General features: G+C 42.9%; 3 protein-coding genes across 6 annotated transcripts in view; 2 read left to right on the top strand and 1 right to left on the bottom strand.

The window, feature by feature from the left end:
- The window catches only part of LOC104550647 (phosphatidylinositol 3,4,5-trisphosphate 3-phosphatase TPTE2), an 18633-nt gene extending 8460 nt beyond the window's left edge, over positions 1-10173 (top strand). For both annotated transcript variants that reach the window (XM_062020458.1, XM_062020459.1), the window contains exons 7-19: positions 724-823; positions 1666-1729; positions 2254-2318; positions 2904-2964; positions 3951-4032; positions 4108-4196; positions 4498-4559; positions 5480-5560; positions 6607-6712; positions 7342-7439; positions 7844-7939; positions 8423-8493; positions 9904-10173. In XM_062020458.1, the coding sequence (XP_061876442.1) occupies positions 724-823; positions 1666-1729; positions 2254-2318; positions 2904-2964; positions 3951-4032; positions 4108-4196; positions 4498-4559; positions 5480-5560; positions 6607-6712; positions 7342-7439; positions 7844-7939; positions 8423-8493; positions 9904-10006 (1078 nt within the window). In that variant the 3' untranslated portion in view covers positions 10007-10173. The remainder of the gene's footprint in view (positions 1-723; positions 824-1665; positions 1730-2253; positions 2319-2903; positions 2965-3950; positions 4033-4107; positions 4197-4497; positions 4560-5479; positions 5561-6606; positions 6713-7341; positions 7440-7843; positions 7940-8422; positions 8494-9903) is intronic.
- A 5880-nt stretch (positions 10174-16053) lies between these two features.
- SLC25A15 (solute carrier family 25 member 15) lies at positions 16054-32013 on the bottom strand. Of its 2 annotated transcripts, XR_009818530.1 has the most exons (8): positions 31904-32013; positions 29618-29745; positions 25386-25644; positions 21043-21180; positions 20558-20727; positions 19377-19535; positions 17984-18325; positions 16054-16278 (listed from the first exon to the last, which is right to left on the bottom strand). XR_009818530.1 is itself a non-coding variant. In XM_061994144.1 (7 exons), the coding sequence occupies exons 2-7, from the start codon at positions 29670-29672 to the stop codon at positions 18201-18203; spliced, it is 906 nt and encodes a 301-aa protein (XP_061850128.1). In that variant the 5' UTR covers positions 29673-29745; positions 31904-32013; the 3' UTR covers positions 16054-18200. The 2 variants fall into 2 exon arrangements, 1 of the variants encoding a protein (XP_061850128.1); XM_061994144.1 differs by having other exon boundaries at positions 16054-18325.
- A 4191-nt stretch (positions 32014-36204) lies between these two features.
- Positions 36205-62372, top strand: MRPS31 (mitochondrial ribosomal protein S31). Of its 2 annotated transcripts, XM_062020455.1 has the most exons (8): positions 36205-36361; positions 37512-37538; positions 38455-38751; positions 39440-39598; positions 46182-46316; positions 50512-50585; positions 55793-55936; positions 62016-62372. In XM_062020455.1, the coding sequence occupies exons 1-8, from the start codon at positions 36240-36242 to the stop codon at positions 62225-62227; spliced, it is 1170 nt and encodes a 389-aa protein (XP_061876439.1). In that variant the 5' UTR covers positions 36205-36239; the 3' UTR covers positions 62228-62372. The 2 variants fall into 2 exon arrangements, with proteins under 2 accessions (XP_061876439.1, XP_061876440.1); XM_062020456.1 differs by lacking the exon at positions 37512-37538.
- The last annotated feature ends 441 nt before the right edge of the window (positions 62373-62813 follow it).

Genomic DNA, 62813 nt, shown 5'->3' with positions numbered 1-62813 from the left:
TGTCCTTAACTAGAGATTTGTCCCCCTTGCTGTAGATATTCACCAGGATTCATACTTTAGTGTATCAAGACCTGAAATATGTACATGTGCTCTTTAAAAGTATATGCTCACACACCTCCTTGAGAATGAGTCTAAGTTTGCCCTAGTCCCTAAGTGTATGCAGAAGCAGCTGTCCCTGTTCAGTTGTTTCTGTAGAAGCACTCGCATAAGCATCTTGCCTGCTTCAAAGTTCAACAGCAGTTCAAAGTTCCTCAAACCAAATCATCTGCTCAAGTTGCTGAATGATTAAACACAGATCTGTTCTCATGTTTCTTGATCAAGGCATGATGTATATAGCTTGTCTAGCTTCACTTTTCAGTTGTTTTTCAGGTGGCTACTTACACTTAAATGTATGCCTGAGAACAAGCTTCAAGAAACAAGAATTGGGGATAACTTAGGTAGCGTTAAGGGAACTTGCTGCTTATTGGTGTCTGTGAAAGTCCGAGCAAGCAGGACATTACCTAGTTAGGTGTTCAGAATGTGTACTCCCAAAAAACCTCAGCAGTAAAATCATTATATTCTTCAAGCATAGTATTGTTTTTTCCAAAATCAGCCTAAGTCCTAGTTCAGTATGTGAAACAAACCTTTAAACTATATCTGAAACAGCTTTCAAATAGCTTCAAGTTTTGCATGCAAGTGTAATTGTGCTCACTCTCTTTCATGGTGAATGTGTCTGGCATCCAGAATGGTTACTTTCCTCCGAGTTCTGAGAATTGTCATCTTAATAAGAATATTTCGCCTGGCTTCACAAAAGAAGCAACTTGAAGTGGTGACCAGGAGAATGGTAAGTTGTCCCCTTAATGTATTTAGGCCACTGTTACTGTTTCCAACTTCTCCTTTCTCCAGGCAGCCTTCCATGGTGAGTACAAGACTGCCTTCAGCCTCTTGGTCAGCAGCTGGTAACATTGCCTACTCAGCATGTCTGTTCAGTGTCCCTCACAGGGTACTGGAGCTTTGCCTCCAGCTTCAATATGGCTGGTAATTGTTAACTTTGCTCAAGTGAGCATCAACTTGACCTGGCAGGCCAGGATATCAAAGTGATTGCGACACCACCATATGTCTCAATTGATAATCTCTAGGTTGTGTGGTATGTAGACTGTCTTCCCTCACACTGGGGAGGACAGGAATCTTAATACTTCTGCTGTTTATTCCAGATGAAAAAAAGCCAAGCTTAAACAGCCTAGCTATAGAAGCCCTGTCCATCCTAAGTGCCTCTTCTTATTTTCATCAGGGACACTAAAGTAGTACTTGAAGCTTCAAGTATGTCCTCTTGCTCAAGAACAAGCACTGTTATGCTGCCCCTTAACTTTCTTCCTTCCCTCAGCCCTCAAACATTCAGATAGCAGTGCCAGAATAATGCTGCAAGTTGCAAAGAATCTGCAGTGTTCTCTCCAATACAGTAAACTCTGATACTTCAGAGTAAAAATTCAGTGTGGAGCATCTACCTAAAAGCTGACAGAGGCTTTATTTTTGACTTGTGTTGTGAACTTTGGTATGGCAAAATAAGGCTCTGCTACTCATGACTTAACTTTAGTCTAGATGCCTGGTTTTTGCTAGTAACAGGCAACACTTGTTGACTTTTTGGCATTCCTTTGGAAGACTAACTCCTCTGGGTTTTTTTGGCAGGTCTCTGAAAACAAAAGGCGTTATATGAAAGATGGCTTTGATCTGGATCTCACTTACGTTACTGGTTTGTAGAAGCAAATGACACTTTGCAGCATGTCACATTCTGCTAACACAAGTTAGTCAGCTAATGCTTGACATGAAATACAGGCAATGTTTTAGTCTGATGAAACTGAAGTATGAAGTCAAACCAGGCCTACTCCTTTTCTGTAGGATTTGGAAATACACATTCCAGAGTCTGACATGGTTCTCAAGGATTAGCCTCTGGGAGAGAGGTCATACATGCTGTATGTAATGATAGCAATTTTCCTGAGGCCTAGAGGACCAGAGCTGAGAAACTATTGATTAACTCATAGTATTTTTGCCTGAGATTCTGTGGAAACTGACAGCTGTAGCTGTGGCTTCAGGAAGTACCATTCTGCTCCTCTGGCTATACTAAATGCAGAAGAAAAACTCTCAGAAATGGGTAGATGGTTCTTTTGTAATTAGGATAGAATTAAACTATTACATTATTGAGAGTAACATCATTATGTAGTTCCTGCATGTGGAGAGGCTTTCCCCTGTTCCTTCTGACTGCTGTTTTTTCCACAGATCGCATTATTGCAATGTCATTTCCATCCTCTGGGAAGCAGAGTTTCTATCGGAACCCTATAGAGGTAAAAATCTCTCATCTACTAAGTTCAGGACTTATGGATGCTGTTCCACTTCTAGGTTCTCACTAATTTTCGTGTGGAAAAGTGAATCCTAGTCCTGCTGGCTTAGCTGGCTGGAAGGACTAAACAGTGTTCTCCCCTGTGCTGCACTGTTTGTGTTGTAGTCTCTTTAGTAGCACTGTAGTAATGTAGTCTCTTTAAGCCTGGTGGGATGTATCTTGCACTGTGCACACACTGGTGGCTCTCCTGCTATTCCTCTTCAAAGAGCCGATTCAGTTCTGTCCCTGGCTGGTAATAGTATGAGTGAGAACTGTATTTTCATCTAAAACCTAATGTTTAAAAGATCTTCATTAATGCTTAGAGCTACACTACGCAATGTTGTGGACACATAAATGTGTAGAGCAGAGAAATTATTAGCAGAAATACTTTTTTTCCAGACAAGAAGCTAAGCTCTTGGGATGGAAAGATCTGATGGCCAAGAGCTGTTCAGAAGTGCAGCTGCCCACTCCACCTGGGGATGGGGATGAGGTAGCAGTAAAACTAAGAGTAGAGCACTAACTGCTCTGAACTTGTATCTTAATGCTTTAGGAAGTTGCCAGGTTTTTGGACAGCAAACATGGAGACCACTATAAAGTCTACAATCTCTGCAGTAAGTATGTTTAGCTGATGACTATATTGAAATACTGCCAAACAGAAAAAAAGCTTTTCCCAGGTAAGATGCAATAGCTCTGCAATAGCAGAGCTCCAGAAATTTAGTCTGTCAAAAGTACACAGCTGTGTCTAATTTTCTGTACTGAGTGTGGCTAATGACTTTGAGCATCTAATATTGTACTGAAGCTTGCAAAGGAGATACTGATTGCCTTGCAGTTTAGACATCTCTGCTCATGCTGAACAATTGCTTCAGTGTTCCAAAACTCTTACTAAAGTAAAGGACTAAGCCTGAGCTAGAAGTTGGGGTGATGTCTGAGGACTTCTCTGATGAAGGCTTAGAAGAATGAGGTGAATGAATAGTTATAGTATCATCTGTTTAGCTAGAAACAATGAAGAATGCATCAGGAATAACTATCTGTGGCTTCTGCTTTCATAGTAGAATGTCAGAGCTATAACATACCTTGTTTGTTCTAGAAGCATGGACATGTTCCTGTGTGACCTGGTCTAGGTGGACCTGCTTCTGCAGGGGGGATGGACTAGATGATCTCTAAAGGTCCCTTCCAACCCTCTCATTCTATGATTCTGAAGTCCTGAAAAAATAAAACTCCCTCTTGCCAGCAGAGGGAGAGATGAGGGCTCACAAAGGAGTAGTGTAGTGCTAGCAGCTCCTTAGCACTTTATGTGGTTGTTGCTGGAGTGTACATCATAACATCAATTTTCAGGTCCCTAAGTAACCCTTTTGGAAAGGAATGGCCATCTGGGCCTGGAGGTGAATTTTAGTTCAAGTCAGAGGTGTCAAGCTAGAAGCTAAGCAAGCATAATTTTAGCCAAATTACCTCATACTTTTCCCAGTTTGATCTGTCTGCTTTTACCACTGTACTTTAAACACTAGTATATGCTCAGACCAGCGTTTGTGTGTCACAAGTCACTCTTTGTTGCAAATGTCTTCCCTTTCCTGGCATAACTCCACATCTTTCTCTGTAGGTGAGAAAGGCTATGACCCCAAGTACTTCCACTACAGGGTGGAACGGATCTTTATTGATGACCACAATGTCCCAGCACTACAGTGAGTCTTGTCACGAAATACAGACATCATCTATGTGGGCATTTGCTTTGATCCACTAACTTTCCTCTTATCTAGGGACATGCTGAATTTCACTGCCAGTGTCCGTGAATGGATGAGTGAGGATGAGAAGAACATCATAGCGATTCACTGTAAAGGAGGCAAAGGTAGGACTTCGTGTGTAAAGTGTCATTCTTACCAGGGCTTCTTTGATGTTAGTGTGGCCTTGAGCTATAGCATGAGAGGGGTTTAGAGTGGGGCTTGACAAATTCTGGAGACGCTGTGATGACTATTAACAGTGTAGTGCTGTGTGTTTAGTATTTGTTCCAGAAATACAGGCATTTGAGTACTCTAGTGACACTAATCTCACTTTCTCTTCTCTTTCAAAAGTGATAACTTGATCTTCACAAAAATAATCCCAAATGCCTTTGAAGTCCTGTAGTTTAACCTGTCCTACTTCTAATACAGGCAGGACTGGAACAATGGTCTGTACCTGGCTCATAGACAGTGACCAGTTTGAGAGTGCAAAGGTAAAAACTGATACGTATTTTTTGATTCTTCTAAAGGGGCATATTAAATGCTAGAATTTAACTGGTGAAATGCAGTAGTAGTCTGCAAAAAGTATTCTGGAGGAAGGATACTGTGAACAATCTGTTTTACAAAATTCTTGCAAGTCTTACTACTATGTAAATTCCCTTCTGATGAAGATGCTTCTTGATGAGGAAGAACTGGGAAAGCAGAAGTTAACAGGATACCAACTTTGAGGCACTTTTTCTTATCAAGACATAATAGACCTAAGATCTTGAGCATCAGCTTTCTTAAACTGCAAATGGCTTCTGAGCATGCTCTGCTAAAGTTAATGTTAAAGTGCAGGGTTTGGGTTTTTCCCCCCAGGTCATGTGAGACATCAAACATTGTGTTGTCTTGGCTGCTGGCATTACAGCAAGAAGCCTTTCTGGGAAAATGGAGAAAGATTAGCTAGTTCCATCCAGGAGAGATGCATGTGCTGCTTTAGTTCCCTAGATCTGGTGTGTTTATTTGGAGACCTAGGTTGCAGAAGGCTAGGCTGGCCAGAGCCTGTATCCATTTAGTCATTTGCTTTACTCTGAGTTTCGTTTGTGAAGACCCACATTAATGCTCAGCTTGGTCTGCCATGGGCTACTTGAGAAATATAGATGGTTCTAAAAATCATATTGCTTAAAAATCATATTGCTCTCCTCATTCAGTGAGCTTTATTAGCACTCTTTCATGGGTGACAGGCAATGTATCTGTCTTCCTAATTTGTACTTGTTCAAAGCCTGCTTTTAGAAGATACCAGAACAGCTACTGTGTATTTTCATTTCCATTCCATTATTGGAAGTGACTAGTATAATTCTAGCTTGCCAGCCACTTGTCAGGAGAAGGTTGGTGGGATGCATATCTTAACTCTTGAAATTGTCTTCCTATGTAGGAAAGTTTGGACTACTTTGGAGAGAGAAGAACAGATAGAAGCACAAGTACCAAGTTTCAGGGAGTTGAAACTCCGTCCCAGGTAAGCTTGAGCAGGTCCAGTAAGAGTAGCCAAACCAACATCAGCCCCATGATTTAATCTTCCCTGCCTTGTCTCAGAGATGTATGTTCCTACTGATGTTTAACTCCTGAATTTATATACCCTTTCTTGAAGGGCTGGAGGATTGTCAGCTGGTAGGGTTGCACTGCATCTTCTCCTCCTCCCATTTGTTCAAGTGCATGCTTTATGCTTTTCCCTGTGTAATATCAAATCTGAATTGTGGTACCTAAGGTAACAAAGCTATTGACTAGGAGAGCTTTCAGTCCAGTTCACTTTTAGCTGCTGTTTAACCAGGGTGAGCTTAGAGCAGGTTGCCTAGAGCCATGTTCAGTTGGATCCAGGATATCTCTACAGATGGAGGCTCCACAACCTTTCTGTGCAATCTGTTGCAGTGCTTACCCACCTTCACAGGGACATGACCCAATGCAACAATTGGGCTGTTGATCAGGGATGCACTGAAGCCTACAGCCTGGCCTGGGGAGGACCATGGCACTGCTGTGCCTGAGTGGAGACACACAGTGTCTGGAGACTGCATTCACAAGCAAATACTGAAAAAATTACTGCCTCAGACCACAGTTTGGGGCTTTGCTCATTCTGATTCACTGTGTGCTGTGAGTTGAGGCTGGTGACAGAGGTACTTTAGTTTCTGATATAAAATACAATGGAAGTAGAGCTGTACAGCAGCATAGTACAACACATTCTGAAGAACATGCTTTTGCAAAATGAAAGTATCTTGTACATTTAAACATTCTGCCCCCTAAAGCTACAGTGTAAGAGCTTCTCACTTCTTACTGAACTCAAAAGTACAGAATTCCTCTTGGAAGGTGAAGTTTAAATGCTGCTTAAAAATGTAGATGTCTAGAAGATTGTTTGAACTGGGAAGGAGAATGAGTAGCTATTTCTGAGCTCTCCTAAGTTCAAAGCTAAGAACTTGGCATAGAAGATCTATTTAATCTTACTTCTGCCTGGAATTAGTCTGTGTGAGGTCCAGAAACTGCATAATGTGTCTGGGTTTTTTTGCATTCCAGAGTAGGTATGTTGGGTATTATGAGATCCTGAAAAACAAGTATAACTTGAAACTCCCACCAGAGAGACAACTCAAAATAAAAAACCTCAAAATCCACTCTATACATGGTAAGAACTCTTGAATTTGGGCATTCCTCTATCTGGTAATGGTTTCCTGCACAGACAGCTCATTTCTTCTGTCTCTCTTCTTAGACCCACAATAGGAATGTAGACCTAGTGGGACTTGAGAATTCAAATGGCACGGTTAAAATACAATTAACAGCATTTTGGAGTGCAATTGCCCCATGGGCTGTCACTTACTGTGTGTCTGGTCAAATGATGGCTGACATACAGCTTGCTCTGTTTTGGGAGGGGAACTGCTTCTCAAGTGAGACTAACTCCACACATGGAACTAGATCCACTAATATTTTTCAGCTTGATATAAACACCTATCTCTGTAAAGATGTAGTGGTAACTTTTATTAAAAGTTTGGAAGTTCTGGACTGCTTTTTGAAGGGGACTACAACTGCAGTTCTTCAGTCAGTGCAGCCAGGCTCTAGATTAGCCTGTTCTGGATTCACTGCTACTTCAAGCTACAGCTTTCAACCATTGAATCTTGAGCTGCCTTTAGGATTTGAATTCTCTAAAGTCTATAGCAAGGCATTCTGGAGAGAATAGGTTTGTACTTGTTTTTTCATGACCAGTAATATTCCCAGTTGAAATATGTACAGTGGTATAATGCAACTCTTTCTCCCTAGGAGTTGGGAAAGGCAATGGAACTGACATGAAGGTGCAGATAATAGTGAAGAAGCAAGTTGTGCTAGAATGTGTATGTGCCAGTCAAGGAAACTGCAAGGTGAGTGTACTGAGAAGTTGTCACCTGAGTCTCAGACACTGAAAGCTGACTTGTAGGTCAAAAGTGTCTTCCTGTAAAAGTTCATTAATAGACATAAAACTATCTAAATGGATCTGTAAATTCTGAGAGAATTGTGGTCTGGTTTTTGTTGAGACTAAGACTCCTGGTGGAGCTCCAGACAGTTAAGCTTTGTTGAGTTACAGGAAAAGTAGTGGTAAAATAGTGAAAGCTTTCCCTAGAAGTAAATAAAATGCAATAACTCGCTCTGAGTAGCTTAAATTATTGGCTATTATTCTAGCACTGCTGTTGTATACCATGAATGAGTAGCTAGGTGTTGTCATAAATTGGTCCTTTGTCCCTCTGCAGTAACTTTTTCATAAGTGTTGCTTTATTCTGTTATCCAGCTCTTCTTTGATTCTGAAAGTGACTCGGTAGTCATTGGCTTGGAAAACAGCCCTGTTCTAAGTGGTGATGTGAAAGTCAGATTTGAATCTCGTTCTGTAAGTATAGCAGCATGGAGACCTTCACTTGAGTGTGAGCAGAGGCTGCAGAGCAAACTGCAGCTGGGCTGGCTGTGCTGTGTGAGGCAGAGTCCCTGTTCCTCCCCAGGGAGTGCTGCTGTGTGGATGGCCCTGCTGTAGCAGCTGTTATTCCACCCCTGTGCAGTTGAGAAGCAGCGAAGGATGGTACATCAGCTGGGAGGCATCTGGCTGTACATACAGTACACCCAGGACATCTTAGTTGAGTGCCTGCTACATCTAACATGGGTCTCTTCCTTTGTTGTTTGAAGTTGAGTTGACCTAGTCCTAAAGTAACTTCAGTGAAGGTGAGGATCTGGATGTGATATTGGGCTCTTCGGGTGTACTGACTCTGGCACTGTAGCTTTGTAAACCAAACTACTGAAAACAAGTGGGTACTCTTGCTCTTCAAAAACTGAGTCCTGTTGTCTCATGGAGTCCTTAAACAAAGGTCTTTATGTTTAGGATCTCCCAAAAGGCTATGATGACTGCCCATTCTTCTTCTGGTTCAACACTTCCTTTATTGAAAATAACAGGTAAGTGATGGTAGTGTCTGCCTTCAGGTCCTCACTTCTGGTGTTTGAACAAAGCTGAGAGTTTCTAATCATAGTGCTGGAAGCTTAGAGCTGGCTGATCATGCTTGTCAGCTTCTGTGTGAGTACTGGTGTCTCTGGCACTCAGTTGTCACTTGCAAGCAGGCAGTTGGCACATGCTTGCAAAACTGTGAGCTGTCTATCTTATTGTAATCCATTGGATTCTTCCTCAATGTTCTAAGTATTGTTTATGAACTTGAATTGAGAAAGGTAATGCTAACTATAATGCTAACTAATCAAATTGAAGGCAATTCTGCCATCCCCTATAGCATGGCTGCCTGAGGTGCTGGAACTCCTTCAGCAGCATAGCAGGCAAGTATTAAGATTGGTGTTAGAGGTGCTGATGCCTAGGATCCCAAAGAAAGGCTCTTTAACTTACCGCTTCTTACGCTTTTGTTAAAGTTAGGAATTATTGTGGTCTGGTTTTTGATGAGACTAAGACTCCTGGTGGAGCTCCAGACAGCAAAAGTTGGGCTTGTCTGTCTTGCTGGGGTAGGAATGCAGACACACTTCTGTCTGCCACACTTGACAATTTAAACATGTGCAGTGAACCAGACATGGAGAGAACAATAATTATGTAAGACTGGAATAGGAAGGAAAAAAAACTTATGTAATTGTTTCCATTAGAGTAAGAGGAATAACAGTCTTGAGTCTGTGTTCATGACTCAAGCTGAGCCAGCAATGCACCTTGCAGCCTAGGTGCAGATACCTAGTTAAACCAAGCCAGTGGCAGAAGAAATACATTCCTGTAATCTGACAGCCCTGCAACAGTGCCATCTCAAGTTTCCTCCAGGGCTAGGGAGGATGCCTCACCAGACCTTCTCTTAAATGCAATTCTCAGGCCTCCCTTTCTGGTAGGCCTGAGGTGCAATAGTCTGATCAGAAGTGAAACAGCTGTTAATACAGTGTTTTTTTTCTCCTTTAAGTCAGCCACAGCTGATATGCAGGTGCTAACTAGAGATGGTAAGCATTAAAAGTGGAGAACTTGCCTGAGCTTGACTGAGTGGCAAAGCAAATCCTTGCCATTAGGAAGGGCAGTTACTAAGTTCCTTCCACTTACAGGAGGCCTTGAGCTGAAGTGACGCTAATTTTACTCTGATTTAATTCTAATGAACTTGCATTGTGGAGCTTTTAAAAAGGAGTTTAAAAAATGAAGCCCACACCAAAACCCTCCAGCCCATCAGGCCAACTGTGTTTCTCAGACTGCTTCAGATCCAAAGCCCTGTGCAGGTGTGGCTATCTGTCTGAATTCAGGATCTGGGATTTAATACTCTAGGACTGATCTTGAAGTTCTCTCAGCTCTGTAAAGTATGTCTTGGGCTGTAAGATATGCTACCTAATTTTGTCTTTCAGACTCTACCTTCCCAGGAATGAGCTGGATAACCCTCACAAGTCTAAAACATGGAAAGTCTATAGTGAGACATTTGCTGTGGAGGTGAACTTTGTTGAAGCATAAGGGAAAGCTGGAAGAAGGGAAACATGTAAAATCAATCTCTTTCCCTGGAGAATGTCTTGCTGTTTCAGTATGAAGTGAAGCAGTTTCATTTTGATGTACTTAAATGTATTTCTGTGTAGATACAACTTCTCAAATAAACTTACACAAAGTTCTGTTGTGCAGAGCAATGATACTCTGAAGAGTTACTTTGTGTGAGCTGACTGTCATGTTAATGAGCTGTTGGACCCTTTGGAGTTTAGATTTCTCTACAAACAGGTAATCCCTACTTTATTAGTCTGAGACAACTGTCTGTCTTTAAGCACGAGCATTAACCTGATTGTGGGTGGAGACCAGGAGCTGGAGGAATCTGGCACACCTTCCCTCAGCAGCAGAGTTTTCTGCAGGTTGATAGAATATGGGAATTTGGAGGGAGAAATGTTGGTCTACCTGTGCCAGATCACTATTTTGATTCTAGCCAATTAGCTTGGGTTGGAAGGAAGCTTTTTAATGATCACATAGCCCAGACTCCCCTACAATGAGCGATCTTCCTTTGAATGTTTCCAGGGATGAGGCATCTGCCACCTCTCTGGGCAACCTGTTCCTGTGTTTCACTACTCTCATTGTAAAGATTTCTTCCTTATATCTAGTTTGAAGCTTCTCTTTTTCAATTTAAAGCCATTACCCCTTTTCCTATTGCACTACTAGAAAGTTTGTCCTCACCTTTTGTTGCAGACCCCTCTTAGGTGTTGAAAACTGCACTAATACTATCCTGGAGCCTTCTCTTCAGGCTGAACAACCCCAACTCTCTCAGCCTTTCACCACAGGAGAGGTGCTCCAGCCCTTTGATTACTTTTGTGGCCTCCTCTGTGCTCACTCCAACAGACTCGTGTCTTTCCGGTGCTGAGGGCCCCAGAGCTGGATGCAGTACTTCAGGTGGGCTCTCACCAGAGCAGAGTAGAGGGGCAGAATCACCTTCTTCAGCCTTCTGGCTGCTCAGCTTTTAAGGCAGCTCAGGATAGGGTTAGCTTTCTGGGCTGCTGGCTCATGTCCAGCTTTTCATCCACTGGTACTCCAGTTCTTATCCACTAGGCTGCCCTCACTCCCTTCATCCCCCAGCCTGTATTGAATCTGGGGGTTGTCCTGACCCATGTGCAGGACCTTGCACTTGGCTGCTTTGAACCTCATGAAGCTTGCATGGGCCCCTTTCTCAAGCCTGTTCAGGTCCCTCTGAATGGCATCCCAGCCCTCAGATATGTCAACCACACCATTCAGCTTGATGTCATCTGCAAACTTTGAGGGTGCACTGGACCCCACTATCTGTATGGATGAAGGTAATAAGACTGGTCACACTGGACCCTTGAGGGACAGCGCTTGTCACTGATCTCCATTGACCACTACCCTCTGGATGTGACTGTCCAGCCAATTCCTCATCTACAGAACAATCCACTTATCAAATTCATATCTCTACAGTTTAGAGAGAAGGATGTGGGAGGGTTATCCTGGGAAAGGCCCTAACAGAAGTCTGGATAGATGACACTCATAGCTCTCTGGTCTTGTTCACTGATGCAGTCACTCCATGAGAGAAAGTCAGTAGGTCACTCAGGCAAGACTTACCCTTGGTAAAGCCATGTTGGCTGTCTAGAGTCACCTCCCTGTCCTCTCTGTGCTTTAGCATGGCTTCCAGGAGGATCTGTTCTTGAGGTGAGAGTGATGAGTTGGCAGTTCCCAGGGTCCTCATTCTGTCCTTTCTAAAAATGGGTGCAGTGTTTCCCCCCTTCTCCAGTCACAAAGGCTTTCACCCCCTGCTATGACTTTTCAAATATCATGGAGAGTGGCTTGGCAACCACACCAACCAGCTCCCTTGGGACTCTGGGATGCATTTCATCAGGTCTCAGACTTATTTATGGTCAGATTCCTCAGGTGGTCTTGAGCCTGACCTTCCAGTGGGAAGGGACTTTACTCCCCAGTCCCTGACTTGAGGTCCATCCAAGCAAGAGGGGCGGGAAGAGAGGTTGCCAGTGAAGACTGAGGCAAAAATGTTAAGTACCTCACCTCTCTCCTCATATGTTGTTACCTCTTCGCCACTCTTGTTAATCAGGGGATTGCACTTCCTTTGACCTTATTTTTCTGTCTAACATACCCGTGGAAGCCCTTATTGTTGTCTGTGTCCCTTGACAAGTTCATCTCTAGCCACACCTTGGCCTTCCTGATCCCATCCCTACATAACCAGGCAATGTCCCCATACTCTTCCTGTATGGGGATGTACTCTACCTGTCCCTGCTTCCACTGCCTGTGCATTTCCTTCTTGTTCTGTAGTTTAACCAGCAGGTCTCCACTCAGCTGTGCCAGCCTCTTGCTGTCCTTTCTTGATTTCTTACACCTAGGGAGCAAGAACTCTTGTGCTCTATGAAGAACATCCCTAAAGATCTGCCAGCTCTGCTGCCTTGTCCCTAAGGGCAGTTTCCAAGGAGGTCCTTTTGAGTAACTCCTTGAAGAGGTGGAATATTCCTTTCTTAAGTTTCAGGCTCCTGACTTTACTGTTTCCCTGACTTGTACCTTACTCCAGGACTGCAAACTCCACTGGTGCATGATTGCTACAGCCTGAGCTGCCTCCAAACTTGATGTTACCAATCAGCTCCTACGGATCCAGTATTGCATCCCCTCCGGTGGGGCTGTTTTACCTGGCTTAAGTTATCTTCAGTGTACTCCTGGATTGCCTGTATGTTTCCTTTGTTGCCTTGGCCTCTGATTCTTACCTACAGGCTTTCAGCCTGCTCATGGCCATTCTTCAGAGGCAGCTGTCTGTAATGCATCTATTTCTTGGTGTTGAGGACAATCCTTCCTACCTTGCCTGTCCCTTCTGAGCAGCCTGTAGCCTTTTATAGCTGCACTCCAGACATGGTATTTGTCCCACCAAGTTTCAGTAAAGACAGCTAGGTTGTAACTTTCTAATGCCACAGCAGCTTCCAGCTTCTCCTGTTGCCCAGAGCCTGTGTACTGAAACGCTCTTCAGCAGAAATCCAGTGACGTAGGGTTTTGAGCAACACCTGGTCCGGGAGCTGACTTGGGCGGTTGGAGACAGCACAGTTACTTCTCTGCTCGTGTACCTCCCTACAAAGGGCTGAGATGGCTGCACATCAGACCCTTCCTGAAGTCTGGATCTCATCAGCTCCTGAGCATGTGTCTGCCTGGGATCAGTTAACCAGGCTTGCTTTAATGCCTGAATGTGATGGGCTTGATCCCTGCACTCACTTCTTTGAGCTAATGTTGCAAATGTTCGCTGACCCCTCTTGAGCATGAACCTGTGATGCATGAACAAGGCTTATTCTGCTTCCAGCTGTTCTCAGCAGGGCAGCTCTGCTGGGGAGGCTGTTCAAACCTTTCTTGATGTGTAACGTGTTGAGGTTTTTGATGCTATTGGCCAAGAAGGCCAATGGCATCCTGGCCTGTATCAGTAATAGTGTGACAAGCAGGACCAGGGCAGTGATTATGGCCCTGTACTCCGTGTGTGCTGCTGAGGCTGCACCTTGAGTGGTGTGTTCAGCTCTGGGCCTCTGACTACAAGAAGGACAGTGAGGTCCTGGAGCATGTCCAGAGACAAGTAACGAAGCTGGTGAGGGGTCTCAAGCACAAATCTGAGGAGTAGCTGGGGATGTTTAGTTGGGAGAGAAGACTGAGAGGAGACATCATCACTCTCTATGACCACTTTAAAATGAGGGTCAGTCTCTTTCTCCTAAGTAATGAGTGATAAAACAAGAGGAAACAGCTTCAAGTTGCAGCAGGGGACGTGGGACTTGGCAGTGTTAGGGTAACAGTTGGACTTGATTTAAAGGTCTTTTCCAGCCTATATGATTCTATGATTCTGTTGCATTTTTAGGCTTTTTTGTTGTTAGGAAGCAAGAGCAGAAGGGGACTGAGGTAGCTTTTCACAGCTAGTAACTAGCTAAGGGAGTAGGCAGAGATCCTGTATCTTCCAGGTGCTTTCTTGAGAGTAGTGTCATACTATAAAGTACATGTGTAGACTGAAGATTTGCTATTGCTGTGTAACTAATGACCTGGTATTTAGGATCTGAGCTGTTAGAAACTCCCACAGAGTTCAAAGCTGCTTCAGTCAGCATTGTACATCAGGTGTGGAAGTTGAACCCTGTCTTGAATGGCCAAGAGTGTTTGTTCCACTAATGTTTTACAGTTCTAGGTGTATGACAGAGTGAGCCTGGGTCACTTAGATACTGTGAGTAGAAGTAGCTGGAGGTTGTGATGTCCTAACACCTGTGCCAAACTGACCCAGCTCAAGCCTAGTGCACAACCTCATTGAGTTCTCTGTGTCTCCAAGGACTGGGATTTTACACAAGACTTGGAATTTCCCATGTTCCAAAGTGGGGCTGTTGCATCAGAAACATCTTTCCAATGAGGAAAGGCTCCAGGAGCTGGGGCTGCTTAGCCTAGGAAAGAGAAGACTGAGGGGGGACCTCATCAACCCTTACAGGTATTTAAAAGGTGCACGTCAAGGGTGGCACTTTTTTCTGTAGTGTCCAGCAACAGGACAAGGGGTAATGGACAAAAGCCTGAAGACAAAAAGTTCCACTTAAACGTAAGGAAAGACTTCTTTCCTGTGAGGGTGAGGGAGCGCTGGTACAGGCTGCCCAGGGAGGGTGTGGAGTCTCCTTCCTTGGAGATCTTCAAACCCAGCTGGATGTGTTCCTGAGTGACCTGATTGAGGTGAACCTGCTTGAGCAGGGCGCTTGGACTAGCTGATCTCTAAAGGTTCCTACCATTCTGTGATTCTATGCTCTCATCCTGCCCCTGTATGTCTCAGTTCCCATCAACAAAGTGGCTGTAGACAGCAGTTAGATCTCTCCTCAGCTTTGCTAAGGCTGAACAAACACAGTTTTAATCACCATCCATCTTCATTGTCCTTGGCTTTGACTTGTTCTAGTCTGTCACTGCCTTTCTTGTCCTGGAGACAGTGGTATTGTCCTGGCAGTTGTATTTCAAGTCTGCTGTGAGCAGAGGGCTGGAGTTGCCTGACTTACTGGCTCCAGAGCCTCCCAGCTTATGCTGTACTTCTGCAGTGCTGTTCCTCAACCCTCAGTACTTCAGAGGCCACACATACTGTTGCACACGCACTTAGCAAACTGCCCCCCAAGGTTCTGGGATGCTGGCAAAGTTAATGCAAGCCCTGTATCTCTGGCTTGAGAAAAGGAAGAAAGGCACTGGGGCAGGAGTGAGACCACAGCTGCATCTCTAGAGGGTGACAGCACAAAGGCAGGGGCAGGGTCTGCCCCTGCCCTGACTGTGCAGGGAGCTGGTGCCAGGCTGCTGCAGCTACAAGTGGCTGATGACTAAGTCTCCTCTGACTTCGCTCATGCAATTGGATATCTCTGTCCTGGGATGCCCTTTCTTGTTTGCCTGCAGGGCAGCTGAGGTGAACCTGCTCTCTGCTTATGGAGTAAGGCCAGCTCCTCAGGGAGAAGCTCTAAGGGCAAGAGCTGGACTTTTCCAGCTGAAGTATGCAGATAAAAACTACTGTGTAAGCAGGAATGCATAACAAAATAGCTGTATAAGGGAGCTACCTTTCTCTGAAGAGATCCAAGCACCACTGCTCAAAGGTGGTAACAGGTCTGTACCTCCCTGCAGAAGGGCCCTTCTCTGGCTCACCCCTTACATCTGTGGAACTTAAGTGACCTGTGCTGGATTCCTGGTATTCTGGCAGGAAACTTGCTCTTACAGCACGTGTCATAGCAATCAGACAGCTAGACACTTGGAACTTGAGTTGAGCCCCCATCTTAGAACTGACTTTGGTACTAGCAAATAGAATCTGTGGGCTTTTTCCATAGTAGTTATGTAAAATCTGCAGTTGTTTCACAGCACTTTGTTATAGCTGGCACCTTTCCTTTAGTTTTGAGGACTTTATCCATCTACTGCTTGCAGAAAGCCTTTTCCTTTAATTCTGGAGGGGTCATGACACTAACTTAACTTCTTTCTGCTCCTCAGCTAGACAAGCTTGCCAAGAGTTGTTGCATAAACAATAGTCAGGGACTCAGTGAATCAAATCAAACTTTATTCCCAGGAATTCCTATACCAATGTTACACAGCTCGTAGCTGAACAACTGATACGCATCTCCAGCTCAAGCAGCTGTGAATGGAAAAACTACCACTTCTATCAACCTCCAAAGGTAAACTCTCACAAGGCTTGTCTTGTTTCAGCCACTAGCTTCTTCCTGTGGGTTCAGTCCTAAAGATCCTGCTTCTTTTGAAGCTTCAACTTCTGTATCAAAATCTGCAACCATGAGCTTTAAAAAATGAAAGCAAAGACAAATCTAAGAAATAGATCAAAGTACTCCAGAGTCAGTCCCCACCTTTTCCTATCAGAAACACATACAAATAGACATGTACGTTTCTTTTGGCTAGGCAACTTTGAAAAGAAGGGGAAGTCTAATAAAGTCTTAAAGCCTTACCCTCTTGTCTGAATTGTTTAAACATTTGGTATAAATTCCTTTTAAAGTAGTGACAATGCACAGTATTATTACCGCAGTTACCACTCAGTCAAGGTAAGCAGCTGCAATGGACACAGCAGATTCTTCAGCCCTGCCCTGCTTTAACTGCCTTTTCTCATGGCTGCATGAAAGAGGGACAAAGAGTTCTTGCTGCCCCTGAGGGTGGGGGAAGCAAGATTTGGTGGAGCTGCAGTAACCACCTTTCAATGATGCTGTACTCATGCAGTGAAGTAGTCAGTTGAAGTGCACCCTGGCTCTGCTGTAAGAGCCAGTAGGTACTGAGATGCATTGAGCTGTGCCTAAAGCTTTTACCTGGTCTCAGAACTGAAAGGGAAGCTGTGATATACAAAGTTGAGCTCTTCTGTCAGTGACTGATCAGAGTCACAGCCAAAATCAGGTTGCTGTGACAAGGGGTGATGCTGTAGCTCTGTCACTGATGGGTCACAAAGCTCTGTGCCCTCTCCCAGGGTGGATTGTCACAGCCCACAGCCAGCAATCCCTGTACAACTCCAGGCCTAGGTCGTGAACTGTGCTGCTCTGAGACCTGCTTTGCCTTCTCCCAGGATAGGCTGCTTCTCCCAGGGCCAAGCATGCTCACAGAAAGAACAATCCCCTGCCAGGGTGCAAGTGGCAGCTAGAGAGAGGCATTACTGCAACATTTTGGGAAACACTGACTGACTGTGGTTAATCAAGTACCATGACCCCCCAGGCATGCCTGCCAGCCTGAAGAGGATCCACACAGCCAGTCACATGAGCTTTTTCCACTCAGCTGCAGGGGAACAGCACATGGCAGGACTCCAGTCCCAATAAGCACACGCCACACCATGGAGACCACACAGCCAGTTGTCTCAGGTCTGGCTTTCTGCTCTTCTTCAGCTTCCTGCCTTTCAAGCACAGGGACTCATTTCTGTCAAGGTGACCCCCAACAGGAGCCTGCACAAAGTTACAATCCTGTGCTCAGAGCCAGTAGGCAGGTCCCTTGTTTAATTCAGTGGTGCTTAGGATACTCCAACACTTCTTTGAAAAGATTTAAAAAATAATTACATGCTGCATTGACTCCTTAAAGCCAGTAACTCTACAGTTTTATCTTAAAAGCAGGCAGATCTCAGGCTCTAAATCAGACAGGTACAAGGCAGGGGATGAACACCACTGGCTTCTATAAGCCCATTCACTGGGACAAGGGACATGAGTCAGACACCACTGGCCTTGGCTGTGGAAAGTCAGCAAGCAGAAGGGAGCTGGAGAAGCGCAGGGCCCTGGCTGAGGGCTATGGATGGCAGGCACACACAGCTAGATGAGACAGGACTGCCATTACTTGGAGTCACACACTCACCAGGAGCAAGGGGGGAAGTTCACCACCACAGCACACATTTTAAAACAGTGCTTTGGCTTAAACAACTCAGAGTCTGCTGCTGCATGTTACATTAAACCCAAGAGATCAACACAAATCTTTTTAGCACCATTACAGGCCAGGAAAACACATTTATGACATGCCATGTACCTAGTGCAGAGTCTGTAAGATGGGAGATAGTTCTGCTGGTCCAATACAAGCAGCATGTACACATCTCTATAAAATCATCACCTGCATTTAAAAAAGTTACAAATCCTAAACTGGAGATGAGTTCTTAAAACTAGATCACTGATCTGGCCCTGCTCAAGCCATGATGTGATCTCCAGGTGTTTGATCATTTAAGTGATCCTTCTCCTCCAAGTAAGACTCAGTAAGAGTCTATTTGTTTCATCATAAGCTTCCGGCTGTACTCATAGGCAAGAAACAGTGCTCCATTGGCCAGGAATGCACGGATCATCGTTGGCTTTAGTCCAGAATACAAGGCAAGGACACCTGGAAATGAAATCAGAGCCAGTTAGGCGACTTAATACATTACTGTCTACTTAACCACTGTGCTTTTACCTTTCAAGGATACTGCACTAATGCTTCTGCTGAGAGAGGCAGGAACACAGAGCTGAGCTCCCTGGAGTAGCTGCTGACCACAGTGTCACTGGATAGTGACAGTAATAGAGAAGGAGTATCTAGAGTTGTAACACAGTCTTCAGAAGGCTGCCTTGGTCACCTGAGGATACAGTTCACTGCAGCTGTACCTCAGCTGGCAAAACAGAAGAGCAGCAGGACTGCTTCGGAGCTGTGCCCCTAGTCAGGCCCCTGCACTGGTGAGTAACTTCCCTAGCAGCAGGGCCAGGATTTGTAATCTGCTGCCATGTATGTTCTTAAACCATAGAATCATTACAGTTGGAAAAGACCTTTACGTCCAACCACTATCCTCACACTGCCAAGCCCACCACTAAACTAAACCCTATCCCTCAGCACCTCATCTATGTATCTTTTGATTATCTCCATGGATGGTGACTCCACAACCCCCCTGGGGAGTCTGTTCCAGTGTTTAACCCTCTTAGTGAAAAAGTTCTTCCTAATGTCCAATCTAAACCTCCCCTGGTGCAACCTGAACCCATTTCCTCGTTTCCCATCTTCTGAAGTGCCCAGCACAGGTCTTTTCCAGAAATGAGACACCCTGGGTAGATGCCCCAAGCTGCCAGGCTAGATAGGACTGATGTATCCAACAGCCCTCAGTCAGCCAAGTACTAACTTCTAGAGGTGAAGGAAAAGTCCTTCAATTTTCCTGTATAGGTTGAGTCACAGGTAATGGAGCTCATTCCTTCATCTGCTCTTAATCACACTGAACTTTTGTTAGCTTCCACTGAATTATGTTCTGAACCTAGATTCCAAGCTTTTCAGACAACACAAAGCATCAGTATTTCTGTTTGTTAGAAACAGTCTAACAGTCAGTGGACTAGGCTGCTTAAGCAATTTTTGGTACTGGAGGGTGTAGATTTCCATCTGCAGCCCTACAGCTGCAGTCAATATTCTGCATACCCACCTTCAGTTTTCACCACAGTTGCAAACGTTCCCATGAAGCCTGTTTGTTTTCCAGCCATTGAAAGAACCTGAATTCGAGATTTGACACAGTCCACGGGATACACAGCAATCCACAGACAGCTGCCTCCAAAACCTCCGCTTAGTAGCAAGGGAATGGGACCTAAAGTTAAGAAAGCAACTCTCATACACACCCCAAAACAGGCACCAATGTAAACATCACATTATTTCATCTGCAGAAGTCAAAGAGAACACAGGAGAACCTGCTTATGACAAAAGAGCAGTTTCTGCTCCCTTCCAGACCTTGAAGTTAATTTTAAGCCACTGGTAAGTTGCAAGCCTAACCAGAAGCTCAAAGGTTACAAGGAGTACCCGTTAGATTATTGGCCCTCCTAAAAACCCGGAACTCGGGATTCTATTTTGACTGCATTAACTGAATTAACTCCACTCCTTTCACACTTGTAATCACTTTCCAAGGCTAACTGTGAAATGGTTTTGAGTAACGTCATAGTGTCACCAATCATTTGTACAGAGATTGTTGGGTGCAGTGAAGTTACTTTGTAATCAGTTATTTTTCACTCTGCAACCTGATGGTGTGTTTCAGAGCAGCTGAAATCCCAACTCCCAGCAAGACAAAGTGTTACTACTTAGTCTTTCAACAGGAGACAAGCAATCTTTATTCTGGCAGCTCCTCATTTTTTTACATCTAAATTTTCAAACTCTGTTTTCTCTAGCGGCCACTTGTAACTACATCTAATGGTCAGCACACATGTCAGCATACACTTGAACCCACTGTTGAAGAGAACACAACCAAAGACTTCAAAATTGCTCTTAACAGCTGCTGAAACGAAATAGTTCAGACCTGTAATAGTAATTCAGACAGTAATAGTAGTAATAGTAGTTCAGACAGTAATAGTTCTGTAGCATTACTGTTAGCTCACTGTATTTATTCTCCGTTTCTAGTACATTCTGCTGCATTGGAAAGTGGTCACTTCAATAATTCATTGCTCTAGATACACAAAATGCAGACCTCCAGATTCTGTATGCCAAGTTTCCTTCATTTTACACGTATTTTACATTAGTGATGCACAGCAGTTGTATCCTCAGGGAAGACTTTTCCCCCCCGCTCCCTTATGTCCTCCACAACAGCATGCTAAAACCCACCTGGACAAAGAGACACCATACCTAATTCATCTTTGGATCTCCCAGAGGCAAAGAACGTCCGGCTCAGTTCATACCCTCCAAAGAAGAAGAAATATCCCGGGACTTCCCGCAGCAAAGTGCTCGACAGGCCACGGTAAAAGCCAAGGGGACCGTCCTTTTGAATAACACCCTTCACCACTGACCAAACTGTACTGAAGGAGAGGTTGCCCCAGTTAGTGATGCTTAATACCCAGATAACAAGGAGGTTACAGAAAAACAGGCAACTGCAGCGATAACTAAGGGACAGATCCACTGTGCAGACAGAGTTGCAGTAAGACTCAGGTCCTGCTGGGAGCCTTTTGCTGACCTCCAGCCAGCCTGAGAGCTCTCCAGGCTCCAATCCTCCCAGACACAACTCTTCTGTGGCTAACAGTGCACTGCAAGTATGACACTGGGCCAATACAGCATTAAAAGTAACTGACACAGATCAAGGGGTTTTGGAGATGCTGGGCAGGGTATATACTTACTTGTGTCCTTGGAGTATCTTCCCTGACAACTGCATTTCATGCATGGCCTGCAGCCGGCACTTCACCAGCTCCGTGGGGCAGAGGACGAGGGTGGCAAAGGCAGAGGCAAAGGAGCCTGCAGCAGCATTCTGCAGATCACTGCAAGAGACAAACTGCAGAAGGTATTTGGGTACTGGCCCTCAGTCCAGCAGAGCCATAGCACCACCAATCAGCTTCCTGAACGTGTACTCTTACGAATCATCAACAGAAACTGACACACAGTCTTGGGGGAAAGAGTCTCGAGGGAAAAGGGCAGTTACCCCAACCAGGGAGATGAAAACCTAGCTCATCTCACCTTCATATAGAGCCCTAATACATCCTTTTGACACCTGAGAAAGTACATTGCAACCTTTACCCTTTTTGCTATGCTTTTGTGATTGCAGCAGAATAAGCAATACCAAACTTTACCCTTCTTGGTCTTTAGAAAGATTTCCATAGACTCCTTTTAGTGAGCAGCTTTTACGTGCCAGTTACTTCCTCACAGAGGAGAGAATATAGATGTCAGTGTTGTCCAATTCACCTTACCAGTATTAATGCAGGTTTAAAATAAAGATGCTATAAAGATGCTATAAAATCTGAAAGCAAGGCACAATGGATCACTATAATCTTTCGATGGCTGTACTGCCATGAACACAACCCTGTGAATCAGAGACAGCAAAGACAAACATAAACCACACCCCTGAATCAGACAGCACTGTGATCCACACAGTATTCCAAACCTAGGGCTTGCTTTGCAGGGATTTCACACCATGGCAAAGCCTGTGCTACTCAACTGGCCCGACGCAAAATGCTGGACCTCCAGGGTTACACTGCTCTGGGACAGACTTTCAACAGGCTCCTACAGACACTGGGGTGTTGGACAGGAGCTGCACAACAGCACAGAACAAGTGGAGCTTCTCTCACTTCAGAATGTGGGGAGTCACCGCAGCCGAGACCGACCTTGCTGCTGCACAGAAATCCTTCCCATGCAAGGCAGATGTTTGCCTTGCAACCCAGCAGTTTCCTACATCTAATTATAGATGTAAGCTGCAGCCTCTCACCTTAACTGAAGTTGTGACAAATGTAGATATGGCAGTGACAGATGCCGCACACAAAGCTTTGCCTAAAAGGGAGCTGAAATGCAACCCCCTACGGCTCAAGACAGAGCAAGGCAAAATTAAACATACTGTATGTGGCTGAGCACTGCAGTCACTGTGCTCTGAGGTGGTCCAAGGCAATAAGGTTACACACCAAAGAATTAGGATAAGAATATATGGAAGAGATGCCTTCTAACTATGCACTAAAGGGAGCACAGGATCCTTCCTCCCTCAAGAATAGAATAAAACCAGATGCTATCAGACAAAGAATTCTGACACATGTAGATGAAGGACTACATTTAGCCATAGTTCAGATCTGTTCTACTTCTGCCTGTTGATGCTGAATTCTACATACACAAATTCAACTAGACCCACTCATTAGGCTCTTGTCTTTAATAGTGTGAACCTCACTGCAGAACTTCCCTGCCTAAGTTCCCTCTCAACTCAAAAGGCCTAATTCAGTGTTTTTTTTCCTCTGGATGGGAGAGTTTTGATCACACATCACAGGAGCAAGAATCCTCTGCTCTTACACTGCTGCTTTTTCTATAAAAGGCATTTATCTTGTTTTTCCAAAGAAAACAACCTGCTGAAGATGACTGGTCACGTACTGAGAAAGTCCAACTGAGGTGAACAAGGGTAATAGTTCTCCTAGTTTAGACTTTGACATGGAATGAAATCAGTTTGGTTGCACTAAATGGATATTAAAAGCCAAATGTGATTTAGCATTTCTCTCACCATTTATTTTTGACTCATGCATCAGTGGCATGTATTCCTTTAACTGGAGAAAGTGTTGGTTTTTAACTGTCCTTGTAACTGTTTTGCAAGGCTTCTCACACTGACTGGGGTATCCTTAAACACAGGCAGACTAGGCAGGTTTATTTCCAAGCCATTTATAGGGATGAGTGAAAAGGTAACTTAAAGGAAAACCAAATTATAGCTGGTTTTGAGAAATCTCAGATATAATAAAATAATGAAAAAGTGAGATGCAGTTGCTTATAAATGGGTAGGAAAAATCATCAGGTTCACCTTGATTTGTGATTTGACACTTCTTCAGGCTAAGACAGTATGACAGTTTTTAAACAGAGGAAGTGAGGGTAATTAGAAATCTTTTCTTAGTCATATCTGGAGGTTAAGGCACCTCATCACGTTTCTTCCCTTTCCTCCAGTACACTACAAAGGCTTCCTGAGTCTTCCATAACAAGAGTGGGTGAAGAGGTCCTGGGCAGACCACATGTGCCCAGGGCACCACTGCTGATCATGCCAATACCACTCTCCCATAGGTGCACCTAATAACGTGCCCCTGTGATGATCCAAATGAAGAGACCAAGCGAGGAGCACCAAGGGAGAAATCCTTCAAGTACACATCAACCCTTCCCTGTGTTGTCCTAGCACAGCCATGCATTCAAGCTACTTGCTCTTCAATGCATCAAACAGCCATCCTGCATCTGAAAAGTACCATTACCTGCCAAAGAAGAGTCAAATGTCAGAGGCACTTGCTATTGCTACATATTCAATTGACATTCCCATTCTGTACCCTACTCCAAGGATTTGCAGTAGTACACCTATGGATACTCCTTGAAAGCATCCTGCACTCCCTCCCCTGTGTATATTGCAAACATGCTGTCTCAGTCACATGGAGATATGATTCTAGGACCTCTGTGAGTCCCTGGTCAGCTTCCCAGGAGAACCACAAAAGATGTCTAAAAAGTGAAGCATGCTGTTGGTGGGCCTACCTCCTATGCTTTAGCAGGCAGGAGAAAATAAGGGGTCTATGTGATCTAAGAATACAATTTTAAGAAGTGGAAACAGTTCTGTCTCAGCTGAGAGGTCTCAACTGCCAGAAAACAGTGAGAAGTAATGCAACTAGAGAGCAGTTAATATAGTTTGTTTCCTTATCACTTCATTTTGCCCTCATAGCAGGCCTCAGTCTTATGACACAGCACATTGAGGGAGAACATCTCAATAAATGCCACTTTTAGATAGCTGCACTGTGGCAGCTACACCTATCATGTCAGAGATCTCAAATGCAGAATCGTGGCCTCCCCAGCTACTTCCATCTGCAGATAGATGTGACAGAGGCAGAACAAAGTTATTTATAAAAAGCTGAATGTGGTTAACTTCACATCACTCTGAGTGGAGTTAGGACAGAAGGAGAAGCCTTTAAGGTACAGCTACTCTCAGTGCTGTACAGATGACATACCTCGAGAGATGTGTAACACTAAGGCACACAGGCTGCTGGACTACTGAGAGCTCTAAAGTGATGCCCCTGGAGAAAAGCCCTCCTAGCTAGAAAGAAATTATGATTATGCCAGTACAGAAATCCATGACTTGTTCACACCCTGAATACTCTGCACAGCTCTGGTCTCATAAGCTAAAAGCCCAGACACATTAGAATGACACGAGTTTCAGAGAAAGACAGAGAGGGCAAATAAAGGAACAGCTTCAGAGTGCTCCCTGACTAGGGAAAGACTCAGGTGGGGAACAGAGGTGTGGAATGATGTGTAGAGGTCTACAAAATCCCAGGTAGCATGGAGACAGCAGCTAAGGATCAACTGCCTCTTCCAGGTAAAGAAATAATGACTATGACCAGCAGAACTCCTTGCCAAAGTGTACTGCAGATGCAAGGAAATTAAAAGAATTCAAGAAGGGACTGGCAAGTGCTTCAAGAGAGATCTAAAGTCACTGACTGGATCACACCAGCATAAAGAAATCCTCTGAACTAAGAACACAGCCTGGCAGGGTAAGCATTTAAACACTTTCTTCTCTTTCTCATTCTGTAGGCAATCACTTATTGCTAGTGCTGTAGACAACACATTGTTCCTAATTAGACCTTTGGTCTAACGACCATTACATTCAAGCTTTTGAAACTTAGTTTTAAAAGCAAAACATTAGAAAAGTGTCCTTTTCCCCTTGTATGCTTCCCTGTATGAAGGGCCCTGCCTCCCCTGCAAAATCAGAACAACCTAGATATCAAGACAATGCTAACTTTCAGGTGTTGCAATGCTCAGCCCCTTTGGTAGGAACATTCCAGGTCTTCAATATTCGGGTTGTGATTATCTAGACCATTCAGCTGGCTCTGTTGTAGTTAATCTATATTCCAAAACTTACTACAGTGCATGGTAGCTGAGGGGAGTCTGGGACATCAGCTACACCCTGATAATACAGTATTTTCAAGTAGCAGCTGTGTGCTTATTTATTTAAAATATGAAACAGATTTCTGTGACTAACCTGAGCTTTGTTTTCCTGTCTACTCCAACAATTCTTCTCACAATTTGCTGGCAAAACCCATAGCACATGAACAGGACGGAGTTCTCAGCGATGTTGGCTAAAAGCGCCGGGCTGGTTCCCTTGTAGAAGCCTCGAAACCCCACTTGCTTATAGGTTTTCACAAAGCAGTCAACAATTCCTCTGTACAGCTCAGGGAACGTCTGCATCTTCACCTTTGCGGTGTCGAAGGGCTGCCCAGTCACCACGCATGCTGTCCCACCTAGGCAAGCAGTACAAGTTAAGAGGGTGCAACTGAAACACCTAAGACACAAACAACACTATAAGAAAAATCCCAGAAAGCAAAGAGGGATTCATTCTCTGCAGGAAGAGACAAGTACACTGACTTGTAGCACAACTGCCAGAGGTGAATTTAGTTACCTGAGGAATAAAACACCTGGCAGAAGAGCAGTAACAGCTCAATTATCATAGAATCATAGAATGGTAGGGGTTGGAAGGGACCTTTAGAGATCATCTAGTCCACACCCTCTGCAGAAGCAGGTTCACCTAGATCAGGTCACATAGGAACATGTCCAGGTGGGTCTTGAAAACCTCCAAGGAAGGAGACTCCACAACCCCTCTGGGCAGCCTGTGCCAGGGCTCCCTCATCTGAAGAGTGAAATAGTTTTTTTCTTATATTTAAGTGGAACTTTTTGTGTTCCAGTTTCATCCCATTACCCCTTGTCCTGTTGCTAGCTACTATAGAAAAAAGTTGTGCCCCAACCTCCTGACACTAACCATTTAGATATTTCTCATTAAACATCTCTTTACCTCCCTAAAAGCAAGCACATAAATGTATTGGTTCACCTACATAAATGGGTACTGACTTAGAGGTATTGTTCTTCAATGAAGTCACTTGTACTAATGAGTTAAGCAACATTTTCCCTTGGTTGTTAATGCAGGGGTTCAGAAGCCATCTGATTGTACATTCCAACAATGCCAAAAAAACCTTGATTTGTAATCAAGCAAGACAAAGAGCCCTCCAGGATGAGAAGAACACTGCTGAGAGAGTGCTAGACCTGATGGCACATTATCAACTGATAACCAAGGACTTGAGTCCTTTACTTCAAAACTCCACATGATTCTTCTGTATATTCATTCCCACATACTGGAAAAAAAGTGTCCAACATAAGCTGAAAGAGGGCAAAAGGGCAAAGTTTCTCAACGTGTTATCTTTTCCAAAGTGAACTGCAGGGTCAATACCCTGAAAACCTGTGAGGTATTTCCATCAGTGTCATTGATAACCACTTGGCCCACAGCATAGTGTTCTTCCACAAATTCTAAGTCAATTCAGTAGTCTGCAGAAAGAGCTAACATGACACTTTCCCAGCAAAAAGTATCAGTGTACACTGACAGCACTCTATTAAAAGCCAATACCTAACAGGAAGCATATGACAGGTACACCTTACATAGACTATATGGCTTTGCTTTTTTAGCAAGAGAGAAGAACCATACTAAACCAACAAATGTGTGAATCCAATTAACATCAGTTATTTTTTCTTCTAAGTGGGGAGAAGAAGAGTTAGCAAGTGTTTGCTTAACCAGGGTTATTTTTAATCTATTTTACTCTTTGAATACATTTGTCTTACATGGCTGTTGCTCCTTTGAGAAGTAGTACTTCAGATGTAGCCTCATGTAAGCCTCAGATGAAAAGCAGAGCTGGAACAGCTCAGTCAATGCTGCTTGCAGGCAAGTCAGGTACGTGGTAACAGATGCTAGAACAAATGGTAGGTTCCTCTGTAAAGCTAGACCTAAGACATCCACATGAAGTAAAATAATGGCTCTTGGAAGAAGCCCAAGAAATTCAAGAATGATCTTGGGAATGCAAAGCTGAAAAACTGGGAGTTGACTGTGAACAGCTGTTCCAAAAAGAGACAGGGCTGTGCTTACACTGTCATTGGAGGTGGCACAAGAAGCCCAGTAAAAAGCAGCAACCAACTTTGTAAGCCTCAAGGTAAAGAGCAAGAGTACCAGTTAATATCTAAAATATTAAAAAAACCCCAACTACTCCAGCCAGCAGTAAAGAGTGTAAAAAAGGCCAACAACAAAACCAAGACAAAGCAGAAAAAAAAGAAAACCCCAAAATTTAACTCTACATGAATATTTAGACAAATGCAGTCCTAATAACAACATGGGAACAGTGGGGAAAAGAGCCTTGCTTAATCAAAGAAGTGATTAGAGGTCACTCAGCTCCTAGGCAAACGACTGTGACCCACAGGGAGCTAAATGACTTGCCCTAGAATGTCATTACTTATCAGCTAGTCCAGACTATGTCTGGAGAGGAAGGTAAAACCAGATGATATGTTTGCTGGAGGAACTAGCTATTTGCCCAGTTAAGCACACTTTGTAGAGGGTGCAGAGACACTCGTAACACAGGAATGAGTTCCACCAATAAACATAGGCAATACGAAGCAAGTATGTGGAAAGAACATGGAAAAGAAATACTAGAGGAAGAGTAAAACTATAACAACAGAAGTAACAAAGAAAAAGAATAAGAACAATGATTTAGGATTACCAAAGTCACATTGAAAAAGGTCAGAATTCCTTTGTCTTATCTGAAGGAGGGACAGTTATACTAGAGAAGAAACCAGCATCACTAAGATCCTCTAAGCTCTACTGCCAAAAACCAGGCAGACCTCAAGTGAGTGCCCTGTTAGCCTGAGCATGGGCATGGAACAGTATCACCAGGCAATGGGTGTCTAAAATAGTGCTAGTTTTCAGCTCTTCTAGTAGCCAACATGAGACATATCCAGCTTCAATGCAGAAAGACAATTTCCTAAGCCAGACTGCTCCACTGCCCTATACATTGCTTCAGTTCAGGAATGCTGCTGTTATACCTCACCTTTAAGCACTTGGGAACTTCTGCAAAACCATCAATAACTGCAGAGATGTTGCTACTTTGGGAAACAGAGCAGATGTAATAGCTATTGTTTACTGAAGACCAAAAACCCAAAGAGAATGAACAGAGTAACAGAAATATATTTTTTCTAAGGCAATGAAGGAATAGCAGCAGAAACACTTTTCTTCTTTTGCAGGCAGGGAAAGAGGGTGTTGTCTAGTCAATAACATTTTGAAGACCTCCTTGGAGGTCTTCAAGACCCACCCAGACATGTTCCTATGCGACCTGATCTAGATGAACCTGCTTCTGCATGGGGGGTTGGACTAGATGATCTCTAAAGGTCCCTTCCAACCCCTACCATTCTATGATTATATGATTCTGCAAAGGCTAACAAAGCCAGACTCACTGGGTATAATATGGTGGTAGATGAAATGCTTTACAAAGGTATCACACTGGACTCATTTTATCTGTCACCTCTTGCTTTCTCACTGTGCCAAGGTTAACTCCACTCTGACAAATTATGTCAAATAACTACATTTGAATGCACTTAACTCCATTAATACTGCCACATTCACAATGTTAACACTGTCATAAAAGGACTGTCTGTAATAGCTATTGTATGGGCAAGAAAAACATGAAATCGTTTGAACTGGTTACAATGGTACAGTAGGCAAATCCTTCCTTCAACCTTTGCCATATGAACACTGGCAGCTTACAAGTGTCAAAAAGACCCTTTTTCCATGGTAGTTAAAAACAGACTAATACCTCAGCTAAAGACATTACCATCATGCTGATGTCAATGAGACAGCACAACAGTTTCCACATTTGTGACTGTCTCAACTGGTCCAGCAAAACTTTATATCAGGGACTAGACCAAAGTGGAAGTTGGTAAAGTGAATTCATCATCAGTCCTACTGAGCTTCCTAGCTTCTAAAGATTCACACTGGGATGTTGACTGAACCAATAACCCTTCAGATTGCCTCTTGCCTGTGTCAGTTAGAGGGTTCCTGTGACAAAAGCAGCACCTCACTCACACACCGAGTTCCTTCCAAAACTACTTGCAATTGATACTTAAAGTCACATAACCATGAGAATTAGCACTGAAATGTAAATCACCTTCTATAAATTACTAGTCTGAAACAGGTGCTACATCTGCACTGTGTTGCAGGAGTTTCACCAGGGAGGGGTGATGGTTGTGCAGTTACAAAGCCAGCTGAGATTAGCTGCTTCACCTCCATGTCCTTAAAGTACAGAAGGCAACACTCTTTATAGCAGTGGGAAACTGCTTTTACATTTGTCAAAGGCATTAAAACTGTCCCTCAGAAGTTCTGTGCAATTAAGTTCTCCCCAGCATTACCTGCAGCTCCCGCTGTGAGATCAATAGCTGCCTGCATAGCAGAGTTGATCCTCATGCTTCACGCTTGTTTATCTGTTACTTCAGAGTGAAGTCTCTTGTTTCCTGGCAGGTGTCGAGCTACTTGTCTCCTGAGAGAAGAGAAAGAAGCACCATGCACAATAACTCTGACAGGCAAAAGCATCACACGAATGCTTTCACTTCCATGTAGCTTGTGCTAAACCATTTAGAGACAGAAAATGCTGGTCCCCAGGGCCAGGATGCAGCATATTTGTATTTTGACTGACTAGTTTTGACACTGCCTTGCTTCAGATTACTTGGGCCTTCCTGCTTCTAAGTCTCCCTGGATCTCTCAAACAAAAGCAAAGAGTAGCTCCAGGGAGCAGTGTTAAGCATTTTCTTTCTACTAGTCTCCATGAGCTGTCTAAGGCTAGCTGGTAGGAACATTTTCCCTACCCCATGTCAGCTCCCCACCTATAAAGCAAAACAGAGAACTGCTCTCCTCATGGTGGGCAGCACTTAAGAAAACTCTATTTGTGATAAGGGAGGCACATCAAGTATTTCTGCATGGCTCTCAAGATATGAATAGAAAAGTAATGAAATGAACAGCTAGAATTGTGTCTGGCTGTCACGTTCCCACTCTTCTACCTACTGTAATGCTTCTTTTGAAGCTGCTGCCTCCCAAAACATATTTTCAGGGAATAAGAATGGGAAATGGAATTTCCCATAAGCTACACTGAACAATAATTGAAAAAGTACACTCTATGAACCACATCCTTTGCACAACTTCTACATTACAAGCACAGACTTGCATACAAGCAAGCCTTTAAGGAAGCCTGTCTCTAAACAGCTTTAATATTCCTGAAGCTTAAAAAGTTCCACCAAAATGGCACTTAAAAAACCCCACCAATACTGTCACTCAGTAACTTTGTATGTCCAATCTGTTTAAGATGTGTTGAATGAATCCAAATGTAATGGGTTTTAAAAAAAACCATAAAAGTCACAACTCTTTTAATAAATGGCATTAACACATGCTATTTCTGAATTGTGGTTACAGATTTGAACCATTTCAGTACTGACAGCATAATATGGTAGGTATTACTTGAAAACATGGGCTTCAAGACAAAGTCACACTTCGTTACCCTATATACCTCATTAGCACGCTGCAGTTTTGCTTCTCATATAGAGGGAGAAAAGAAAAACAGATCAGCAAGGTAGCCTCTGAATGAAGGATATTACCAAAGAGCAACAATTCCCTGCATTCAGTAAAATCTACACATGACGCTGAGTGCTTACCAACTTGCGCCAGTCCCCAAAGGAGGCACATGCCAAGTCATTCATAGATACTCACTAAAAGTTTGGCAACAGAAAGAAAACCAGATATACCTATAAATATATGTAAGTATTAAGAGCCAAGGAACTTCACCTTCCTGATTCCTAAGAGCACATGGCCACTTTCAGATACTTAAAGACAGTCAAAACGACACCAGTATTATATACACACATACTTTCCTTTCTGTTTTTTTTTTCTATTTGTAATAACACAGGCTGAAAACTGCTTATAGGTATAACAAGGGAACAACTGCTTTGTTACCTCCAAAGCGAATCCAGGCCCCAAACCTGGGACTAAAGGAGCCTTAGCCTAACGAATCCCACAGGTACCTCCACCAGCAGTCCCAGATGTTACTCCCTGCTGAAGCATTCTCTAAGGATTAATGAGACAAACCCAAAAGGCAGCACTGCTCCTTGCATGTGCCTGCAAAGGCAGGCCGGAACCCTGCTCCCCAAGGTCACGGCAGGCCGACACCCACAGGAGCCGAGAGCGCTGAGGCTAACCCCGGCCGCTGTCACCATGCTCAGAGCCAGGGCGCAGGCGGACTCTTTGCCGACCATCCCGCCAGCTCCGCGGTGGGCAAGGCCGAAGGGTAACCCTCCCTAGGGAAAGGCGCCTCAGGCTGCAACCGCCGCATCCCCGGCCCCAGAGCACCCACCCGCTCTGAGCGGGAAAGCCGCGGTGGCGTGGGGCCATGGCAGCAGGCTGCCGGCGCGGGAGCCTCCAACCCCGCGCCGTCCCCGCCCCGCCGCCTCTCCCGGGCGGCTACAGGCAGCCCGCCCCCGCCCCAGGGCCGCGGCACCGCTCAGCTCCGAACCCGCCGCGCGCCAGGCCCATATGCCGAAGGGCCGCCTGGCTCCCGCCCAGGGACCCCCACGCTCCGAGCGGAGCCGAGCCGAGCCGCCCAGAGAGCAAGCAAGCACAGCCCCGACCCCCAACCCGGCGCTACCACTCACCACAGCACACAACCCACGTTAACGAGCCCGCCGCCGCTGCCCCTATATAGGCGGCCGAGGGAGGCGGCGCGGCCTCGCCGCGGCCCCGGGCAAGACGCGGGCCGGGGAGGCGCTGGGAGGGCAGCGGGGCTGGGCCAGGCCGGGTCGGGCCGGGCGGCGGCCTGAGGTGCCCCCGGCAGCGGGAGGCGGGGCCAGCCGAGCCATCGGTGGGCTGGTGAGGGGGCTGGGGGTCTCTACGGGTACCGTCCCACAGCACCGCCCCCGCCCCCAAACCGTGCGGCCGGCGTGGAGGTGGCAGCGAAGCCGCACTTGCTCCGGTGCGGGATCGGAGCGTGGCACGGGTCGAATAACACTTTCCCCTCCCAAAAACTTCTGCTTGATGGGCCATGTTTAAGTGTACTGAGCAGAATTTAACTGAATTCCTGAATCAGAACGTCAATATCTTTTTGTTTTGCTCGGGGATGTGTTTATTTGTTTAAAAAATATTTATTTAGGAATTACGTGCCCTGAAACAAGGAGCCTCAGCAGGACTGCCCTAACTACAGATGCAGGCTCACCCAAGTAGCCACAGTCTGACTAGGGGGGAACGTCCCTCCTAGTTTGCGGCATTTGTCAGGTTTTTAAAATGTCATTCGAGCAATGAAGGAGAAGGAAAATTAACCTGTGGCCATTAGCTTTGTATATATGATCGAGGAACAGCTGTGTAAGACAAAAACGACCGTTGGGGCCTGGGCTATAATAAATGTTATGGAGTTAGTGGTAGCAGAAAAGGAAAGAAAGGAATGCCTATGTGATAGCAAGCTTGAGCAAGGGGAAAACCAAAACTGCAGACTGTAACAGAAACAAGTTCAAAGCAAGAAGACAGGACAGAGCATTAGACTAAGCATTGTTAGAAGACTGAATAGAGCCATTCAGTTTAGCATTGTATGATTGCTTGCACCTGACTAACAAATCATAACATATGTAACTAACAATAGTATAAAGTTAAGTAAATGTAAGGTAAGCATAACCATAGTCTAGTGTTAAAGAAAACTGAAGGCCGAACAGATAGGGTGATATTTTAAGCACAATAAGGCTCATGTTCTAAGTACAATAAAGATGGTATTTTTACTCAATGAAGTTGGTGTTTAAGTCGTTACAAAAATGAAACTTTGAGGCCTTATGCATAGCGGTTGATGCTTAGTATTAACTATTTGCCATGAATTGTGGCACGTATACAGCATTTGGAAAAGGTATATAAGTGATGATTATGTGACAATAAAATGGAGCTGATGCACATCATATTGGTGTCTGGTCACTCCCGTCTCGCGCAACAAAGAAGAACCCCTGCACAATGAAAAAGAAACCCTGCAAACGACTATTCCGGTTTTCCCAAAAACTAAAGTTTAACATCCGTGGTTAGAGGACTAAGCTGTGCAAGTTTGGAGCTATCTTATACTTAAAAAATACAGATGCAATCTTCCGTCTAAAGTTATAAAGTTATTCCTCACATCTTGGATACTGACTAAAATAAGAATGGATTGTCTCCTGTCTCTTTAGTTGGATTGAATGGTCAAATAATCATGGAGGTACATGAAGGTGTTCCTGTTCTGATGTCTGCCAAAATCTCCAGCTTCACTGGTGCATAAATAAATGACAGTGACCTATAAGACATTAACTTGGATTTGTAGGCAATTTTCTGCAATAACAAGTGACTTCTCCTAAGCCAAGCCATCACTTTTATGCTCCTAGCTTTTCAGGAATGTGAAGTGGCAAAGAGTGGCTGAAACCACTGTGATGAGGGCTAATACCACTTTCCTCAGCTGAAACTGCACAAAACTCCTAGGTTGTTTTTTTTTTTCTTTGATTAGTAATTAACTGAAGTGCTTGCAATATGGCTCATCAGAAGCAGTGCCCAGTTGAAAGCAGGAGGACACTGCACAGCCTGTGGAAAGGTGAATGAGCAGTAGGTATAGTAGGTATGCCAGTGATCTGTAACAGGCAGTGTTCCTAGGAAGTGCGGTATGCCTATAAACCCTGCTCAGCTGCTCACATCTTTGTGTGGATTGTGACACAAAGACCCACATATCTGAGCTTAGATCCATGGTGTTTTCCCCATATAAACCTGACACTTCCTACTTTCATAGCCCAAACCAAGAAAAAAGCTTTACAAATACCAAGAAGTGAAATATACCTTTGTTTTTTTCCCAATATTTTATTTAACGGTAGAGTTCAGGTATGGGGATTTTTTTATATATGGTATTTTCTTGAAGCATTCCTTTTAAATGGTTTGGGGCTTTTCTTCAAAATATGGCAATTGTTAACAAAGAGCAGGCTAGGTTATAAGTGGTTAGCAGGGCTGTTGGCAGATCCAGTTGGTGAAAAACATCTAATCCCTAATGTGGTGAAGTTTGCGACTAAAATGCCTATAAAACACGTGCTGCCTGCAGTTGCCATTTACCAGCTGAAATATCAGGCCTTGAGTATTTCAGGATGATTCTTCATAACCACCTTACTTGGGCAGCCCACCAGGCCTGATCTGCCGTCTTTTGGACCTTGTACAAAAGATGGAGTTGGGGAGAATACTTGAAATGTTGCCCGGGAGATTTTGCAGCTATGAAATGCAGCACTACAAGGAGTATATTGCCACCGCATGGCTATTTCTGCTACCTGCACCCGTATGGAGGATTTAGGAAATGGGCCAACAACAGCAGTTCCCAGTTCACTGGATTTTGGTTTTCACTTTGGTTTCAGGCTGACTTGAGCCAGACTCAATATTTTCATTCCATTTCTGGTACATCTGAAGTTCGTCTGAGCCTTTTCAGCTAGATCAGGATTTCTGTTAGTAGTTGTGCGCACAGAAGGAAGCCATTTTCCTCAGCAACAGCTAGAGGCCTCAGTGCAGATTCACTGTATGTGTCTGTCCTCAGGCTGGACACCCCAACTCCATTATGGCCATATCCTAGAGCAATGACTGGGAAACCACCAGATGTCATCACTTTGGTATTTGTAATCCTCATTTTTCTTTAGTGGTGGACAGATTTTATCAACAAAAAGAAAGCAGTCTCCTTTTTTCCTTTGCTATCTGGCCTGTGCTTCCTACACAATACCACTGAGCTGTGGTTGGCAACTGAAAGAGCAGTACAGGCTGGAACCTGTGGCTCAGTGGTTTATATTTAATGTTTTCAGTACCACAAGCTTTAGAGAAAGGTGAGAGGCACTTGAGTCAGTTGGCTGTAAAGGAAGTTACCTGTAAATTTTTTAAAGTAACTTTTGCTCTGAAAGACGAGATTGTCCTTTGGAGGCACAGTTTTGCCCTTTGGATGATGTGATGGCACAGTTCCGGATACTGCTACCTATTTCATTTGTCCTCATCCGAACTGCTGACAAGAATCTAAGTAAAGATTCTTCTGGGAACTTAAATCTGTTTAATCCGTTTCTTAAATATAAATAAATAGGTACTTAACACTTACGAAACTGGAATGAGTGAGCCATCCTCCCACTGGAACAGGACTGGTATCCCCAAAACAGAGCCAATTTAGTGAGTATTCAGTGACAGAAACAATGACAACCATTTGTCTAGAGATCTGAACCTAATAAACACCAATAGTTTTCTTTCCTCCACAAAATTCATGTTTTCAAAGAAGGGCGATGAACGTGGTGAAGAGCACAAGACTTATGAGGAGCCTCTGAGAGTTGTTTAGCCTGGAGAAGAGAAGGCTGAGGAGAAACTCTCTACAACTGCCTGAAAGGAGGTTGTGATGAGGTGGATGTTGGTCTCTTTTCCTCAAGTTACAAGCGATATGACAAGAGGAAACGGGCTAAAGTTGCACCAGGGGAGGTTTAGATTGGATATTGGGGAAAAACTCCCTTCACCAAAGGGTTGTGAAGCATTGGAACAGGCTACCCAAAGAAGTCGTGGAGTCACTATCCTCGAAGCTATTTAAAAGACATGTAGATGAGGTGCTGAGGAATATGGTTTAGTAATGGGCTTCACACAGTGTTAGGTTAATGGACGGCCTCGATAATCTTAAAGGTCTTTTCCAACCAAAACAATTCCATGATTCTATGATTCATAGGCACGTTGTGGCCCCAGCTGAAACCCTTGTGGCTATCTGGTCTTCTCAAGTGCCATCCAAGTAGTTAATTTACGTGCCTGCACTTCCTGACATCAAGGGAAAACGTGTGAGAGAAAAGCCCGACTATAAGCGGAACAGTTTTGGCAGAGTCACATATTCCTCCCGGGGCGGAACGCTGATGCGCGGAACGCTCGGCGCAGCTCCTGTTCCCCGCCGGCAGCGCCGTGCGTACCGAGCCGGGGCTGGGTCGGGCCGCAGCGCGCCGCGCCGCCAGCACCATGTGGGGCCACGTCCGTGTCTGGGGCGGTAGCCCCTGCGGCCTCGCTGTGCGGTTCCTCGCCGGGCCAGCGAGCGGCTGGGAGGCGGCGGGGCGAGCACGACTGGAGGAGGGGACTCGCAGGTACCGTCGTTTCCCCTGAATCTGTGGCCGGGGGAGAGGGCGGCCGGTGGCGGGGACGAGGTTGGCTCAGCTCCCCAGGAGAAGCAGCTGCTGCTGCTCGCCGGCGATGGGGCGCGGGTTGCCTCGTCTCAGCCTGTGCCCCGGGAGCAAGTTCCCGCCTTTGGCCTTTGCCTTAAACCGGAGCCTCGTGCTTTAGCGGCTTTTTGCTGTGACCATGGCGCCCGGAGCGGGGCCCGGGGGAGTGCGGGCCCTACTCGGTGCCGCACTGTGCCCGCTGCCGCCCTGTGTGACCGCTCAGCTACCTTGTTCTTAAGTGCTTCGGGGTTTAAACCCGCTCGGACAGCAGGCCGAGCCCTAACCCGCCGGGGACACCGATGGGCAGAAATCCTCGGGAAAGCAAAGTGGAGTAGAGAGGAGCTATTTGGGTTGTGTTCCTCCTCTCGCTTTCCTCGCCATCCGTCTCACCTTTGAGTATGCACATGTGACCAGACCATAATCTTACAACGTGTGTGTAGCAGCAGAGCAGCATGAACCCGTTGGGCAGAGGTACATACCCAGAGCAATGGCTAAAAGTAGTATTTCGAAGTTCAGTTTTATTAAAAGGTTTTTAATGACTTTAAATGAAAAGTCACACGTGCATTATTTTTGTTATTTCAAAGCTCCTCGATATTTTTGAGCAAGCTTTGATGCTGTGATAGGCTCATGTATAAAGCAGCTTGGTTTCTTCTGTAGCATTGTGCTTTCTAAAGCAAGACTTCTGAGCAGAAGACAAACCCAATGGTAGGTGAAATACAGTAATGCAAATTGCAGTGTTTTGCCCACTGTAAATGCTTAAAGCTTGCAGTCTTGCCGTGTTTTTCTGGACACTGTAAGCAAAGATCTCTGAATGGATTGATCATTTTAAGGAGCATGCAAGCTGAGGTAATGACAAATGTGTTTAAGATTTGTGGAGAGCACCTCTGCATAAAACAACAGGATTCCTACTGTCTTGTCAGTAATGTGATTCTGAAGCTTTTCTTAATTTTTCCTGTTGCTTTTCACCATTGAAGTATAGAGTTTAATGCTGACAATTATATGCTGGCCTTTTATTAAGTGTAGAGTGACTGAAATAATTATGTGGTGCCTGCTGATTTTAAATTTTGTTTTTTAGCCAGAGAGGTGTGTGCGAGGAGCAAAGGTGTGTCCAAATTCCTTCCGATTTCTTGAAGTGTTTAGGATTTGTTTTGATTTTAATCAAAATAAATGTTTTTAATGGTAAGTTTTTGTCTTTGGTAACGTGAAGGTGACTTTTAAACAAAAAGTAGCTTTGAGTTTAAAGATTGAAACGTTGAATGTTGAAGAGAACAGTTCTTTGAGTTTTATGATAGTTTTTCCAAAGAACGCAGTTGTGTCTGTGTTACAGCAGTATCCTGAGCAGCCCTGTTATACCTGGCTTCACGTCCTTGCCTGTGCTGTGCCAGTTTTACCTTATTTGTAGTGATGTGCTAAACTAGGTAGAGAAACTGTTTCAGAGAGAAAAATTAACCAACATAATGTTTTTGTTTGTTCCGGGGTTATCTTGCAGCTGGATCCATTTGCCCGTATGACTGCTATATTGCAGGGTATGAGGTGGGAGAATGTCATCTGTGGTAGTGCCACAAACTTGAAATGATGTGAAGGTAGATGTGTGTGTACAGTCATTTTTTTTTTAAAGTGTCTGGAGGTGATCCCCTTGTTGCCTCATTTTAAGAGTTTCAGTGAGTTTTCTGTAGTAGTAATGAATTTAATTATCAGGTGCCAGTAGGTTAAAACTCTGCTACTTAATGCAGGGGTGCTTCAAAAGCTTTAAGTTCATAGATTAAGCACAATTTATTTAGGGAGAAAATAAAGTTGTTTACATGATTTTTGTGATGAAGAAACTACAAATAACAATAAACAATGCCCTAACCCTTCTCAAAAAAAGTAGTACAAATGTCAGGTACAAAGATGTACTTAATACATTCAGTTTGCTCATAATTAGGCCTAGACAGTTGGGTTTGGTTGGTTTTTCTCAGGCTTACAAATAGGGTCTCAGGCTGAATTTTGTAACTTCTTTTGTTTTATTTTCTTTTTAGACTTTGTGTGTCATCTAGGAAAACACAGAAGCTCTTCAGCACAAGCAGCACACTTTCTGCTGAGAAAGATGAATCTGCCCCTTCCAAAGGCAGCATCTCTGAAGCTGTGTCAAAGAGTCAGGAGACTACAGCAGAAACACCTAAACAGAAGTTATTAGACCTTATTGGAAATATGAAAGTAGAAGTGAGCTACAGGAAGAAACTTCAACAGTTAAAAACACGCAAGCAAGCCACAGAGAACCTGGAAGGCCCAGCCAGTGAGGGCACTGTCCTTCAGAAAGTTACAGATGTCCAGCGGTAAAGTATAACAAACTTTTCTTAGCCTGTTTTCGCCTCTTTAAAATTGCATTTATTTCATTATCTAGGATAAAATAAAGCATTCAATGCCATTTCCCAAAGAACGGGAAAGAATTTTGTCAGGGAAGGTAGTGTACAGATGTAGCTTGCAGTAACTCACAGAGGAGAATCTGGACAAAAGACATTGTATATGCTCTCTATGCTACCGTCTTCTACTCTTGAAAGGTAGTGCCAGCATCTGCCTGTGGCAAGTTATTTTAATGGGAGGGGAAAATACTGTTCAGGTCAAGTACAGTAAAAACTGAGGAAAAAGGGAAAAAAGGAAAAAGAATGGCAACATGATTTTCAACTCTTGTGGGTGTCTCCTCTCCAGAGTGTGTTGTGTCATGTTTGTAACTGCACAGGTCTGTGCTGCCTGTGGTCTTCAAGCTTCACATCCAAGGGGCTGTGCAGTGGTGTAGGGCTGCTGTTTTCCCAGCTTTGACAACGAGAGCATGTCAGTGTCATTTGGCAGTTGATTAGTGCAACTAAGGGCAAACCTGGCCATCCCCCTGGCTACCATCATTTGGGGTACCACGTAGCTGTAACTTCTGAGTTAAGACATAAAATGACAGTACAGGAATGACAATTTAAGTGTATTCAGGCTTTTATATTTTTAAAATTTCCATATCTGTTGCATCTCTTGCAGAGGCAAACCTTTAAATCCAGAACTGGTGGAGGCTGCTTCTGCAGTTGCATCTTCCCTACCACTCAACAAGAAACAGACAGTATCAGAACTACTTGCACAACTAAGACGACATGAAGAAACCACAGATAAACAGAAAAAGGGGGAAACTGTTAACTTACGGTCTGTATATTCAATGTTCTTCTCAATATGGTTGGAAATTCTGATTTTTCCAATGTCATCTTGAGGGTGACTGGGTTCTGTGTTGGAAAGATGGCCTCAAAAGATACATTTGCAAAGGTTATCCTTGGGATTAATGAATAATGGGAACATTGTTGGTCTGGTTGTGTAAACTCCCTAAATTTTGCCATCGTCTTTTGAAATTGGTTCAGTAGCAATGAATTGCTTTCCTGCCCAGGATCATTATTTTGTAGACAGGCTGGCAAAATAACAGTGGTTTTGTTTTGTTTTTTTTCCTCAAGCTTCCAAAATTCTGACACAGTGGATAGATTTGTAGATGTTTCAGACATTCTGTCTGGACTGGTGAATTTTCATGACACCTCTGCAGAGCTGAACTAGAGCAGCTCTATTTAAAGCCCCATCCTTCCTTTCAAAACTTTCCAGACAACCCAAGAAACTCATCTCTTGGCTTAACTCTGTTTCCAGTGTGGCTTTCAAACAGATGAGAAACATTTGTTTGGAAGCTGAAACAGTTGTGCATACTGCTCTTTTGGATGATGGCTGAAGGCAGATTTTTTTGTTCTTTTTTTTTTTCTTTTCAGCTGGTGTTCAGGCAACTACTCAGAAAGTAAGGCATTAAATCCAGGTAAAATCTGGAACTAAACAGAAAATTGGATCTTCAGCAAAATAGGACTTTGAAACTTTTGTTTATGGCTGTTTGCAGGGTGAACTGCAAATGATTGTCTTGGTTTTCATTTATTCTGGAAAGAGTACAGGAATGTTGCCAGAACATGTAGGGATGAAACCAGGAGGGCTAAAGCCCTTTTGGAATTAAACCTGGCAAAGGAAGTGAAGGAAAACAAGAAGGGCTTCTTCAAGCACATCAGTGGCAAAAGGAAGACTAGAGAGAATGTGAACTTGCTGCTGAACGAGGTGTGTGCCCTGGTGACAGAGAAGGTGGATCTACTGAATTTCTTCTTTGCTTCTATCTTTATTATCAAGGCTGGCCCTCGGGAAGCCCAGTGGCTGGAGGATAGGGGCATAGTCTGGAGAATAGAAGACTTTCCCTTGGAGAAAGAGGATTGGATTAGATAATGGTTAGGAAAGACACTCACAAATCCTGATGGGATGCACCTGTGAGTGCTGAGAGAGCTGGCTGATGTTATTACTAAGCTGCCTTCCATCATTTTTGAACGATTATGGAGCACAGGTGAGGTGCTTAAGGATGGAAGGAAGGCCAATGTCACTCCAGTCTTCAAAAAGGGCAAGAAGGAGGACCTTCTTGGGCCAGTCAGCCTCACCTCCATACCTAGAAAGGTGATGGAACAGTTTATACTTGATGTAATCTCTAAACACATGAAGGACAAGATGATTATCAGGGGGAGTCAACATGGACTCAATAAGGGGAAGTCCTGCTTGACCAACCTGAGAGCCTTCTATGAGGGCATAACTGCATGGCTAGAAGGGAGAGCAGTGACTGTTGTCTGCCTTGACTTCAGAAAGTCTTTAACACTGTGTCCCATAACATCCTCATCAGAAAGCTCAGGCAGTGTAGCTTGGATGAGTGGACAGTGAGGTGGATCGAGAGCTATCTGAATGACAGAGCCCAGAGGGTGGTGATCAATGGCACAGAATCGAGTTGGAGGCCTGCAGACAGTGGAGTTCCACAGGGATCGGTTCTGGGGCCAGTCTTGTTGAACATCTTCATCAACGACCTGGATGAGGGAACAGAGTGTACCCTCAGCAAGTTCCCTGATGGCTGATTCCCCAGAAGGCCCTGGGATACATCAAGAGGAGTGTGTACAGCAGGTCGAGGGAGGTTCTGCTCCGCCTCTACTCTGCCCTGCTGAGGCCTCATCTGTAGGCCTGTGTCCAGTTCTGGGCTCCTCAGCTCAAGAGGGACAGAGAACTTCTGGAGAGAGTCCAACACAGGGCCACCAAGATGATCAGGGGACTCGAACATCTTTCATATGAGGAAAGGCTGCAGGAACTGGGGCTGTTTAGTCTGGAGAAGAGGAGACTGAGAGAAGATCTTATTAACATTTACAAATATCTAAAGGGTGGGTGTCAGGAGGTTGGGACATCCCTTTTTTTCCTATGGTATCTAGCAACAGGACAGGGGGTAATGGGCTGAAGCTGGAACACAAACAGTTCCACTTAAACATAAGAAAAAACTATTTCACTGTTCAGGTGAGGGAGCCCTGGCACAGGCTGCCCAGGGAGGGTGTGGAGTCTCCTTCCTTGGACGTCTTCAAGACCCATCTGGACGTGTTCCTATGCGACCTGATCTAGGTGACCCTGCTTCTGCAGGGGGGTTGGACTAGATGATCTCTAAAGTTCCCTTCCAACCCCTACCATTCTGTGATTCTTGAAAACCCACCTAGATGCATTCCTCTGGGACTTGAACCTGCTTTAGCAGGGGAGTTGAACTGGATGATCTGTAAAGGTCCTTTCCAACCCCTGCCATTCTGTGATTCTGTGAAAATGATTTTGTCCCAAACCAGAATTTGAGTTTGACTCATATGTTCTTTGTAGGTGGCTCTAGGGATCAGCAAGAATTTGCTTTGTATGTTAATTAGTGAACAGCAAACAAGATGAGCCAACGAACTCTGTAATGTTTGTGGCTGATGTTTGCCTTTTATGTGAGTGAATGATAAGGATGATTGTGACAGATGCTTGTAAATAGATCAAGTTATATGGTTGCAAATAGATTGGGAAGTGCAATGCTCAGTGAGTAACATTATTGAATGAAATGCATGTTCTTCAGAGGTTGTGAAGTAAGAAAGGGAGAAACTGTGTTTCCCTTTTAGTCTGTATTCGTGATTCTTTCTACCAAGTCTGCTAATGGTGATTGTGGAGAGCAGAATGAATTTCTTTCCAAACATGAGAGCTACTTGAGGAAGAAGTATGGTTTTAGGTAGTACATGCAAGCATCTCTGAAGGCTCTGTGTGGGCTCCGGTTTCATCATGTTCTTTCAGCCTGAACATAGGAGATCTCAAGTACTTGACAGAAGCCTATCTCTCCACAGACTCTTGTAGCCAAAATGAGTATCTTTAAAGGTTAGAGGTCTGTCTATTTACTTAAAATTGATGTGTTTCTGCATTTTTTGTTTGCTTTTTTTTTCTTTTTTTTGTATACAGTATTACAAAAATCTGAGACAGTTCCTTTTGTGAAGGAGAATGAACTAGGACTATTTAATATAAAGCTATAAATTGCCAGTGAGGTTGCTTCATCTCTGTCTCTGGAGTTGTCAAATGAGCAGAATACACAACCGTCTTAATAATGGCATTAGCTGTGAGTGGCCAACTTACGCATAATTAGAACCTCTTTCAGTACCTGATAAGGTGTCAGAGGACCATGCTGATACTGGCTGTGCTAACAGGTGCAGTGGCTAACCTTATGTCTACTGCATCTGTTCGTTAAGGCATTCATACTCTTCTCTAAATGTGCTCAATCTGCCTGTGGGCATCAAGGGCTTGTGTTCCTCACCACCCATTGCACTTCCGTGAAACACCCAGTTGTGGCTGCTGTGGAAGAAAGAGAGGGGTTCTAAGGAAGTTTTAGTCTAAACAAAAAGGTTTTTTTTTCTCCTGAAAAAGAATTTAAATTCTTCAGAGTTTTAAAAGCTGAAGTCCCTGCAGCTATATAGTGCCTCTATAAAGTTGATTGGTTAAGATGTGCTATTCCAATATTTCATAACATGCTTGTCAATGAATCACTATGGCTATAAAAATGCACATTCCTCAACCAAAACCAACTTTTTTTGGTTGACTGAGAGTGTTATTGCTGGCTTGCTTTGCTTTGAGTTGGCAAGTTCTACTCTCTGAGAGAGCTTTGTGAATTACCTTGTTTCCCCCTGGGAATATGCATTATTTATTTTTTTTCACTATATGCTGCAAAGTTCTGTTTCTTTTTTTTAATATTTAGGTAACAGTTTGAGCCATCAGTGGATGAGTTTTCAATTCCTGATGAATATTCATGGATGAAAACTTGGTTAATAGTAACCTTTCACAGCTAGAGTCTGAGATAAATGTGGTAATTTCAGCTTTCTGATCTGTGTTTAAAAAATGTTGATTTTTAAAAAGCTGTCAGACTTGCTTAGGGATGACCTTATACTCCAAAATACCTCAGTCCACACAAGACACTAAAATGCCTGTAATAGATTGGAAAGCAATTGCTTTGATTAATACATTATTATTTTACATTGAATTTTATTTGATGAGAAGAGAATGAGCAGTTTAAATTCTTTTCTAGAAAGATTTTGCACTCAATATACTGACACATTTTAAAAGCCAATATATATTCCTATGATATTTAAAGCTGTTTTACAGTGAGATGCCTTCACAAGCATCAGAGCCATATAATGCTCAATTGCAAAAAATTGGGGAGCCACTCTTGAGATTGATGATCTCTAGTTATATGATTACATGTTATCCAGTTCTTTTGATTTGTACTGATGCATTTTTTTCCTCCAGGATTGTGGCGTGACCTCAAGAGGTCGCTGTTGTATACAGTCTTCTCATCTTGTTTTGTAGGCAGTGTGAGGACAGCGTGTTCACTACACGGGGAAAATATTAACAGTACCGGAATTTATTTTTCTCAATGTGGGATGAAGTTTCACTCAGTGGAAATTAAAACAGCACTAGACCAAAATAAAATCTGCAGCACTACAAGTTGAAGTTTCAGCTTCTGTTTTGGGTGAAGAAAAAGAAAAGTAATATCTTAGACTCAGGCTAAAGTATTTCCAAGGCTTCTTTTGTCTCCATTTTTAGTATTAAAATTACTGGTCAGTGATCAGGAAAGAGAGAGAATCTGTGGTTCTTACAAAAGCTCTGCCACTTCCCATCCCTGGAGGGCAGAAGTGTGTAGGAACGTAGACTTTCAGCCTCATGTTGGGACATGAGATAATATGACTTAATATATAACCATTGTAGGTACACTGGGTTTGGAGTATAACTTTGTAGTCTGATGTTTTTTGTTACAAAACTCATTAAAAACATCTTTTTAGTTTTATTTTTAGGTAATAGAGAGGCACTTTTTAACATTCAAAAAATGAACGTGGCTGACAGAAATGTTCATCTAGTGACATTGGGGTGACATGAGGACTTCCCAGTGCTAAATCTGATACCGTTAACTGCATGTTCTGATAGCTTGGTAGCATAGTCTGGACAGACCTCCTGTGCAAAACCACAAATAAATCAAAGTCAGCTGTGAGGAGAGCTTTTCTGAGCAGGCCTGTTTCCCCTGAAGCACGGGAACACCCCGGCTTTTTAGATTGCAGCCGAGTCAAGCAGTTGGGCTGGGCTGTGTGACTGGCCTTAGGAATTATGTCCCTTTGACCCCCATGAGTGTGTGTAGCTTCTGGCCCAGCACCAGCTCACTAATGCCAGTAGGCACTTCATGGAGTGAATTCTAGTGAGAGATATGCAACTAATATGAGTTTGTGTTTTAAGATTAAAATGAAATAATTTAAACTTGTTTTCAGCTGCTGTTCTTTTAGAGTGGGTACTTGAAGAACTGTGCCATTCTTGATCTGCCATTTGAAACCACATCTAAGACCAAAGAGAAATCCTACTGCGTTGCTGTGGCAATTAGCTTTTACAATTTTCCAGAAGTATTTCTTTCGTGTCAGTAAAATCTATTTTGACTTAAACTGCCAAAAACACAGTGTGAATTTCATTCAGAGTTTCATAAAATGGATATGCAGTGTTTTTGACTTGGCCTGTTTTTTATTTCTGAGATCGTATTTACGTCTTAAAATTCAAGTGCTGCAGCTTTGGATGACTGCATGTTACTGGAAGTGCGTGGTTGGAGAAGACAGCTGTGAGAAAGAATTACCAGCCTGGTCTTCACTAACCAACAGACTAAAGGGAACTAATTGGCAGAGATAGAAAGGTGATGTGCTTTGCCTTCAGAATGAGCTGCATGTGGCGTTGGAAAATTTGGGAATGTTTGCTCTTCATGTATGATTTTGGCTGCAGAATTACGAAGGAAGATGTGCTCTGTTAATGCTGTAATATGATTACGCAATGCAACAGATTGCAGTGGATCAGGAAAGGTGACCTACTTATTAGAGTGGCATGATTGACCCATGTCAGCTGATGTGTGAAGGCAAGCTTCCTTTTGGTCTGTAAGAGCACGGCTCTGTCCTTGGGCAGTGTTCATTCTTGTCCAAAAAAACGGTCATTTTTACCTCCCTGTTTCAGCATATTCCTTGTATCCAGAGACATTCCTCGTTCACTTAAGCAAAACATACCCAGTGCACTCTGTGAATATTGGTATGCACATACATGCCATTTTTCTTTTAGTTGGAAACTAAATAGCTTCAAAGAAAGTATTCACTGTGAATTTAGCAGACTGAAGTAGCACTTGTCATTTGATCTATATAGAATGTAACAACTGAGGTGGTTTAAAAAGTAAGGCTTGAATGTTTGATGACTTAAAAATAGGTGGTGTGTTTTGTGAGGAATGTATGATTCTGTCTCATAGAGACCAATTAAGAGTAGAGTTACTGGCTAATACATATGAAAAACTTCCTTGCTTTGTTGATCTGTTGTTTTTTTTCATTTGTGTTTTGAATTTCAGCAACGTTATTTCAGAAATGGCAGTGAAAAGGCAGTCCCCAGCTCAGAGAGGTGTGAGGATATCCAATCGCATTTCCCTGGAGTTGTATGAGGATGGTCAAAGAATCATGCCTGCACAGTCTTTTGACTCCAGAAGGTATTGTTGTTTTGTTCCCTTACTATAAAATGAGTGTGCAATCAATTACAACTGGGTAATATTTGAAATTGAATTGTACATGTTCATGTTACCGTGACACTTTGAGGCTTAAAGGAATTACTTAAGTATTTTTTCAAAAAAGCACTGTTAGCATTGAAATAAACTTAGAATCATAGAATGGTAGGGGTTGGAAGGGACCTTTTGAGATCTAGTCCAACCCCCCTGCAGAAGCAGGTTCACCTAGATCAGGTTGCATAGGAACATGTCCAAGACCTCCAAGGAAGGAGACTTCACAACCCCTCTGGGCAGCCTGTGCCACTGCTCTGTCACCCTCACAGTGAAATAGTTTTTTCTTATGTTTAAGTGGAACCTTTTGTGTTCCAGCTTCATCCCATTGCCCCTGTCCTGTTGCTAGCTACTATAGAAAAAAGGGATGTCCCAACCTCCTGACATCCACCCTTTAGATATTTATAAATGTTAATAAGATCACTCCTCAGTCTCCTCTTCTCCAGACTAAACAGCCCCAGTTCCCGCAGCCTTTCCTCATATGAAAGATGTTCGAGTCCCCTGATCATCTTGGTGGCCCTGCTCTGGACTCTCTCCAGCACTTCCCTGTCCCTCTTGAGCTGAGGAGCCCAGAACTGGACACAGGACTCCAGCTGAGGTCTCAGCAGGGCAGAGTAGAGGGGGAGAAGAACATCCCTTGACCTGCTGGCCACACTCTTCTGAGAGAACTTCTGAGAGAACACACTAGTTGATGTTAACCAGCTAATGAAATGATGTGCACTTTTTTAATGTTAAATTTTAGGTAATTAATACTTGGTGCTGAAATGTAATTGTGTTTGCTTCAGCTAGTTTTAATTATTCTTATGCATAATACAATATCGTATCACTTAACTTTTTGGGAAATGGAGGCTTGGAAGGCTTACATTCATCTAAAGGAAAGCTTTGATAACCATGCTATGTTTAAAAAGGTTTCATCTGTTGGGATTTTAAAGAGTTTTGAAAGTTTCTTTTTTTTTACCACTTTATTGTGATTGATGTCATTCTGCAATTGATTTCTCTGTCTGTGACATCGTCATTGGCCATGAAATGGATTTTATAACTTATATTGTGACTTCAGGGTACTTGAATTTATTTTGCTTTATGTGGCCAGTCTATTTTTTACTGAATTAAGAAGTGCTCTTAAATTTCAGTTTAACTCCTGTAAACTATGCTTTCTTGCCTCTAGTCTTTTGATTTTTCCCATGGCAGCTTATCATTGCATTCCTTCTCAGTATATCATTTTTTAGCAGTTCTATTTTTATTAAGATTAACTTCTCTAATAATGAAATTATTTTGAAAATGAATGCCCTTTTCTTGAGGTTAGGATCTGGAAGTTGAGGAAGTCATTTATGTTTAGGTAGACAGTGCTGAAGACAGAATTTGGATCCCATAATAAACAGATTGGGATGTTGGCACTGAGCCATGTAGATCCTGCAGAAAACCTCAGAGAAGTGGCTTGTAGGCAGTCATTAGAAGAATTTAAGCTGAGAGAGGCCTGGGAGTCCTGATTGATTATAGGCTAAACATGAGCCAGCAATGCGCCCTTGTGGCTAAGAAGGCCGATGGCATCCTGGGATGCATCAAGAAGAGTGTGGCCAGCAGGTCAAGGGAGGTCCTTCTCTCCCCCTACTCTGCCCTGGTGAGGCCTCATCTGGAGTCCTGTGTCCAGTTCTGGGCTCCTCAGCTCAAGAGAGACAGGGAAGTGCTGGAGAGAGTCCAGCACAGGGCCACCAAGATGATCAGGGGACTGGAACATCTTTCGCACGAGGAAAGGCTGCGGGAACTGGGGCTGTTTAGTCTGGAGAAGAGGAGACTGGGGGGGGGATCTTATTAACATTTACAGATATCTAAATGGTGGGTATCAGGATGTTAGGACATCCTTTTTTTCTATTGCATCTAGCAACAGGACAAGATGTAATGGGATGAAGCTGGAACACAAACAGTTCCACTTAAATATAAGAAAAAACTATTTCACTGTTCAGGTGAGGGAGCCCTGGCACAGGCTGCCCAGAGGGGTTGTGGAGTCTCCTTCTCTTGAGGTCATCAAGACTCACCTGGACATATTCCTGAGTGGCCTGATCTAGGTGAATCTGCTTCTGCAGGAGGTTTGGACTAGATGATCTCTAAAGGTTCCTTCCAACCCCTACCATTCTATAGTTCTGTGATTAACCTGCTTGCTGGAATGTTTTTGATCAACTTCCTTAACTTGCTCGTAAGGTGTGTTAGGGAAGTATCTCTTGAGCTTCTTACATGTTATAAGGCCAGCATGGAGAGTTTTTATTTTCTGATGCAAAACTTGTAGGAAGTGCAAAGAAGGGCTTCTTGTAATGGAAGTTGAAAGGCAGAAGTGGAACAAGGTTCTAGACCAAGCCCTCCTGTCTTCGATATTTATGTCCCGGGGTTTTCCTTCAGCTATAATCTGCCAATTTGAGGAGGAAAGGAGCTGACTTCATTATCAGCTGCTGAATAGCTCTATAGATGTTTTTAACTTGGGGATAATTATCAGACAGGATTGGTAGTCATATGAAAGTAATTTTGTTGTTACGCTGTGAATCTTCGCTGACTATGAGAAATACTTTATTTAAGATCATGGATTAAAAGTTTTTGAAGTTTGAAATAATGGGAGTACTTTGATCATGAGGTATAAAACTGAAAACCCGAGGTATTCCATGCTTGTACAGTGTGTATTATTTTATATATTTGCTACTTTTGACATTTATTAACCTACAGCAAAGTGAGTTTGGGTTATATTTTAGAACATTGATTAAATTTATGATATCTGAGAAACTGTCTCACTTTCTTTGACTGATTAAACTGTACTTGGTCTCTAACTTCGGGAATAGTGCCTTAAAACAGTTTTTAAAAATCTCTGTAATGATCAAACCGTCTCCAGTTTGTTGTAAGTTTCCTCCTGCGTCCCTGAAAAAATGATAATACCGCATATTTGTTAAGATGAAAAGAATGGATTAGGAAGAATATCTTAAGTTTACATCAAGTCAGTAGATTGCAATGAAATGAGTGATGTTGCTGTATAGTAATTCGGAATAGTCATCTTAAAATAAATGTTCAGCCAGTGTTGTTGGGAGTTACACACAGATAGGAAAATACAATCCTAAATCAACATTCTTTTAAGGCTCTGTAATTAGATTGCTCTGTGCTGAAATAGATCCAGGGAAGTTACATCAGTAAAATGTAATAGGACAAGAGCAGGTTTGCACAAGTAGTTGTGGCCGTTAGGAATCTGCAGTAAACCCAGAGAGGTGAAATTTCGAGGTCAGGAAGGGCAAGTATTGCCAAGGTATTTATGAATATACCAGTGTAATATTACAGTGAATATGTAATAACATAAAGTAGGAACTATTAGAATTTAAGTGAAAACATCAAATATTATATGATGAAGAGAGTAATTTGTTGTAAAATTCAATGTGTTCTATAGTGAAGACATTGGGATTTTTTGTTTTCATTTGTAAGAACATTTATTTTGATTACTAGTTGAACTCTTGGACTTAATTTTTTTTAGTGTAAGTTTATGCTATAGATAAAAGTGATTAAAAATAGATGGTTAAAGTGAAAGATTTTTATATTCAGAAGGGAGACTATCAAGGTGATGCTATTTAAAAATATATCTTACAGATCTACTTTGAGTGTTTGCCATGCAGCAGAGAAAGTGCCTATGTAATGTTCCAAGAAGGCTATTTATGTCATAAAGCAGGAATTGTTTGATTTAGCTGTTGCCTTTTCTCTTCCTGAATTATGCAATGTTTTTTACAAGGAAAAAAACCAAAATCACCAGATAAACTTTTTAGTTGCAACTTTGTAAAATTGCTTGAGTACTGTGGTTTGATACTGTTTAGCTTTCTTCAAGTTCCTAAATATCTCAGTAAAAAGATGACTGCAAATATAATGTTTGATTTATGTTCATTCTTTCACATGGAAATGTTTTGGGAAACTTCGTTACAGACGAGTAATAAAATCATAAACACTTTCTCTGGTTAAAAGCCTTAGGATTTAGTGAGAGTCACTATCTCATTTTTTTTCCTCCAGAGATTTCTTAGTTCATGAGAATACTTTGTGCTTTAAAATTTGTTATCTGGCAATGTTGTGAAGTATTGTGAAATACTAAATATCGTTTTTCTTTTTTTGTTTATAGGAGTCTCAAAGTAGGAAAGAGGCTTAACATATTCACTAAGGCTTCTACAGAAACAGAACAGGCACTGAAAACAGGTTAGTGGAAATTCAATAATGAAAAACACAGTGAAGCCAAGTTCTGAATTTTTAGAGTATCAAGAGATCCACTGTTATGAAGGAGACTTAAGACCTGTTAACCTCCTGCTTTCAGACTTGTAAAGGAACAGTTTAACTCTGATTTTTAGTATGCAAAACTTCCGTGTAGAAAATACTATGTTACTGAATTTGAAGGGTAAAACTGGCTTATTGTCACTAAGGCCAGTCTTCTGTGAGTCTAAAACTGACCTGTAGACTGGGCATATTGAGTCTACTAGCTTCTTTGATCAAGTTGCAAACTTGCTGCATTCATTATATGGCAAAGGACACAAGGCTGTGATCCCAAGGAAACAAGTGTGCTCTATAGGTGGCCAAGCATAAGCAGGGTAGAAAAAACCTGAAGGGCACTCATTCCCTTGCTTTGTAGTCTTCTGTTGTTTAGTATGTGTAGCTTGGAAGATCCCCCAGGTGGCTGACAAATGCCTCAACTTATGTACTGTAAAGCTCTTTGTATCTGTTTAGAATCATAGATTGATTTGGTTTGTAAGAGGCCTTTAAAGGCCACCTAGTCCAGCCCTCCTGCAGTGAGCCGGGACATCTTTGACCAGATCAGGTTACTCAGGGCCCTGTTCAGTCTGACCATAAACATTTCTAGGGATGGGGCATCTACCATCTCTCTGGTCAACCTAGTCCAGTGTTTCACTACCCTCATCATAAAAATTTCTTCCTTATACCCAGCCTGAAACTACTGTCTTTTGGTCTAAAACCGTTACCCTTTGTCTTATTACAGCAAGCCCTACTAAAACGTTTGTGCAAGTCTTTCTTGCAAGCTCTCTTTGGGTATTGAAAGGCTGCACTAATATCTCCCTGGAACTTTCTGTTCTCCTGGCTGAACAACCCCAACTCTTTCAGCATTTCCTCATAAGTGTTCCATCCCTCTGATCATTTTTGCGGCACTCCTCTGGACGTGCTCCACCAGGTCTGTGTCTTTCCCATGCTGAGGGCCCCAGAGCCGGATGCAGTACTGCAGATGGGGTTTCACCAGAGCAGAGGGGGAGAATCACCTTCCTCAACCTGCTGGCCACAGTGCCTTTAATGAAGCCAGCTTGCTTTCTGGGCTGTGAGCACACATTGCTGGCTCGAGTTGTTTTTCATCAACCGGTACCCCCAAGTCATTTTCAGCAGGGCTGCTCTCGATCCCTTCATCCCCCAACCTGTCCTGATACCAGGGGTTGCTCTGAACCATGTGCAGGACCTTGCACTTAGTTGCTTTGAACCTCATCAACTTTACATGGACCCACTTCTCAAGCCTGTTCAGGTCCCCCTGAATGACATCCTGACTCTCAGGTGTGTCAACCACAGCGCTCAGCTTGATGTCATCTGCAAACTTTTTGAGGGTGCACCCACTATCTGTATGGGTGAAGGTAATAAACAAGAGTGGTCACACTGGACCCTTGAGGGACACCACTTGTCACGGATCTCCAGACATGGAGCTGTTGATGTCTGACTGCAACCATCCAGCCAATTCCTTATCCATCAAATACACATGCCAAAGCTGATGTGAGATATAACTGTAGAGTGGCAAACAGGTACAGCCCACCTTCATATTCATGGAATGGCACAGCTCTGCAGGAGCAGTTCTGCTGCCACCAAACAAGAATAGCTTTCACTCCTGAAGCCCTAGGTTTACTGCAGGCTGGGATTTGGCTAAGAACATGTGAATATGGGCAAGTCAAGTGAAGAACTCCCTCCCTTGCTTTTCTTTCTGAACAATGCAACTGTGCATTGTTAGCATTGATCTCTAATCTGTTGGTTTCCCTAAGCTGTTCTGAGGCCATATGGAAAAAAAATCTTTATTCCAGTGCAGTGACTTAGAATATATGGAGCCAGCAACTGTAGAAGAAATTGTGTTCTTCTCTTAGAAAATGATACATGTTTCCATTTCAAGAGTGGGACTCTTAGCTTTTACCAGATTCTAGATGAGTAGATATATCCACTTTTTCTTTTTACACTTGAAACTGCAGGCAAAAATTAATTTGTTTTACTTAATTTCTTTAATTAAGTGTCAGATAGTGCTGTTTGCATCTTTTCAAGCAGCTGTGAGCTTTCTTAATGCAGCCACCTCTGTGGTGGACCATGAAAGTTGCTTATTAGAGTGGAATTCAATTTACTGTTTTTTAAGATTGACAGTTTCCTTAAAATCAGTCCATTTAAGATATAAAATATAACAAATGACGCAGTGTTTGGTTTTAGCTGTCTTGAGAATGTGATGTTCAAGTAACTGATGTTTGAGTTGAACCAAGTTTTACTTAAGTAAAATGGTGAGGATTTAACCTGTCTTCCATTTTTTGCATGAGCACAATGCAGATGAAATAGCACATAATAGCTAACTTAGATATAAAGTTGAGATATACTTTTTAAGACACAAAACTGGAATACACAAAAAATGAGTAAACAGCAAGTCACAAAATAACAGAATGGTTGGGGTTGGAAGGGACTTTTAGAGATCATCTAATCCAATCCCCTTGCCAAAGCTGGTCCACCTAGATCAGGTCACAAAGGAACACATGCAGGTGGGTTTTGAAAGTGTCCAGAGAAGGAAGAATCCACACCCTCCGTGGGCAGCCTGTCCCAGGGCTCCGTCACCCTCAGAGTGAAACAGTTTTTTCCTTATGTTTCAGTGGAACTTTTTGTGTTCCAACTTCATCCCATTACCCCTTGTTGTGTCACTGGATACAACAGAAAAAAAGGGATGTCCTAACATCCTGACACCCACCATTTACATCCTGACATCCACCATATTTGTAAATATTAATGAGATCCCCCCTCAGTCTCCTCTTTTCTAGACTAAGCAGCCCCAGTTCCTGCAGCCTTTCCTCGTATTAAAGATGTTCCAGTCCCCTGATCATCTTGGTGGCCCTGTGCTGGACTCTCTCCAGAAGCTCTCTATCCCTCTTGAACTGGGGAGCCCAGAACTGGACACAGGACTCCACATGAGGTCTCACCAGGGCAGAGTAGAGGGGGAGAACCTCCCTTGACCTGCTGGCCACACTCTTCTTGATGCATCCCAGGATGCCATTGGCCTTCTTGGCCACAAGGGCACATTGCTGGCTCATGGTTAGTTTATTGTCAACCAGGATTCCCAGGTCTCTCTCTGCAGAGTTGCTCTCCAGCAGGTCACCCCCAGCCTGTCCTGGTGCATGGGGTTGTTCCTTCCCCGATGTAGGATTCTGCACTTGTTGAACCTCATGAGGTTCCTCTCTGCCCAAGCCGGTCGAGATCCCACTGAATGGCAGCACAGCCTTCTGGGGAATCAGCCAGTCCTCCCAGTTTGGTGTCATCAGCCAACTTGCTGAGGGTACACTCTGTCCCCTCATCCAGGTTGTTGATGAAGATGTTGAACAAGACCGGCCCCAGAACCCATCCCTGTGGAACTCCACTGGCCACAGGCCTCCAACTCAATTCTGTGCCAGTGATCACCACCCTCTGGACCTTTATGGGATTTGTAGTTAGATACTAAATAGTAAGCTTCTTTCAGCTTTTTATATTACATTTCCTTGTTTGATTTTGGGTAGCCTTGGGGAAATCTACAATAAACTCTAAGCCAGGAAGCTTACTATTTGCCTTACTGACTAAGCCTGGTGACTAAATATTGGGGTGTTTTTTTGTAAATCTTGGGAATCACCAGTGTGGCACTTGATCAGTTGGTTCATTTGCTTCTGCTTTCTTGACTTGTATTACTAGAGATAATGAGTTAAAATATTGTTTATGCATTGCAGAAGAGCAAGTTCTGTGTTATGTATTTGAGTTTTCTTTTGAAAACCTGAATGTTAACTGGAAATTAAATTGGCATCTTGAAAATTGCTGGTGACTGCTAGCATGAAATATCAGTATTACTTTCTGTTTCACAGAGGTGACTGTAGTGTTTATCACCTTCACTGCAAACTTGAAAAAATTAGTTTTTGCTCTCTTCTGTTAGAAGATTTGTTAGTAGAGCATTATTAGAAGGTATTCTTCAAGATCTGGATAATGATTTCATTTTGATATGGTTTCTTATGTTGTGTTTTATCTATTTTATCTGTTTTTATTTCTGCCTCCAGCCCTCAAATCAAAGTAGGCAGCTGGGAATATAGTTCTGGAAATTACCCTGCTAAGTACAGAAATAATTTTGAAAAGTATCATCTGAATTCAGAGAAACTCAGAACACTTTTTTCAGGATATAAAAAGACTGTTTGCTCTCTCATGTTGTCTTTTAAAGGAGAGGGGGAGATTTTGTTTTTGTAAATCCAGTTGTAAGCCACCGAGACAAAGATGAAATTGTAATTAGTTTCAAATACTTAACACTTATGAGTAGTAAAATAATAGCTGATTTGCCATGATTCACTTCAAATGGACTGTAATACTTGAATTCATATCACAGTTTCTGTTTCAAGGAGATTAGGGTGAACAAGGGGGAGACAAGCAAACCAAGGGGAGTGCAACAGGCCAGCTGATGAGACAGCAACCCAGGGCAGTCCAGCTGTTCCACCCTGGCCTGTGGTAACACCTTGTTCCCTCACTTCTATGATGTGCTTCAGTCTGGGCTCATCACCAGTTCTGGGTGGAGGGGCAGGAACTCGGAAAGAGTAACTCTGCTGCCACAAGAGGACACTTTGATTAAAAAAAATGAAAAGAAATTATGTGCATTGGGAAAGGCGTGTCCCTTAAAGGGACTGTTTGAATTTGGGAGAAGAATAGGAAATCGGATTTCTCAAGCCCAAGAGACAGAACCAATACACTTACAAGTTCTGGGGAAAAAATTGCCATGATTTGTAGATTGAGTTGTCTCCCTAAACGAGAGTGTAGTTGTGAACTACCTGCAAACTCCTGTAGTAGTGCACCAGTCAAGTTTGGAGTTTGTCACATGCACAATTTGTGAAAGACAAAAAAGATGGTGGAAAAATTAAATTCCTGCCCTGTGTGAAAGGCTTAAAAAGGAATTGTCCCCTGGGAATTCAGAATATGTTTTCACCAGACATTTGAGACTTTAACAGACTTCATTTTAGCAGAGCATTCTCATTTGAGAAAGGTGGTGCTGGCATCAAAGGCAGGAAAAATTGCACAGCTGAAAGCATTAGTCTCTGGAAAGGTTAATATTAAAGGACTTTGTTTTAGCTAGTGAGAAGCCTTTGGCATGCTGATGGATCTTGACACAATTTCTTGTTTAGTATCTTCACCAACAATTTGGGATCTGGAATTTGCAAAGGAGATTGCAGCGGTAACGGCACAGCCTCCCCGAAATGGTTTTGAAGAGATGATCCAGTGGACAAAAGAGGGAATACTGTGGGAGTTCCCGATTGACAATGAAGCTGGTATGTGCACTGTTAACTTCTGTTATCTGTCTATATTTATCTTTTTTTGGGAGTTAAAGCATGTTGTGACCTTTGCCTGTTTTAACTTAGTGTTTCAGCTATGAGTCATGCATTTGATAGTAAACAAATAGAACTTTCCAACTGTCCCAAATCAGAGATGCTTCAGATGAGTTTGTTCTGGCACTCTTCGGATGAAGTCCTGCAGGTGGTTTGGCTGACCTGAGGACCGGCTGCTGCCAAAAAAAGGAGAATGTCCTCCCTCCTGATGTTTTCAACACCAAAAGGCCATTCAAGCCTGTTACATAACACCTTTTACTGTGCAACTTCTTTGTAGAAGCTTCTAGCAGGGAATGGGGAATCTTAAAACTGCTGTGTGTGTTTTATAATGCTGATTCTGTTTTTTTGGTGGGGCTCTGGGACCAAGAGTCTCGGAGGGTCATAGAATCATAGAACGGTAGGGGTTGGAAGGGACCTTTAGAGATCATCTAGTCCAACCCCCCTGCAGAAGCAGGATCCTAATCAGCTATCGGCCAGTTCCATATCTGTGACGGCCGAGTGTTAAACGGTTGTTTGCTCCCTTTGTTCTGTCTGTCTCATAAGAATAGACAGTCACAATATTCACTTGCTGTGGGCATCTGCCTTAACTAGACAGTTTTGTGCACAGTATTTACTTTTATTACCATTTGGGGAAAAAAAAAAGAAGTTATGTGTGAAGTCAAGCCATCAGAGACAAAGTGAATGTTAAGGAAGGGAAGAACAGCTACACAAAGCAAGTGTACACTTTAGGACAGGAGACTTCATAACTTGAGGGAGAGCTGGTTGTGGCTGTGTGTGTGGTTTGTTTTTTTTAAAAAGAGACTTTAAAGACATCAAACAGAACTACTTTAGAGTGATTCAGTCACTGAAAGCAAAACAGGTTAGTATCTGAATCTGGGAGTCTTTGAAAATCTGTCCTATACTGAGTTGCAAATTGCATAATGTGGTTCATTGTTTCTTAATGTTTATTCTCATCCTATTTTGGCAGCTTCTTAACAGAATTTAATCACAGCTCCCAGAACTGATCTGTTCCATCACGTAGAAATCCAAGTAAACTCTATTCATGTTTTTGCAAGCTGAAAACCACTGTGGCCAATGGTTTTTCTGTTGTTGCAATGTGGCTGGAACGCTGGTGTCTGGGGCCGCAAGCGGACCCGGCGTCTTTGGCGGCCAGTGGGTTTTCTGTTGCAGCAATGTGGCCGGAACTGTGCTGTCTGGGATGGGGTGGCGAAGGGACAAAGAGTCTTCACATATACTTAAACAAGAATCTTTATTGATTTGTCCACAAAGACTAGTCATGTGGAAAATTCCAGTGAAGCCTTCCAAAATCTATCACCTCTCAGGCTGGAATATCAAGTTGGTAAATTCCATCCTATCACACTGCCAGCCACAGGCTGTTAATCAGATCAGGTATGTCAAAGCACAGTTAAGAGCCTGAGAACCTTGTACCAATTATATCAATGTGCTGTAATTTCAGTGGCTCTGCAAAAGGAAGATGCCTCTTCCTGCTGTTAATTTTGCAGCTTTGTAACAGCTGTCTCCCACAGTAGGAGGACATTACCTCAGCTGCTTCTGTATCAAGAAATGTGTGATTTTTTTCTTTTAAGCCACAAGCACATGGTTTTAAAAACATAAGTGTAATTAAATTTTCTACTGAGGAAGCACATATACTCAATTTTTTGAAAGCCTTTAAAGTTTTACATGAAATATAAAAGAGAAAGAACTGTTTTCCTTGGCTGCCGAGCATCTCCGGTGTTCTCTTTGGAGTGCTTTACTGTGGCACTGTGCTGTGCTTGGAGGCATCAGGTCAAAGTCGTGACTTTTAAAGTTTCTCTGGCCTCAGTGTGAACTTCTGAAGATGTGGCTAGACGTACTGGCTTGCAGCAGTAGCCAGCAGCAGTCTTCCCTCGCCACACCACTGCCTTGTTGTCTGCTCCTGCCTGCTTGTCCTTTCCCTTATCTGAAGCAGTTGAAGTCACTATTATGCAGAAAACTACCTTTTTTTCCTCTCCATTTCTCTGACCTCTGATTAATTTTTCCAGGTTGGCAAACCATTAGTATAGCTTATGTAACATTGTTCTTATTCCTCCTCCTTTCTGCTTGCCTCTTGTGCTTCTTTCAGCTTGAGTTCTGCTCCATGATTTGCCATTGCAAAAAGTTGTGAAAAATGTTGATTTATGCCCCTTTAAAAAATGATTTATGTTCATTTCTGCCTTGATGATTCAAATCCAGAAGAATGCCATCTTTAGAAAGTACAGTGCAGGTTATTGATGCTACTTTGCTGTAGCATCTCATTCTGAGACGCAAGTGCTTCTGGTGGGCCAGAGATTCTTATGACAGAAGTGATAGCTTTCTGGGTCTTTCATTGAAAGCCTAATGCCTCAGTTGCCACTCATGGCTTCTGTAGGCAAATGTTCTCCAGGTCCTGCTCTGGCTGTTTTGCTGAGAGGCTGTTCCGGTGTCATGGTTTAACCCCAACCAGCAGCTAAGCACCACTAGCCACTCACTCACACCTTCCTACCTCCCAATGGGATAGGGAGGAGAATCAGAAAAATAGTAAAACTTGTAGGTTGAGATAAGAACAGTTTAATAACTAACTTCAAATAAAGCATAATAGAATAATAAGTAATAGTAGTAAGAAGGAATATAACAAAAATGGACTCAGTGATATTACCAAATCCTAGAATCATTTGGGTTGGAAAATACATTGGAGATCATCAAGTCCAACCACTAACCCACAGATCTTTTTTCAACCAAAATGATTCTGTGATTCTAAAAAGAGAAAGAAATAAAACCCAAGAAAAAGACAAGTGATGCCTGATGCAGTTGCTTATCACCTGCTGATGGATCTGCCCCTCCTGGCCAGCTCCCAACAGTTTCTATACTGGGCATGACGTCTTATGGTACAGAATAGCCCTTTGGTGAGTTGGGGTCAGCTGTTCTGGCCATGCTCCCTCCCAACTTCTTGTGCACCTGCTTGCTGACAGAGTCTGGGAAACTGAAAAATCCTTGACTTAGGATAAGTACTTCATCAGCAACAAATAAAACATCCCTGTGTTATCAACATTATTCCTCCACTAAAGCCAAAACACAGCCCTCTACCAGCTACTAGGAAGAAAATTAACTCTATCCCAGCCAAAACCAGGACTTCCCAACTGAGAAGCATTTGATCAGTTTGCTAAGAGGAGTGGAAAACTTTATACACCCATTTTAGAGAGATTTGCTTTTCTAATTCTGTGTCTATTCTAGGGACTTAGTGTAAGAGCATGATTTATCTCATTCTAAAAATCCTGAAATTGTTGAATGGTTTATGTTGGAAGGGACCTTTAAAGATCATCTGTTCCAATAACCCTGCCTTGGGACAGGGACATCTTTCACTAGATCACAGAATCTTAAGAGTTGAAAGATCATCCAGTCCAACCCCCCTGCCAGAGTAGGTCACACAGGAATTTGTCCAGGTGGGTTTTGAATGTCCCCAGAGAAGGAGACTCGACAACCCATCTGGGCAGCCTGTTCCAGTGCTCCCTCACCCTCACAGTGAAGAAATTCTTCCTTGTATTTCTTTGGAATGTCTTGTCGTCTTTATAGCATATCAGCAACACTCCCTGTAAGGATGGACATCTGCATTTGAGATCTTGTCTTTAAGGCAAGGGTGGAGTATTCTGGAAGAATTAGTGTTTTAGCTAGAGAAATTCCCCAGACTTTCTGTTTTGTAGTACATAGAGGGTTGGAAATAAGATACTGAGAATGACTTCTTGCTTTGAAGTTGATAAAGGAAGTCCTCTACTTTAGATACCCACCATACACGTTCTTTCAAATGAAGTTTCTGAGGACAGTGCAAGAGGTGCTGAGGACAGGCTTGTTCGTCCTATGGAGCAGAAATTATGGCTTGCTGGGGTGGGGGCAGTTATGTGAGCATGTCTCATCTAATCAGCTCCCACCAGAGGTCTCAGCCTCTGATGCTTTGGGTAGTTGTGGTCTCTTTTTTGTGAGGCACACTTTGCTTTTTTTTTGAGGACTGAAATATGTGGTCTAACTGAAATGTTTAGACTTAACACTTCATCCCCAAACCATATGTCACGTCTTTGACAAACTGGAGATCAAAATGCGTGATGTAATATTTCCTTCTGACCTGCATTTTTGTGAGGCTGTAAATGGTTTAATTTGTTTTGAGTTAGAGATTAAAATTGGTGAAATGATAAATTAGGCATAACATCTCCTGATTGTTCAGGGATGCTCCCCAAAAGAGCATCCAGAAGGCCAAATTTTACTGTTGGTATTATTCAGAGTTTTTCAGTAGTAGGTTTGTTTGTTGAGTTCTTTTTGTGACCATCAAAAGTCTGGAAAACTGGGAAGGATGTTAGCTTGTGAAAGCAACCAGCAGCATCCATGGACAGTGCCATTCCGCTTTGTCTTGGTGGGGGAAAGTCAGGCTAAAAGGATTGCCTCTGTGCTTCTGTAGGTGGACATAGGTTTCTGAGCACAGCAGAAATACACCTTCTGAAGCTGACCTGCCTTGTTTTGTTTTTTCCTTTTAATATAAAGGAAGAAGGAGAGAGGGTCTGAGGAGGGAAATGTGCTTCCTTTTTCAAGGGCAAGCGAGATAAATGTGGCACGTAGCTGATATTGATACACTCACACATTTCTGGGAAAACTGTGGGGAGGAATAGAAGCACTTCCCAGCTCCTTCAGGTATTGCAGCACCTAAAGCTTAAAATAGGAAAGGAGCAATGCAAGTGAATGTAGGCTGAGAGACTTCTCCCTTCCAGAGAAGTGTACATCATTTCTTCTGGAACTGTAGAAGCTCTAACACAGGAAGAAGCCTCGGACTGACATGGCTTAATAACTTCAATCTTAATGCTTCAGATATAACGTTTTCAAGTGATATATACTAAGTAGGATGGAAAATAAATACAGTTACATCTATGGTACAGACTTCCCTTTTTTGTTGTTTAGAAATGTTCATATGTAATATATTTTTATTTAAAGATGCAAATGTCATTTACAAATCTATAGCAAATTAAGATGAAATAAAACTTTTCTTCTATCCCTAAGTGCAGAAATATCTTTTGGTTGCAAATCCCAGGTTGCCTTGAGCTTTTGTTTTGGAATTGGGAACGGCGAACGCAACCTCTTTTCTGAAAGTAGGGATCTATGTTCTGACTTTGTCTTGTATGTGCTAACATCATAGTATGAACAACAGCAAAAGAAATCTGTAGAGCAAAAACTTACTATAGAATCTGAGCCGTTCTTGATTTCAGATCTACAATAATCCCTTGTCCCATGTTCCTGGACATGCTTTTGAATGCATCAGTTTTCGTGCTGCTTATGACTTAGAAGTAGCAGCTGGTGAGGTACATGACGTTTTTACATCAGCATACACTCACAGATTCAGACAGTGTTACAAAGACAATTTTCTGTGCCCATTCGATAGCAATAGAGTGTTAAACCCTTAGTTGGGAGTGAAAGTGCAAGTGTGTGTTAGCTATTCAGTGTTAGGTACTTTGTGAGGTCACCTGTTTTGTTCAAGACTAGCTTGTATTCTTTAACCCTCTGCAGAATTTAAGGGATCAGTGTTTCCTTAAGGAATTTATTAATAAAGTGTCTGTAGTCTAAAAGGTGGTACCCAGGGTGAGTCAAAGTTTTGAACAGTTTTTTAGCAAGAAGATGGATTTTTCTTTTTCACTTCCCCCCACTCCTGCCCCAGCATCAGCTTGCAGCAAAATCAACAGCCAGAAAGCTTATTTAAATAGTAGATATTCTTATAAATGTCAGTCCAAAATGGAGGTAATGTGGTAGACAGGAGTGTGATATATGCTGACATTTTTGTGTGGAGGGAGAGATAAATGTCTTCACATTCTGCAGTTTCTTCCACTTCTGTGTGTCTGGTTTAACTGTGCAAAAGAATTAAAAGGCACATAACCATGAATTCTCCCAATTGAAGATTATTTGCAGAATGTAACCTTTTTTACTTTGTAAAATTTGCTGTTATAATATGATAATAATTTGGGTTGGGTTTGGTTTTTTTTGTCTCCTCTGTTAGGGATGGAGGATGATGCTGAATTTCATGAACATATCTTTCTGGAGAAACACATCGAAGACTTTCCTAAGCAAGGACCTATTCGTCACTTCATGGAACTAGTCATCTGTGGACTTTCAAAAAACCCATACCTCAGTGTTAAACAGAAGATTGAACATATTGAGTGGTTTCACAAGTATTTTGAGGAAAAGAAGGAATTCCTTCAAGAGATCTGAGACCTGGGGAAGGTGCTTAACCTGGAAATGAAGAATCCTTGCATCAAAATTGATGATTTCCTATAATGGAAATACTATCAGTGCATTGTAATCATGTGACCCAAATGTTGTATTTTAAATAATAAACAGAGAGGTGATACTTTCATGGGCACGTGTCCATGGATCTGTAGATATTTTTGACCCCAAAAAAAAAAGGAACCAAAAATTGTACTGCTTTGGTAGAATGCACATTTAAAAATTAGTTTATCTAAATTGTTGTCTTCTAAATTTTACGTTGATCTTTTGAGCATACAAAATATTAGACCTAATCGCACCTCTTCCACCCTTCCCACTTGGTGTGTATCTCGACAGGTTTGATCACCTTTCCCGTTCTGGAGAACTCACAGTGGTTTTGTTTGTAAAAACTCCTGATTACAGCTGTAATTTTGAAAAGCTGTTACTGAGATAGTAACAGCTCATTTTGCTAATTCATTAAACACAACTGCTATTTGATGGTATTAATCCTTTCTAGCTTGTTTTCCCTAATTATCTTTATTGGTTCATTTAGAAATTTTTGGCAAAGACTAAGTCATTTGAAGGCTTGTGA

The sequence above is a fragment of the Colius striatus genome, chromosome 1 (genome assembly GCF_028858725.1).
Source record: "Colius striatus isolate bColStr4 chromosome 1, bColStr4.1.hap1, whole genome shotgun sequence".
Classification (NCBI taxonomy): domain Eukaryota; kingdom Metazoa; phylum Chordata; class Aves; order Coliiformes; family Coliidae; genus Colius; species Colius striatus.
The sequence above is the reverse complement of the archived record's forward strand: the minus strand, read 5'-3'. Positions and strand labels throughout refer to the sequence as shown.

Bases quoted from the DNA above. Each gene is read 5' to 3' on its own strand.
- MRPS31 (XM_062020455.1), top strand. From the start codon at position 36,240: ATGTGGGGCCACGTCCGTGTCTGGGGCGGTAGCCCCTGCGGCCTCGCT. The intron at 36,362-37,511 runs GTACCGTCGTTT...TTTGTTTTTTAG, and splicing joins CTGGAGGAGGGGACTCGCAG to CCAGAGAGGTGTGTGCGAGG. The intron at 38,752-39,439 runs GTAAAGTATAAC...CATCTCTTGCAG, and splicing joins AAAGTTACAGATGTCCAGCG to AGGCAAACCTTTAAATCCAG.
- SLC25A15 (XM_061994144.1), bottom strand. From the start codon at position 29,672: ATGAGGATCAACTCTGCTATGCAGGCAGCTATTGATCTCACAGCGGGA. The intron at 21,181-25,385 runs GTTAGTCACAGA...TGTCTCTTGCAG, and splicing joins GACAGGAAAACAAAGCTCAG to TGATCTGCAGAATGCTGCTG. The intron at 19,536-20,557 runs GTATGGTGTCTC...TCTTAACTTTAG, and splicing joins GAGATCCAAAGATGAATTAG to GTCCCATTCCCTTGCTACTA.